At 34.8% G+C, this 72,089-nt stretch overlaps 2 protein-coding genes across 2 annotated transcripts in view; both read left to right on the top strand.

The window, feature by feature from the left end:
* LOC104882709 (uncharacterized) overlaps nt 1–1,193 on the top strand; it is a 1,368-nt gene extending 175 nt beyond the window's left edge. The window contains exon 1 of the mRNA XM_010666927.1: nt 1–1,193. This exon is cut by the window's left edge and continues 175 nt beyond it. Within this exon, the coding sequence (XP_010665229.1) occupies nt 1–1,193 (1,193 nt within the window).
* Nucleotides 1,194–36,896: 35,703 nt separating this feature from the next.
* On the top strand, nt 36,897–69,130 carry LOC100242375 (uncharacterized). Its single transcript, XM_059734556.1, has 12 exons — nt 36,897–36,935; nt 40,604–40,755; nt 41,016–41,260; nt 41,353–41,481; nt 41,780–42,730; nt 42,869–42,994; nt 50,127–50,164; nt 66,756–66,907; nt 67,169–67,413; nt 67,506–67,634; nt 67,894–68,847; nt 68,993–69,130. Exons 1-12 carry the CDS (start codon nt 36,897–36,899, stop codon nt 69,121–69,123), a joined length of 3,291 nt encoding a protein of 1,096 aa, XP_059590539.1. The 3' UTR covers nt 69,124–69,130.
* The last annotated feature ends 2,959 nt before the right edge of the window (nt 69,131–72,089 follow it).

Raw genomic sequence — 72,089 nt, 5'->3', positions numbered from 1 at the left:
ATTCTCGTATGGACAGACTCGAGCGGAGGATTAGACGGATGAGAGATCTTGATGAGATGATTTCATGGGATGATCCTGACGATGTGCCAGTGGCCACTTTGCCAGTCAGTTTTAGGATGCCTGATATAGAGAGATATACGGGTGTTGGATGTCCTCGTATTCATCTCAAACTTTATAGCACAGTTATGAGAGCTCTTGGTCTAGATGAGGCACAGTTGCTCACTTTGTTCCCATTGTCATTGAGCGGCGTGACACAGAGATGGTACGCTTCATTAGAGTCATCTCGTCGGAGAACTTGGGAGGACTTAGCACAGGAGTTTTTGAGACAGTATTCATTCAGTGGTGATACGAGCGTCACACGTAGAGAGCTTGAGTTTCTTAGACAGGGATCAGATGAGTCTGTTTCTTCTTTTATCTCCCGCTGGAGGGAGAAGGCTGTGGAGATGATTGAGCGACCTACCGAGAGAGATCAGATGAGCATGTTTTTGAGGAGTTTGCATCCTAGGTTTGCTCGGCATCTGACAGGAGTCCCATTCCGGGATTTCAGATCATTGGTTCAGGCTTTGATTGATGTAGAGGATGGCATATCTAGAGGATTATGGTCAGATATTATTCTTTCTTCAGATACTGAGAGGGAGGGAGTTGGTGGATCATCTGAGAGCTATGGAGACGTATGTTCTGCGGACTTTCAGCATCGACGACCTGGTTATCATTCCTATGCGAGATCATTGCAGATACCCAGGAGTGATTTCCCACATTTACAGCATCGTCATCCTCATCCAGTTCAGTTGTACCCTTCTACGCATCCTCATGCTGTCATGGTGCGACCTTCATTTCAGTTTCAGCGTCCACAGACTGGCATCCCACGGCATGAGCAGTCTCGTCCCCATCGGCGATGTCAGAGGACTTATTCTGATTTGGGGATGCCTTTGGATAGAGCTTTTGAGCGACTCAGATCTACTGGTGTTTTAGTACCATTGGCCCCCAGGCCACTCCCGTGTACCTTGCCTCCGCGTTTTCATGCTCATGAGTTCTGTGCATTTCACCAGATGGCAGGCCACCGTACTGATTATTGTGCTTCTCTACGTCACACCATACAGGATCTTATTGACAGTGGCGCAGTTAGCTTTCCCATATCGACCACAGATACTGATCTTGGTCCAGATATGTCTACTGATTCCTTTCCAGCTTAGTCCACACATGTAGTTCCTCCTCCTTCGGGCTTATACCATCACATTTTGGACACCTAGGGCACTGATATTCACCAGACACTTTGATATTGCATACCTTGTTGGTGTGTTTTGGGACTACATTGTTAGTTGGTCGTTTGAGTTTTTGTTCTCTTTTATTTTGTATTTGAGTCTTGTTTTATAGTTAGTGTTTTGAGTTCGCACCTTGTGCTTCGAGAGTAGACCTTTGTTGTCCTATTATTTTGCATGATGTACTCTCATTTCACTTAGTGATATTGTTGTTTTCTTGGGTATGTGTTTTTATCTTCTTTTTATTATTATCATTGTTTCGTATCATACATTTTATGTGTTGTTATCCTGTGTAGCATCTTGTGTTGCTTTGTTTTGTCGCTTGCATGTGTTTGTTTTAGAGTCTTGGACGGTTTTAGTGTCGTGACTGGTCCCCGAGCAGAGACTGATGGTATGATGATTATGATACAGAGCACCTTGAGACTAGACTTCTTCAGCTGAGGTTCACCATGTCGGACGAGATCGTACCCATTACTCTTACTACTCTTTATGAGATGATGATGGATTTGACACGGAGGGTCGAGAGGATTGAGCTCATTTTGTCAGGGCATCCATCGTCATCAAGAGGAGCTCCAGGAGTAGCGATGCCTTCATTGCCACATTTGACTTCACCGACATCTATTACTTTAGGTGCCTCGCATCCACGACCTCGCCCACATTCAGTGCTCCTGCAGCATCCCTCGTCCATTTCATTGGCTACGTCGACACGACCTCCGCCCCAGTTTCGGGGCCCTCCGGTCGTTACAGTTCCTCAGGATCGATTTCCTCCCCATCGACGATGTCGGAGACACTTTTCAGATTTGAGCGCACCCCTGAGCAGAGTTTTTGAGATGTTCCAGGCCATGGGATTTTTGGCTCCTCTGGCTCCTAGGGCACTTCCAGATCCTGTGCCCCCACAGTTTCGTCTTGATTTATATTGTGCGTACCACCAGTCAGTAGGACATCACACTGATCGTTGCACTGCTCTACGACATGCCATACAGGACATTGTTGATTCTGGGACGTTTGGGCATCCTCAGTCTGATATGTCTCTTATTTCTACCCCAGCTCAGGCCATGCATGCAGACGCCCCTTCGCCAGCAGTCCCTGATCTTATTGATTTGGGCGATTGACTCATGATTGGCTTACCTTGGTGTGGTGGCACTCATATTTTGTTCCTTCTGTGGCCAGAGATGTGATGACAGGACCAGTCACTGTTTTTGTTTTTGTTTGTTTAGTCTTGTTTTACTTTTGACTTTTAGAGACTATAACTCGATTCTTGAGTATTGTCTTTGTTATCCTTCTTTTGCATGATGTACTCATCGGATTATCCCAATGTATGCATTTTCCTTTATGAACGTATGCTTGTGTTTTGTGATGTGCTATACTTTTGACTTGAGGCATCTTTTCACTTGCACATTGTGGTCTTGAGGTTTTACCTATCATGGAGGATATTGAGCCTATTAGCCTAGGATCAGAGATTTGACCTAGGGAGTTTGAGACTGTGACACATCTTCTTATGATCAGAGTTGTACCTTGCTCACTTCCCGCACCTTGACTCTGTTTTGACCTACATCCATCCATTATGAGTTTTTCACAGCATCACCCTTGAGACCATTACATGACCTTTCCATCATTTTCTAGCTTTTCACATCTCCTCTCTGATTCGACTAGGTAGAGTGTGAGGAGTTTGAGCCCAGGGTTGATCTCGCATGGCGAGGGTTGGCTTATGATTTTTGGATGGTTTACGATGTGAGGATTGGTCGATTGTTTGATGAGACTGTCACTTATTTTGCCGTGAGTATAGAGATTGATATTGTATGATGAGAGTTGGCTTGTGATAGCCAGTCTTGCTTGATGAGATCACCGTTCACTTTGCTTTGAGAAGATCATCTTTGAGATTATTATGGAGCACTCGGAGTACGGTTTGATGCATGATTCTAGAGGGTTGATGTGGTTATGTCAGATGGACATCGATCTTTAGTATTGATCATTTGAGGGCTTGATAGCACGATGTTTGAGACTGTGGTCGTAGGATGGGTGGCCTTCATTTCGGTTAGCTCACACCCTATTACCTTTATTGACATCTTGACCATTGCTAGCCCTTTGAGCCTCGCATGAGCGTCATAGCCTTTTATTTCTTATAGCCTTGCTCACCTTCTACACCGGGATAGGGGCCCTTCAGTGTATGCATGCATTGTTTAGGAGTTTCATGAGCCTTGGACCGAGGGGCACATCTTTCTCATTATCTTTTCCTATCATTGCATCATTTCATTTCATCACATCTCGTTGGTTCTTCATCCTCTTCTTTATTATATCTATCGTTTGTTCCGCTTCATCTTCTCCCGCCCCGAGTGGTGATCATCCTCAGTTCATCACGTGGAGGGTAGTCATGTCATTTTCCACTATCTATCCTACGGACGTTGATCTATGGATCCTTGGCTTGAGAGGGTCACATCATTAGAGAGAGTTTGTGATATATTGATATTTGAGGGCATGTTTATTCATTTTTGATCCCGTCTTTAGATCTTTCTTGGTTTGCGTTCAGAGCATGTATATTTGTATATATGTAAAAAAAAAAAAAAAAAAAAAAAAAAAAAAAAAAAAGAGAAAAAGAAAAGAGGCACATGTGTGTATTATTCTCTATCATTGAGTATGTGTATATTAGTGTTCGAGGGGTCGCTTTGTTGGATATGTCTATTCATGGGAGTTCGTATGTGAGCTCCTCGGGACCTTTCATTCTTCGTATTCATTTTGTTGTATGTTTTGAGAGCGAGATGAGTGGCCTTCTCTTAGGAGCTCTGGGTCATTGTCCATTCCATCATTGTGTTCGTTATTAACGTGACTTCCTTTCATATTTGATTTGAGCAGATCATCACTTGTTCTCGTATTCTATGCTTCATCATCATCCTCGTTTTCACTTTTGTTTCATCATTTTCATTCCACCCCTTATTCCATTCTTACAGTGACCTCATTTTCGGGTTTGATACCCTCTTCGCGCCATCATTATACATCTAGTCATCAGTTCGATTTTTCTTCATTGCATCATCATTGTTACCATGTTCACAGTAGGCATCTTCAGGTCCATGGCTCACGATATTTTCTATACATGTTGCATTTTATACATGAGGGCATGAGTTTTGATCATTGGGTATTTGGGCCTAGTTTCCCTTCATTTCTATCACCCTATCACCCTAGCCTACGTTACGTCCCGTGTCTTAAGACCACCCTGAGGCCATGACATCACACATTATGTTTGATAGCTCTTATGTGAGCGATACTTGAGATTGATTCGAGAGCATTCTGATTGTGACAGACCGGGAGTTATGGTATGACCTTACACTGGGGCATAGCCATCTCAGAGAGTTTTATTATCGGATGACCATTATGTCGAGGCATACTATTCTCAGTTGATGACGGATTTTTGAGCCATGTCCATTCCCCGGAGGATATCAGATGTCATTTTTCTTCACATTGGAGCATGAGACATGATTGGCGCATTTCATCTGGTGTACTTTACACAGGGGCATACCCCTTTCGGTCGATGATGGTTTTTTAGGTATAACTGTTCCTCGGAGGTGTTTAGATTCATTTCACATTGGAGTACGGGATATGATTGGTTGATTTCTTTGATGTGATCACGAGAGCATAGCCTTCTCATCATTGTTGACATTTTTTTAGATGATTGGATCAGGACACGGGCACTGATGAGAGCATGCAGTAGAGTTTAGTCATTCCAGGGTTTGCCCTATACTGGGGCATAACCCTTTCATCAGAGGTTGATCTCAGAGACACCAGTTCACATCGAGACATGCTCTTTCTTTAGAGGAGATCAGATATTCTCTTCATATTACCACGATGACTTTGAGGAGCGGAGATTTATTTTGATCAGATGAGGTATGATTGGTTGTACTCCTCTCATTGATGTTTGATTTGGAGATGCTTACACTGGAGCATAGCCTACTCATCGATGATGATTTTGTGAGATGACAGTTTATGTCGGACACATACTTCCCAGAGTTTATCTTGTACTGAGAGCTTATCCATTTCGAGATGACGCAGTCACACTGGGGCATAGCCACCTTGCTGATTTTGACATTGAGACTCCATTTCGTGTTCATGGTTGCGACTTTCGATGGATCATGGAGTCATTGATACCCTGGGCTCAGTCTCCTCAGCATACCTAGTTTGATTTGGGTACCCACTTTCCTTTGTTACACACCTATACATCCTACATTGGACACTGTTATACCTGCACCCATCTTATCAGAGCCTTACATCTTTTGAGCCCACATATTTCATCGTCTTACATGACCTTATCCCTTTCTCTTGATCAGGGGAAGATATGGGCTAGTCTTGAGCTTTCTGGTTGAGTTTTCACATGCCTTTAGACATTAGGTTCAACATCTCCCATGATGGTAGGACCTATTAGATTGTTGATGCACTTGTGATGATGTACTCATATTGATAGTTGACATGTCGTGTTTTGATTTGCTTACATTTCAGACCTAGAGTTTTGGTCAGCGTTTGTGTGATCCATTATTTTAGTTTTGCTTTGTCAGCATAGTTTCAGTGATGTTTGGACTTGTTTTAGCGTTTGTTCATTGAGGCTGTGTATATCTTTTGCATTGCATCATCATTGAGCATATCCCAGAGTGTCCTGTATGGTGAGATTCCGTGTCTTATGTTAGTTACTATCCTACACTGGGGCATACCCCCATCCTTGAGTTCATCGGATATTTTGCAGATTCTCTCACTGCTCAGTCTATTTCTTGATCTTTATGGGTCGTCACACTGGGGCATACCCCCATCCTTGAGTTCATCGGATCTTTTGCAGATTCTCTCACTACTCGATCTACTTCTTGATCTTTATGGGTCGTCACACTGGGGCATACCCCCCATCCTTGAGTTCATCAGGTCTTTTGTGTACTTTCTCACTGCTCGATCTATTTCTTGATCTTTGTGAGTCGTCATACTAGGGCATACCCCTTTAGCGCTTGACTTGGGGCATTTCCCTCTCTTTGGGTTTGCCATGTCTCGTGTTGATTTCATGGTTGTCAGATCCATTTGCTGATCTTTATGAGTTATCACCTAGGGCGTCCCCCTACTGTCACCTTGTTTAGGGCATCCCCCTTCTGTCATCTTGTATAGGGCATCCCCCTATTGTCATCTTGTTTAGGACATCCCCCTTCACTCAGATTTTCACCACCATAGATTTTCATCTATGGGCTTTTCAGTTATTATCACCATCATAGATTTTCATCTATGAGCATTTGATTCAGATTTATCACCACCATAGATTTTCATCTATGGGCATTTCAGTTATATCACCACCATGGATTTTCATCCTTGGGCTTTGAGATTATATCACCACCATGGATTTTCATCCTTGGGCTTTTGAGATTATATCACCACCATGGATTTTCATCCTTGGGCATTTCGAGATTATCACCACCATGGATTTTCATCCTTGGGCTTTTGAGATTATATCACCACCATGGATTTTCGTCCTTGGGCTTTTGAGATTATATCACCACCATGGATTTTCATCCTTGGGCTTTTGAGATTATATCACCACCATGGATTTTCATCCTTGGGCTTTTGAGATTATATCACCACCATGGATTTTCATCATTGGGCTTTTGAGATTATATCACCACCATGGATTTTCATCCTTGGGCATTTCGAGATTATCACCACCATGGATTTTCATCCTTGGGCTTTTGAGATTATATCACCACCATGGATTTTCGTCCTTGAGCTTTTGAGATTATATCACCACCATGGATTTTCATCCTTGGGCTTTTGAGATTATATCACCACCATGGATTTTCATCCTTGGGCATTTCGAGATTATCACCACCATGGATTTTCATCCTTGGGCTTTTGAGATTATATCACCACCATGGATTTTCGTCCTTGAGCTTTTGAGATTATATCACCACCATGGATTTTCATCCTTGGGCTTTTTAGATTATATCACCACCATGGATTTTCATCCTTGGGCATTTCGAGATTATCACCACCATAGATTTTTATCTGTGGGCATTTCAGATTTCACCACCATAGATCAGACATCTATGGGCATTTCAGATTCACCATCATGGATTTTCATCCATGAGCCTTTGTTTCAGTTATTATCACCACCGTAGGTCTTCACCTATGGGCCTTCGATTTTAGCGGTTAGAGTTCGCTTTTTGGTTGGCTTCCAGAGCTTTATTTTCTTATTTTCTAGTTTAGTGTTTAGAGTTATCTTTTTGGTTGGCTTCCAGAGCTTTATTTTCATATTTTCTAGTTTAGTGTTTAGAGTTAGTTTTTTTGGTTTGGCTTCCAGAGCTGTTATTTTCTCGGTTTAGCATTTAGAGTTAGCTTTTTTGGTTTGGCTTGTAGAGCTTTATTTTCTTATTTTTTAGTTTAGCGTTTAGAGTCAGTCTTGTCATGCAGAGTCACAGCTCCTAGCGTTCATATTCTCTGGCATTGCATGTCTCACCTTCATGGATTTGCACTTATTCTCACTCTCCTCACCTCGTTACCCTGTGCTTATCGCCTATTCATCTCGTAGTCCACATAGGGCAGTCTCCTTTAGACGCATTCTTGTTCGTACTCCAGGGTGGTTCGACCGTTACTCACCTTTGACATCGATCTTCGGGTCACTTTTGGAGACGTTTTAGAGGGAGCTTGGATCTTTAGTGTGGCTTCGGAGGCATTTGGAGGCACCCATCTTTCTCTTTTAGGATTAGAGCCTTTGTGTTTGTCTTTTGGCCTGAGTGAGTTCACATCTCACTCGTGTCCCTATGGGGGTCTCCTTGGTTCTTCGGTAGAGTTCACTTCTTTCCACTCACTATTCACACTTACCTTTCACTTCAGTATTTATATTCCTTACACTCATGAACTCTACCGAAGAGGGGCATATTTGTAGACCCCCATTTGGGGCTCATTCCTTTGCATCTCTACAGGTTATAATTCTTTGCAGGTGGAGGGCTCTCAAGGAGCCACGTGTCGCCTCGTGGTTGGTGGTCATAGAAACAGATGGTGGAATTGAGGAGCGAGTGAGAGTTTGACACCTGGCAAGGAGGAATCTGCAAAAAGCTGCAGGTTGTTGAGGGGTAGCAGGCCAGCTGCAGGTGGGTGCTGGAGGTGGAGGGCTTTTCAGGTGGTGCTTTTCCATTTTAGAGAGGGCTGCAGAGATCTTTTAGGGTGGAGGAGGGCAGAGAGAGCTTGGGAGTTTTGGGAGAAATTTTCTGGAGGAAGGAGGACTTGAGCTGCCGTGAGGTGGGTGACTCCACTTGCTAGAAAAAGGAGACTCAAGTATGATTTCCATAGCTATGTTTATTTTTACATGTTCATGCCCCTTTCATGATGATATCTGAATATCAAATGAGGTTCTATCTGGATGTTTGAAGGTGTTTACTGATTATTTTCGTTGGTTTTTGGGATCTTGAGCTTGCTTCTACTCACCCTTTTGCTTGATTTCTATCCCGTTTCCATGTCCCCTGTTTTGAGATCTCTCATGAGATTCCCACCTTTGTTTTCGTTTCAAAACTCGTTTTTGAATTTTTTATTTTTTTTTATTTTATTTTATTTTTATTTTTCTTGAACTGATTTTATATCCGAGCTCATTGAGGGTATGGGAAATGAGACTTGTATGAACTCATTTGGTTCCCATCTGCTGTACTCTGTTCTGGTTATATTCCTCTGTTTTTGGGACCCATCCGTATCATGCATCAGATCTTCCACTTTCGCATGATGAAGAAGGGTATTATGAGGTGCATGATGATGTTGGTTTGGTCCTTGTGCTTTCTTGTACCGAGATGAGTCAGTTTTCAAGAAGAGAAGGGTATTATGAGGTGCATGATCATGTTGGTTTGGTCCTTGTGCTTTCCTGTACCGAGATGAGTTAGTTTTCAAGAGGAGAAGGGTATAAAAATGGGATTAATCATGAATGAGGGTGGTGTGGTATGTGATGGTGCTCGTGGTTTTAGACCTAAGTCTTTGCATGCTGACACGGATGAAATCTATAGGGCTATCACCATGAGAAAATGCCAGGAAAGCCCGAAGAAATTGAAAAACATGAACCAGAGATGAGGAGTTCGGGATGTTAAACCTATTGGCTGCCATACTTCACGTCCATCCAACCCATATACTATGTATCCAACCCATATACTATGTATCCAACCCACCATTTCTCGCTCATTATTCCCTCACCACTTTTTTTTTCTCTCTCTACTCTGCCTTTCATACCCATGTCTCATACTAACCACATGCATGCTTAATTTCTTATTCATTCTATCACCACTTCGTTTGTTCATACCCATCACTGTACTCTCTCTCGGATCTCCATTCACATATTTAGCTTGTCATCTTTTTCAAATTTACATCATTTCACACCCATATCTACACATGCACTCATCATCTTGCATTCTCTCTCTACACCACGCTCTCTTTGTATACTGTCATCCCACTAATCCACCCCACACCACATCATGCCCATCACTTGCAGTTCATCTCTCACCATACCCACGGGCATAGGACTCATACATACCCATTGTCAACAGTCTACTCCCCACCATATTTATTCGCCTTTCTCTCTAAGCCTATTTACACTCATTATCACCTCATCTCACCGCCTTGCTATCATACCCATATCCCTACACCTTCATATCCTTCCACCACCTTTTCTCTCTCTAACCACAACTATACCCATTTTCTTTTCTCCCAATACCCTACTATATTCCTGTCCTCCACCTCCCATGAACCTGAACGTGTTTAGCTCATTCATTCAGTCACTAAATCCCACGTTCAAGTTGTAGTTAGCTTCGGAGCCCCATTCATTCCATATCCTATTTTGTTGCATGCATGGAAGAGTGACCTATAGAGGTGGTGTCTTGAGTATGAGTGTTTATCGAAGAGAGGAAGAAAGATCTTTGTTGAATGCAGTGAGGTGAGTAGAACAACTACTGGTTAATGATTCGTCCTGGGGCCAAAGAGTATCTTCCCCTCGATTTGGACTAGCAAAGTTTAATGAATTGAGAGCTTCATCAGACCTGGCTGTACCATACTGACAATATATCTTCACCTGGGAACATCCACATGGGACCATTCTGGAAGTTCCAGATCCTGACGAAGCTGGTGACTAGTTACAGAGAAGATATCATATAGTCCTTAGAAGCACAATGAGCCCAATCAATGTCTACCTCGTCAGTCAATTTGAGGAAAAATTTGTGAAGATGAATAGGACGCGGCCTCCTTTGAGCTTTCCTTTTGCATCAGGTTCAGGGTCTAATGAGAACTCATCAACAAAGGCCGTCATTGCCGATGGCAACAGGAAGGAACTTGAACCTCAAGATGGTATTCAAATGTGTTCTGATCTTACTGCATCATAGGAGTTTATCGGAGGAATCCTGAAAATTGTTCCTGATATTGATATTGATGCTGATTATTGGCTTCGATAAGATGCAGAAGTTAACATTATGGATGTGTGGAAGACAAACTCTGCCAATAAAATAGTGAATGAACCAAGTGGCTTTGATGGGTTGAGAATTTCTTCAACTAAATTGTTGGATGGATCTTGCTCTGGAAGCAAACTATCTAAAAGTGAATCCAGTATAGGGCCTCATCTTGGTTCATCTGTGGGCTCCCTTTTGTCTGTTGAGAGCACGGAAGATAGAAGAACTGATGACGAGAACACCAAAGAACACATGAGTCCAAGGACGGTGTAAAATCAGCAGCCAAGAACGCACCCTCAAAGGTGGCACACGACGGTAACTTAGTATTGCTGTGATTCATAGCGTGAGCAACCAGTCAGCAATTCTTTTGTGCATTGGTCGGGAGATCCGGTTTCAAGTCCTTCCTTTTGCACTGGCTGCCAGATTTATGAAACTGATATGGAATTTCTGGTGCTCAGATTTCCTGTGCTTCCGGATATTTACCGATTGGGTGTCATCCCTTTTTGAGTTATCCCACTCACTTAGCTCGAGAAAAGAAAAGAGTGGCGCTATGTCTTGTTTGAAGCGTTGAGTTCTTCCCTCTCAGTTGTTGAAGTGGCCAAAGGAAGCTTCATTTTGCCTATGGTGGTTGCACCCCGAGCCAGGTAGTCGGTCAAGGATAAGTGAGTTGTTAAGAAACGGGTTTCTTACCGAATCCAAAGTTCCCTTATCCAGGCTTTGAGGTTGTTTCAAGTGCTTCTGTACCATCACAGGTCCTAAGGGCAGCAGGGTTTGGATCCTGGAACAAAGCTGGTGTCTCTCTTCTCATCTCATGCCTTGCTCCAATCCACGTGCTTATGGAAAAGACAGGTCATCATTAGTTCATCAAAGAAGCTTGATTTCACCGGAGAGCATTTCTAAAGTCCTTGGAAGTCATGTGAAAGAGTTTGCTTGTGGAGGTCGGCATAGTACAGTAATCACAGATGCTATCAATTATCCACATTTGATTGGGGACTTCATGGACAGTGTGGACTAGGGAATACACATGTTCAGCTGAGACCAGCTTATGTGTCTACTCTGTCGGGTGTCAAGGTTACATGAATTGTTGCTGGACTATGGCGCACTCTGCTTCTCTGCTGATGGTCGAGTCTATGCCTTCGGTAGGAATTGATTTGAACCGTTAGGAGCTGGAGCAAATCAGGCTGAGACTCTGCCTAAGCTTTTGGATGCTTCAAATTTGGAAAGTAAGCGTGTCAAAATAGCGTCCTGCATGGCTACCTTTAGCATGCAACCAAGGGGTTACTTGTCATCTTTCACTTCCCCATACCTCTTTGATTTTGAAAAAGTTTGTTTCCAAACTTCATTTTGTAAATAATTTCCTAAATTCCGGTTTTTAAATAACTTCAAGTCTCCAAAGCTTTCATCCTTAGAGTTTTTAGGACTCAAAATCCCATTTTCAATAAAATTTGGCCGCCATCTTCTTTTCGGCGAGCCACTTTCGAATTTTTCACGATTTTAAAGCGTTTTAAAATAAGCATAGATTTGATTTCGTAATTCCAAGTAATGGAGTTATTGGAATTAATTCATGCAAAATAAACGGGCTTTGGTGGGGGCCCCACATACATGATCTTATGATCTATTGATTGATCTGATTGATTGACTTGATTATCATACATGATTTATTCATCCTGCTCTCTGACATGCGTGCTATTATTCCTTAATTGTGCACTAATCTCACTTCTTGATAGCGCATTGAAGATCGTTGCCCAGGTATGCATCTATTCTTATTCTGGTCTTGCTATACGCATGTTTTGATACTCATATGTGCATGATTGATTTGAGTATTTATTGATTTCCTCATCATTGCCACACCAGCTTCATTCTATTAGTAGAGACCCGACTTTAGGGACTTAGAGGGGTGCTACGGTCTTTACCGTACCTTCCTAATAAGTAACCTGACCCCCGAACCTGATCCGGTTTTTCGTAGATCACCTTTTCCAAATAAGGAGTCGCACTTAGGGTTTTTCTTTCTTATTTTGTTTACCCTTTTAAAAATAAAACAAAAATAAGTGGCGACTCCAAGTCATTTTCAAATAATCAATAAAAATCATTTTTTAAATAAAAATTGAGCTCGCCATTCGAGTGGGAAACGCATTGAGCCGAAATGCGGGGTCCACAACTCGTCCATTCCCTGACCAGGTGCCTGTAACTTCCTTTAATCACGAATGCAGCGACTTGATTTAGAGCTGCGTGTATGTGGTTTTTCTGCCTGCTTTCTGGTTGCTCTTACAGCATTCTTATGAGTCTCGCATTCAATCAAATTTAGAGAGCCACCTCAACAGTTTCAGAACCTCTCTTGGCAAACTCTATGCCCAACATATTGCCAGTTCCAAAAGGAATTTTTTTATCATGCGCTGAATGCATGCTTCAGTCCAAGTAACCATTAGCTATGGACGTTACTATTGCTTCAAACATTTCACGGTCACTCTTCACTTCAAGTCTAAGAGTTTGGACGGAGAATTCAGCAGAAGAGACCAATGACCTATATGCATTATGCCTTAAGATCAGTTCATTGGATGACATGTCATATATACAACGCGACAAAATGACCAGTGCCTGATTCTCTGAGATATTATTAAAGAACTCCATGATAATCTTTTCCTAATCATAAACTATGGTGTCATGATCCGGGCCATTCGTTTCCATAACAGAGGTCACATTCAATTCATTTATGAGATTTGCCACAGAGAGTATCTAAGGGTCAGTTTCAGCAAGATCACCAAGAAGGCCACAAATAACCAAACGTATATCTAGTCCAGCAGAAATTAGCATAGGAGAAACGACATTCAAGATTTTCGGAGAAGTTTCACCCCCTGAAACTGGTATAATATCTCGAATAAGTTGCAAAGCTTCTACACATGCATCAGAATTCTGAGCTTTCTTTCCTAAAAAAGGGGAGCAAATCATCAATGAATTTCCTTTCTTGCAATGGATCCTATATATATTTTGACAACAATTTGAAAATTCTAAGCTCTGTTTCTCCAGGATATACTGATTTCCCTTTTTGTTACATTACAACTTTGGAAAAGACAATGCAAGCTGCAGATGAGAGTCTTTGTGTTCGGAAGTAGAACCTTTTCGATAGTGATGTCTTCATCATCCAATTCATTATCAATGTTCAACAGATCCTCAATAAACTTTAGGACACAAGATGTAATAGCTTCAGTAAAAGTTCGTGTTTGTTATCCAGCACATGCATCAGGTTTGATGACTTCATCTGCTTCTTTTGACAAAAGAAAAATCTTTCTATTCTGGCAATCTTTCACCATAGCTGAGATTCTTTTCCTATCAGAAATGAACTCTAGAGTGTCTAATACTTCATACTGAATTATTGAAGCGTTGAAATTGATTTCAAGAGTATTTGCATTCTTATTGACAAAAACCGTATGCAAGCAAGCAGCAGCCTGAACAAAAGCATCTTCATCTTGAGATTGTGCCTCGTGTGAGATTGCTCCAGTTTTGCTTTCCACAGGTATAACTGTATTACATATTGCCATAACTGTAACAAATTGAATATCATAAGAAGAACCACTGGAAACAGCATTCAGCAACTCCACATCTTTCAAAGCATCCCCACTCTCATTTCCATAGAAAATGCCTCCAATACAGCATCTTCTAAAGAACATTCTACTCTCAGTAAGAGCTCCAGTGTTATCAATCAAAAAATATGCTCAACCTGCCCCAAGTCCTTATTTATTGTCGTATTTGTTACATGGGATGGAGTACTCCTTTCTGGGTCAATCATCTGGTTATCCCAATCAATGAACTTTGCATATAAGCTCTTCACAAGATCCAAAGATACCTTTATAAATATGGGGATTATAGTTGAACAAAGAAGCTCAAACCGTAGAGGAATGACCAATAGCTCATACCATGGACCTTCATTTTGCAGTATCACGTTTTCAGGCTTCAAATCTCGATAAACCATTCCTAAACAGTGAAGATATTCCAAGCCAATCACGATCTCTGCAACATAGAACCTGAAAAGGGGAGTACAACATTGGAAGGGACAGATGATCAAGCATTGAAATAATTTCCCTTTCCATGCATGCTTGGTGAACCTTGTTGCAGTTCAACATCACAGACTTGTCCATTGCCTTCCTAGCATAGAATTCACCTAGGCCTTTTATCAAGAATATTCTCATACTCCTCCAAAAGAGCCATAATAATGGCTTGAGCATTATTAACAGCATGTGCAGCAACAAGAAGCTGGACAGAGCTATCACCATTCATGTTGAAGTCATCCTCCATCAGTGACCCAATCTGACTCATCCCAATTTGAGTCATACACATACATTGGACCAGTGATGAAGTAGTTTCCTATGGATTTTGTCCTCATGAGCAAATATTTGGATTCGTTCCAGCATAGAGGATTTATTATCGACAGCGAGATGACCATAAACTTCACCAGAAAGTCAAACTGTTTACCATTTCTGCAGCCCTCTTTAATCCTCAATTTTGCATCCCAAACACGACCAGAACGTTCTATGCTTTGAACATAAATCCTTTCTTTCCAAATTTTTACAAAGCAGTCTTTATTGGTACTGACTTGAACAGCCAGCATCTGACAACTGTACTTCCTAGACTGCATCATTAGTCTGAACATGGTGTCGATGAGGCCGCTGATGAACGTATATCCTGCGTCCCAGAGGGTAAAAAGTGTAACTGAGCACCTCTAGAATGGTCTTCAGAAGAGTTCTGCTGGAATTGATTCTGCAACTCAGAAAGTTGGGACTGGTCAGAAACTTGTGAATTCAAAATTTCATTATGGTGCTCTCCTCTCCTCCAGGCTCAGCCTTTACTTGACTGTTTAGATCAGACATCGACTGAAGCTGACCGAAAGCGATCATTCTTTATCAAAATCTAGTGCTACTGACTTGATGGGTCCTGTTCTTATTGACTGGCTGATTGTGGCTTCATACGTACAACTTGTGCACTGTGCAAATTCGACTGATTGGGTATCAAAGCGGAGTTGGTTTTGGATATCGACTGCAAGCTAACTGAATTCAAATTCTGAGTATTCATCGCTGATCTAACTGATGTTTTATAGAATAACTTCTCTAAATAAATTCCAAGCAAGCTGGTTTTCTTGGAGGGAAACTATAGCCTGAGCAGATGATTTTCGTCGATCAAAGGCAAATATGTAGCCAAAGAAGCTCTCACTTGAGTTTTCAAGAAACATTCGAAGTGCCTTGGCATGAGGATGTCAGCAGCGCGGTGATCTTGTCTTCATAAGAAAATTGGTCACATCAAATGCATAAATTAGAGGAATGCTTTAGCACAACACAGGAAAGGAATTCCTGGTATAGAACTGATATAAGGCTTCAAAGCTTTCCAAAAAAAATCCTTATGCCTAGACAAAGTGATTCTGAACACCAATAACTTCTCCCGAAATCTATCTTTCCAATCTTAGTATAAACTGAAATCAGGGAATTCAATTAAAAACTCATGACCCGATGCTCCTTTTTCAAGTATCCCGATTCACCATAGGCCATAATTTCATGAAACGCAGAATCCAAAGAAAGTAACAGAACCACATCTAGCCTTTGCTCAAAGAGAACCAACACTTCATCATAAAACCCAATTGATCCAAAACAGGAAGGTAAGGAATTAATCAAATCTTCATCTCTGGACATTTCTTCAAACACACTGTAAGCACCTCAAATAGATTCAAATACTGATTCGACTCATGGTAGCTTAGCTTTAAAGGCGTATCAACAAAATTTATACCTTGAATACTATTACTAAAGTAGCCAAGCTACTATAGCATAGTGGTTCTAGGATCGTTCACTAGGAAGGGTTTTCGCAAACACAAGTGATATTCAAATTAGGAAAATAGGTGATTTTCTTATGGATGTTAGCTTTAAAAGAAGATGTAAATTTTTTAGAAAGATTTAAACTAATCTAAGCTAACATTAAAAACTAAAATGAAAGGGTGTAAAAACAAGTTTCCCAAAGATAGGATAGCTATGCTCTGACTCTTATGCAAATTGGAAATCTCAGGATAGGCTCCTTGCGTTGGGGTTGCAACTATGGTGATGCTTGCTTCCCGAACCGGTATGGATTTAGCAAATCAAGTTTTAATCCTTTAAAATGGCAAAACAGATGGTAGTGAATTTCATCAATGGTTATTCACCTTAGACTTCCTTTGAATGGCTCGTAAGAGATAACTAATGGTCTAAAGCCAAAAGCTTACCAAATATTGGCAACTCAAAGTCATTCCAGGTGATAAACTCACCTTTCAATGGCCATTGAAATTGGTTCTAACGGATTAATGCAAAACTTGGAATTGAAAACCTCACCTTCCAATAGCTCGTAGGAGATAACTAATGGATAGAAATCCAAAAGCTTATCAAGTATTGGCCGTTGGAAGTTTTCAAAAGGAAATAAAAACCAAACTTTGCATTAATGAACCATTAATGAAAAACGACTACCTTACCTTCCGGGTGCGAGAAATTTCCATGGGATTGCATCCAAGCCATCACATAACATCCATACTTTGAGAAACTAAAAGTTTTAGCCAATCATCCTTTGAGGAAAAGCCCTCAGAGGCTGTTTGGCTACTAAGAAAATAGAAATGGGGAAGAACAGGAGAAGAGAGAAAAATAGAGCAAGGCTCTGTATATTCTATATATTGATCGATATTTTTTACAATGGATGCAAGGGAATATATATAGAGAAGTTTTTCCAACCTTCCTAGCTAAGAAATTACATGAGTGGTGGATTACAAGGAGAAGAATGGAAATTTATACAAAAATATCTAAAAGAAAAGATCTCGTGTGGAGTCGGCAGAAATAGGGGAAAATTCGCACGTTGGAGTTCCAATTTCGCACTTTGATTTGAGGTGTGCGAAATTTTCGCACAGTGGACTGAGGAATTCGCACCTTGCACAGTGGTGTGCGAAATTGTCCCTCAGCTTGATGCAGTTGTCTTCCGAAGGCCATATCTTTCTCATTTCAGCTCCAAATCGTACATGGTTTGAACCGTTGGATTCTTGACTTTCTGAGCTTTAAAATGGTATATAGCATGTAGAAAATGGACTTCGGGAAGTGCTCCAAAAGTGCCAAAGAAGACTGCAGCTGCTGTCCTCTGTTTTCCTCTTTGCTTCTTTTTGCTTCTCTTTGCTTCTCTTTGCTTTTCTCCTTTTGTTGGCTTGCTTTGGTGTAGCTAAAAGCTTGCTTTAACTTGTCCAAGAAGCTCCTCCATCATTTGGCATGCTTGAATTGATTCATAAGCTGATATAAACATGTAAACTTGCCACAAAATGGTTAAAACCAATTACTAAGGACCTTAATGAATTAATTGGGTTAAATGAATATGATTACTACTCAAAGGTGCTTAAAACCATTATAATTAGGTCTACAAAATAGCACTTTTTGGTAGTAATCAAATACCGTATAGGAGGAGGGATAGAGAACAAATAAAAAAAGATGTAAAACCCGGAGAAGAAGAGAGCGGAAGACTTTGGTCAATAAACATAAATAGCTCCACTTCAAATATTAAATCTGTGGGCTAAGGACAGAGAGCAAAATGCAGAATGGGATTTAAACAAAAAAGAACATGATCAAATTCAGGCATGGAGTCATGAATTTCAGACGACATCAATGACACATAAGAGAATCAGAATCCAAAACAGGGCAAACAAGTGAGTAACCAATCTCAACAAATCAATTTGTGGCCCTTTTCGTCCACACCAATCAACAGTATATTAAATAGTAAAAAACAAACGCACGGAGAAATCGAATATGGGTAAGAATTCCAAGAGTGACGAGAAGCATACCTAGGCAGCCTTGGTTGCAATTGCTCTCTTCTCCAATTCCTTTGTGCTTTTCCTCCAGACGATCACCCCTTTCCCCAAAAAAAAAAAAATCCTTTTTATGCAATGCATGCCTTCCTTTTAGTGCCAGATCTCGGTATCGAATCCCCTTGCTATTCGTGCCTCTAATTAGAAAATCATAAAATCTCGCCTTTCTTTCCATGTATCTGTCCGTCCATGGAGATTGCGTCTCTCTAAAAAATCCTTTTTGTATGGAAATTTTCCATATATTCTTCTATGGGCAGCAACCTCTTCCTTTTCCTTATGGCCGTGTTTTCCTTATATGCATGGTGGAGGTAACTTTATAAAATAATGCAACTGTCACTTTCCTTCCTCTAAAATTTTGGTGATCTTCCCCCCAAATAGCCGGCAACCGTTTTCTCATGCAAGAAATAAAATAAAGATACAAATAGAAATAAAAATAAAATAAAGATAAAATAAAATAAAGATTAAAATCAATAAATATCATGAAATTGAAAATCAAAAGAAATTTAAATCACGCACCTAAAAAATAAAAAAAATAAAAAAATAAAAAATAAAAAATAATTAAAAACAAAAAATAAAAAAAATCAACTACATGCAAGCCATACGAGCTATGTAACCACCAAAAGAATATGAGTCATGCAACCATGCAAAAACACGAGCCACGCAACTATGCAAAAATACGAGTCATGCAACCATGCAAACCATGCAAAAACATCTAAAGGTGACCTAGGGTGTGTCCTAGTGCGCTAGGGCGAACGAAGTGGGCCTAAGTGGGTGCCTAATGAACTAGGTGTCTTAAAGTGATTGGGATATTGTCTAAGTGACCTAAACATGCCTAAGAACTATCCTAAAAAAGAAAGAAAAGCTTAAGTCTAAATTAAAACTGCCAAGGGTCACAATAAGGGGCTAGGCAATCCATCAACCAGAGTTTCCGAGGTGGCTCAAGAAAGGTAAGTAATGTGAGTAGCTATGGGCCATCAAGGAACTACTATAAAGTATCGAACTAGTATCTAATAGGACATGTGCTAGAAGGGCAAAATTAAGGGTTTACAACATTCACCATTGGAGGGGCTAGAATCCATGCATTTTAAGAGCCTCTACCACACACCATTGGGGGATCTTTCCTCCAAAGCACAAGCAGCAGATTTTTAAGAGATCAAGTGCACCGTTTAGCCATAAAGAATACCATCCAATTTTTTATATTTTTTTTTTAAAAAAAGAGAGAAAAAACCGGCTAGTGGTTTTTTGGGAGAAGGGGGAACACTTTTCTTTAAGAGAGATAGGTTGGTGATTTTGAAAGGGGGATATTGAGTTTTCATGAAGAAAAAAAAAAAAGATCCAACTTAGAGGAGGGAGAACAATTTTCTCATTTAGCATTCTCGAAGAAGAAGGTTTTCAACCCGAGAAAAGGAGATCTTGAAGCACATTTTCTGAAGAGTGGCTTAGTCTATGATAATGCGCATATTGAAGCCATGATCTAAGAGAATTTTGGAGGTATTTGGGAGGTAAGATTTTTGAAATTTGTTTTTTTTTTTTTTAAATTTTTTTTATAGATTTTTATTTGTTAAGATTATTGGGTTTTTGGAATCAAAGCTAGAGATAGAAATCATCACTGTTTATTTTAAACTTCATGTACTGATTGTTTGCCGTGCATTTTAAAAGTCTCATTTTGAATAGTTTACAATCCTAAAATTTATTCTTGTATTTAGCCATGATATTTAAATCCTTATCTTATCCAGTTTGTTTGTTTGTTTTTTTTGTTTTTTTTTTTCAGATTATTTTATTTGCTTATTTACTTATTCATTGTTCATAGCTTCTTGTGATTGGAATACACTGCATATTTTATAATTTTTCATCTTATAAAGTTTAGTAAATTTAGTATTTACTTGCTTTTGTCATGCTAGGTCTCATGTTACTAGAATGTTCTCTATGAGCATTTTTTTTTCAAAAAAAAAAAAAAAAATCTTATCTTGTAAAAGTTTGATAGTTTTAACATCTAACATTTTATTGTTTTCTTTTAGCCTATTTGCCTTAGGAGTTTTAGATATTATCTTGAGATCACATGATATTTAATTTATGTTTGACAGTTCTAACATTTACTCCTTTTATTGATTTTAGCCTTATTCCTTTAGAAATTTCTAGTTATTATAAAATCCCATGTTTTACTTTTGATTGGTTTAGGTTATATGGTATTATTTAATTTATCATGTTTAGGTTGTTTTGATTGTGTTATTTTATGCACTCATAAATAATAGCTTTTGGTTTATAAGTTTCTTGAGCTACTTAGGTTAATCCAATTTAGTTTGTGCTATTAGTTTATGCTTTTGCAATCCCATGTTGTAATTTTATAACCCGAATTTTTTTTTAAAAAGCCACCAGATTTTTTTTTTTAAAAAAAATGAGAAAGTGATTATCGATTGAATATTTGACTGGACTTGTTCTATTAAATATGAGGAATGAAAAAATTTACATGCAATATATTCAATCTAAGCATATGAAACTTTTACCATAAAAATCATTTCTGAAAAAAATTTAGGATAATCTACTTACCTCCAGCCATTGTTTCTGAATTGTAGTTGGTGAAGTCTCAGATTTCCAAGCTTTGATCTCTCTTATGAGATGGTGTATTACTGAAGGAAAAACAGCAGAGTGAGAGGAGTTCAGGACCAAGACTAATCTATATAACTGTGGCTTCCCATCAAACCACGTTGTTCCTGATTTTGCTACCACTATGAGCAGTTTGTGGAACATGCTCCTTAACTGCAGTGGACACGAGATCTGGTGGAGGACGTGGTCAGGTGTTGGACCACTTTAGAGTGGTGAAAGTGTAGCTAACAACATTCTCCCACTTGGTCCACACCTTTAACCTAATGTCCTATCTTAGTCCATCAATTATCCGCATTAAGTAACAAATACATGAATCATGGCGATAAGTCCTCTATATAACAAGTGTTACCTTCCATGTATTACAATGTATTAATTTCTTAACATTATTCTTTATGTGGAAATATTACTTAATGAATAAACCCTATGTTCATTCTTGGTCCAATGAAGTTGAATTTTCTCAAAATTAAATAAAGGTGCACATTAATATGAGAAAACATCATAATAAGAGTTTGTACAATAGAAACTATATGAGGGAACTAAGTCCCATGTTTACTACATGATCCTTGAATTTCAACGGTGGCATGCCCTTAGTCAAAGGATCAACGATCATCAATTTAGTGCTAATGTGCTCAATAACCACTTTCTTTTCTTTAACACATTTTCTTATGGCTAGATACTTAATGTCGATGTGCTTGCTTCGACTTCCACTTTTATTGTTCTTTGCCATAAAGACTGTAGCTGAATTGTCGCAATATATACTCAATGGCCTAGAAATTGAATCCATAATTCTAAGCCCAAAAATGAAACTCTTAAGCCATACACCATGTGAAGTATCCTCAAAACAAGATATGAACTCAACTTCCATAGTAGAAGTAGCAGTCAAGGGTTGCTTAATGCTCCTCCAAGATATAGCTCCCTCGACCAATATAAAAATGTGTCCAGATGTTGATTTACGTGAATCAACACAACCAGCAAAGTTTGAATCTGAGTAGCCAAATACCTCTAAATTGTTTTTCGGGCATTGGTTCAGATTGAACCTATCTCCCTTCACTATAGGGGAAACACTAGGTGAACAATCCTTCATCCGAAATCTCTCTAAAACTTTATTGATATAGGTTCCCTATGATAGACCTAAGATACCTTGAAATTTGTCTCTATGGATCTTAATTCCAATGACATAAGATGCCTCACCCATATCTTTCATGTCAAAATTTTTAGAGAGGAATTGTTTCATCTCATGAAATAAACCCTTATCATTGGTTGCAAGTAAGATGTCATTCACATATAAAACAAGAAAACAAACTTTACTCCCACTGACCTTAAGGTATATGCATTGATCCATAACATTTTCTACAAAACCAAATGAAGAAATTATGTTATGGAATTTTAAATACCATTGGTGGGATGCTTGTTTTAAACTATATATGGATTTCTTAAGCTTGCAAACCAATTGCTCACCATCACTAGAGGGGAATCCTTCATGTTGTTTCATGTAAACCTCCTCCTCTAGTTCTCCATTAAGAAATACAGTTTTCACATCCATTTGTTGCAATTCCAAATCAAAGTGGGCTACTAATGCCAATATAATGCGCAAGGAATCTTTCTTAGATATAGGAGAAAAGGTTTCTGTGTACTCGATTCCTTCTTTCTGAGTGAACCCTTTTGCAACAAGTTTGACCTTGTATCTCTCAATGTTGCCTAATGAGTCTTTCTTTGTCTTAAAAACCCATTTACAACCAATGACTTTTGCACCATTAGGCAACTCAACAAGGTCCCAAACATCGTTGCACCTCATGGAACTCATCTCATCCTTCATGACATTGTACCACAATTTTGATTCTTTGCAACTCATGGCTTGTGAAAAGGATTCGGGATCATTTTTGGCTCCTATATTGTAGTCAGATTCTTGTTGATACACTACATAATCACTAGGAATTGCTGACCTCTTAGTTCGAGTAGACCTTCTTAAGGTTGCACCAATATCTTCTAAGGAAGTATGAGATTCAACTTATTGTTTAGAAGTGTCAGGAAATTCCTGATCAACTTGATCTACTATAATGTTGTCAACACCTTGTGGAACTTCAATGACTGGTTGAACTTCAACGATTGTTCGTTCTACACCCGTTTGAACTTGAGGGGTGTTATGAACAACAAACAATCTATCACTTGAAGTGGAAGGTTGAGACTTTGTATGATCAATATAAAAAACTATGTTTCTGAATTGATCGTTCCCACTGACCAAGTCATATTCAAGAGATTTAGCATTTCTTGATTCCACAATCCTAGTGTTGTGAGATGGACAGTAAAATCTGTACCCCTTAGACTTTTCAACATATCCAATGAAATACCCACTAATAGTCCTTGGGTCCAGTTTCTTCTCTTGTGGATTATAAATTCTCACTTCAGATGAGCATTCCCAAACGTGCATATGTCGCAAACTCGATTTCCAACATTTTCATAACTCAAATGGCGTCTTTGGGACAGCCTGGGTTGGAACTCGGTTTAATATATACATTGCTGTCTTAAGTGCTTTAGTCCACAAGAATTTAGGAAGTTTTGAGCTGCTAAGCATACTCCTCACCATGTCCAATAAAGTTTAGTTTCTTCTTTCTGCTATACCATTTTGGTCTGGAGAACCAGACATGGTGTATTAGGCAACAATCCCACGCTCTTGAAGAAACTTCGCAAATGGCCTAGGTGCTTGTCCATCTTCCAAGTATCTACCATAATATTCTCCACCTCTATCTGATCTCACGATCTTAATTTGTTTACCACATTGTTTCTCCACTTCTGCCTTGAAAACCTTAAAGGCATCTAATGCTTCATTTTTGTTATGAAGTATGTAGAGATATATGTATCGTGAGAAATCATCTATGAAAGAGATGAAGTATTTCTGACCATGAGAGTCCATGTCTAGACTACATATATCAGTATGTATGATCTCTAGTATGGCGGAACTCTTAGTAGCACCTCTCTTTGACTTGTTGGTCTGCTTTCCCTTAATGCAGTCCATACAAGTCTCAAAGTTAGTAAAATCTAGAGTACTAAGCACCCCATCATTTACCAACCTTTTGATTTTATATATGGAGATATGACCTAATCTCCGGTGCCACAATGTAGAGGAATCCTCATTAATAACACATCTCTTAATGCCAGTTTGGACATATAATGAATTATAAGTGGTATCATTTTGTAAGAATATACAATAAAGACCATCAGACAAAATACCATTCCCAACACAATAAGATTTATAAATCAAACTGAAAGATGTTTCTGAAAAATGAAAAGAATATCCAAATGGTACAAGTCTAGAAACTGAAATCAAGTTTTGTGAGAAACTTGGTACATAAAAGGTCATTCGCAATTCCAAAACAAACCACCATTTAAAGTTAAATAACATGTCCCTATGGCTTCCACATGCGAACCCATCTTGTTTTCGGACTCACTGGTTTCCTTAGATTTTGCATACTCTACAAGGAATTTGAAATGTGGATTGTATATCTAGAATCGATCCACCATTTGTTGATATTTACATTAACCATATTAGATTCATAACAAACAAATGAGGTAGGGTTACCTTTCTTCTTAAGACATTTCTAGAATTTCAGACATTTTTTCTTCACATGTCCTTTCTTTTTACAGAAGAAACACTTTTCGTCTTTCTTAATGTCAGATTTGGGAGGAATTTGTTGTTTCCCTTTTTGACTGGCTTGAGATTTTCCTTTCTTTCCTTTCTTTTGCGTTACCAGCATAACACTTTCTCCTTGTTCCATCATTAACCTTCCTTCCTCTTGAACACACATGGTCATCAATTCATTGATAGACCACTTATCCTTATGTGTGTTGTAAGAGATTTTGAAAGGTCCATACTGAGGCGGAAGAGTGTTAAGGATAAAGTGCACCAAGAAGGATTCAAACATTTTTATCTCAAGCTTCTTTAATTGAGCCATTATGTCCCTCATCTCCATAATGTGTTCGCGTACACCTCCTATACCGGTGAGCTTCAGGGATGTGAACTTCATAATTAGGGTGCTTGCCAAGGTTTTATCTGAAGTGACGAATTGCTCGTCAATAGCCTTTAGCAATTCGGGGACATTCTCATGTTGCTCGATTGAACCACGTATACCAGCTAATTTTTGTCTTAATGTACATCACACTGAGGCGATTAGATTTCTCCCAGCGTTCGTACAATAGAATTTCATTAGGTGTGCTGGTATCAGTGATCTTATGTGGTTCGTCTTTCCTTATGGCATAGTCTATGTCCATGCACCCTAATTGAAGAAGAATTCTCTCCTTCCATATCTTAAAGTTATCTCCCCTGAGTTCGGGAACCTCACAATGAATATTAGATATGCTAGGTAAAACTGCACAAAATATTACAAGCTTATTAATATTTAAGACTTTAATTAAATTCATGTTTTACTAATGTAAAACACGCTTAAAAAATTGAATCTAATTTTTATTAAAAATTGCCTGTGGGCTAAATCTTTAATTCAATCAAATTCATTAACTTTATGATATATTTTATCAAACTATTTTTACTGAATTAGTAAAATTTATTATGAATAGTTTGATATTTTCTATCTATAGGCTTCATGATAAACCTATTAAATTAATTCTTCCTAACTCCTGTGGGTAAATTAGGAAAAATTAATATTAATATTTTATACTAATTAATTATATAAACATAATGAAATCCCTATGGGGTAAAATCGTCATATTTATTTAATTAATTACAATTAATGTCCATAATGTGATCCCTATTTACTTAATATATAATTTTATATAATTAAGGATGTTGTGGCTATTCTTTAATTATTTAAAATTATATTGTTCACTAGACATTATATGATATAAAATTAATATATTTATCACAAATTTAGACAACAATTGCATGCAATTAAAGCTACAACTTTAATTTATCTAATTCAAATTTAGGCTACATTTTTACACATACAAACATATAAATTAGAACAAAATAATTTAATTTGCATGTATAAAAATCACATAATAATTTAAAATTAATTTAAAAGGATTTCAGATTGTGATTGGCTACCTAAGTCCATACAAAATTTATTACAATCAGGCCATAAGAGCCTAAATTGGCCCAAATTTCACATTTAACCCATGGCCCAACACTTAAAGCCCCTTTATTTTGTAAAATGGGCCATTGGCCATGCATTAAGCCTAATGGCCCAAAAGCCACTTATATCAAGGCCCAAAACTTTAGTGGGCTTAAGTGGAAACCCAATCTCTCTCTAGGTTCAACAAATTAATAACACCTGTACTGAACCCACCATCCTAATTTTCCGTCACCTCGTGGATTGCTTCATCACCAACATCGCCATGCACGCCACGACCTACGTGGACTGCATCGACATCGATAGCGACATGTTCACTGCCACCCACGTGGACTGTACCATCATTGGCTGCAGTCCAAGCCATTGGAGTTGCCTGCATCACACGGCAGGTAAAGCCCTTACTACACGCGGTGCTTCCACGCGCGGCGTCAACACCATCAGCTTTTGTTATCACTAGCCAGATTAATATGGCTGGCCGCAATGGCGTCAATAGCCACCACAAACGGGACGGGCTGCTTCCACCAGAGTGCAGCCCCGATTCCTCCATTCCTGCCTCTACGCGAGCTCCACTGGGAGTTCGCCCGTGAGCCTTTCCACGCCTCGGAAGTAATCCAAGTTACCAGAGATCGCTTTCGATTCGAAAGGGAAGGCCCCTATACCGGCGTCGGCGACGGCCGGGTTCTAAATGGGAAGGGATGGCCGCAGATGGGCCGATTTTTGTTGTCATCACTTCCGAAATGAAGGAGTGTGTGAGGTCGTTTGCTTCGGAGATGGAACATATATGTGGACGGTCCAAGTGGTGGAGCAAAATGGAGGTTTGGCCACCCCATTGGTGATGGATTCTAGGTCCTTGATGCCAATGCCGAGTCCGATAAGAGATGGCGACATGGTGGTAGATGCAGTGCATGACTACCTAGAAAGGACAGTGACCAAGGAGCATTTCTTGGGCTCATAGATTGGGTGGAGGCTCACTGTCTAGAGCCGAATTTAGCAAAAAAAAAAATATTATAGTGGCAGTAGCAGTAGTTGAGAGATCATAAAATATAACAAAGTATCTCAAGCAAAATCAATACAAGGTAGAGACAAGATTGAACGACTTTGATACCAAATGAAAGAATTTACGTGCAATATATTCAATCCAAGCATATAAAACTTCTGCCATAAAAATCATTTTCAAAAAAAAATTTAGGATCATCTACTTACCTCCAGCCATTGTTTCTGAATTGTAGTTGGTGAAGTCTCAGATTTCCAAGCTTTGATCTGTCTTATGAGATGGTGTATTACTAAAGGAAAAAAAGCAGAGAGAGAGGAGTTTGGGACCAAGACTAATCTATATAACTGTGGCGTCCCATCAAACCACGTTGTTCCTTATTTTGCCACCACTATGAGCAGTTTATGGAACATGCTCCTTAACTGCAGCGGATGCGAGATCTGGTGGAGGACGTGGTCAGGTGTTGGACCACTTCAGAGTGGTGAACGTGTAGCTAATAACAAGGAACTGCCAAAACCTTGAGTCATTACCAAGATGCATTTATAAGTTGAGATCCCTTGAAATTCTTATTCTCTCAGATTGCTTAAAACTCAAAGAGCTTCTAGAGGGCTTGGAAAATATGGGGAGTTTGTTGGAACTCTTTTTAGATGGAACTACTATAAAAGAACTACCTTCATCAATCCAACATCTAAGTGGACTTGTTCTGTTGAATCTGAGAGAATGCAAAAGCCTTGCAATTCTTCCACATGGCATTTGTAAGTTGAAATCTCTTCATTCTCTTATTCTATATGGTTGCTCAAAACTAGACAATTTGTCAGAGGGTTTGGGGAGCCTACAAGGTTTAGAGAAGCTTGAAGCAGCTGGAATTGCTATAAAAGAGCTGCCACCCTTTATTTCTCTTTTGGAAAACCTTGAAGTATTATCATTTGAGGGATTTAAAGGACTAGAATCCAAGCCAAGGGATTGACTCCTCTCTTTCCAGTTGTTGCCCACAGAAATTCCACGCTCTGGGGTTTTGCAACTGCCTTCTTTCTTTGGTTTAAGATCCCTAAGAAAGTTAAATCTAAGTGATTACAACATATTGGAAGGAGCAATTCCTAGTGACTTTAGCTCTCTCTGCTCATTGGAATATTTAGATCTGAGTAGAAACAATCTTGTTACTCTACCTGCAAGCCTCAATCAACTTTCACAGCTCAAAGGCCTTAGGTTGGGTTATTGCAAGAGGCTTCAATCATTACCAGAGCTTCCATCAAGTATAGAAGAAATAGATGCCCATGACTGCACAGTCCTGGAAAACATTTTGTGTCCATCAAGTGTCTACAGATCCAAGGAATGTGGGGGCCCCCAATTCGCATTTTCTAATTGCTTCAGACTGTCTGAGAATGAAAGCAGCAACTTTGTGGCAGCTACATTAAGGGAAATGCAAAGTCTGGCAAATAAATTACTAAGATTTCAATTCCCAATCCAGGTTTCTCTCATCTCTCTCTTGATCATATTGTAAAAGTAAATCAATTAAATCCTATGGAATAATCAATTAAATCCTTTGAGCACTACTCCTACATTATTTCCATATAACTTGACATTGATTTTCATGACCCAGATGGTGCCATATACTCCACATATTGAATCTAGCACTTTTGTTCCTGGAAGTTGAATTCCTGAGTGGTTTAGCCAATAGAGTATAGGCTCCACAGTAACGGTACATATGCCTTCAAATCGGTGTAATGCTAGGTTGATGGGATTGGCTGTGTGCGCCATTTTTGTAGTTAAGGGTGCTGTCCATGATTGCCCTGGTAATATATTTTGTCATTTGAATTTGACTGTAAGGTAAAACTGGTCACCTTTTTGCTCCCATCAATCCAGAACACCAGAATTCTTCGGATAAAGGGCACAGATTCATTAAATCAGATCACATGTGGCTTGGGTATCAACCAATTTCTCGAATTGGGATTGGCCACGCCAATTGGCTAAATAAACTGAGTCAAATTCAGGCTTCATTCCAAGTCTATGGCCCATCTTATGGGGTGACACTACAAGAAAAATGGGAAACAATGACGTTTTTTAAGCGTCAAGAAAGGTAACAGATGACGCTTCTCTAAAGCGTCCTCTTCGCCTCTGTCATTGTATGTCTTAGGCAACAATGACACTTTCAGGAAGCGCCATCTTTGATAAAATAAAGGTTTTGTTTTTGGCTGAAAAATGACTTTCCAAAACTCAAAATCCGATCGTCACCGTTCAAATTTAAGATTAATGACTTATGAACCTCTCCTCCAAATTTCAGCTCAATCAGACCATGAAAAAAGCGGCATCGGACCTTTGATGAAATCTGGGCATGATGTAAAAAACCATTGTTTTTCTCTCTTCTCCTCTTTCTCTCTAATGACTGTCCGAAACTCCAAATCCGATCTCCACCGTTCATATTGAAGATACATGAGCCACGAACCTCTCCTTCAAATTTCAACTCAATCGGACCACGGACGAAGTGGGATCAGACCTTTGATGAAATCTGGGCATGATGAGAAAAACCTACGTTTTTCTCTCTTCTCCTCTTTCTCTCTAATGACTGTCCGAAACTCAAAATCCGATCTCCACCGTTCATATTGAAGATACATGAGCCACGAACCTCTCCTTCAAATTTCAACTCGATCGGACCACGGACGAAGCGGGATCGGACATTTGATGAAATCTGGGCATGATGAGAAAAACCTACGTTTTTCTCTCTTCTCCTCTTTCTTTCTAATGACTTTCCGAAACTCCAAATCCGATCTTCACCGTTCAGATTGAAGATAAATGAGTCACGAAACTCTCCTCCAAATTTAAGCTCGATCGGACCACGGACGAAGTGGGATCAGACCTTTGATGAAATCTGGGCATGATGAGAAAAACTTGCATTTTTCTCTCTTCTCTTCTTTCTCACTAAAAACGGTGGCTCTCTCCTTTCTTTCTTGTCTTCCAAAAGTTAGGGTTTTCAATGGAGACTTTATAACAAATTCTAAAATACCATGCATGTCATTTTTCAATAAATTAAAATAGTATTCTTTATTTCATCTTCCAATAATAATTTTTATATATTGAACTCATAATGAATTTATATTGTTTAATTATTTGATATTTTAGGTTGATGTTGGTTTAATTTGAATATTGATATTTAAAAAAAAAACTAATTTAATAGAATGAGCTTAATTCCCATAAATATTAGAAAGTTTTTATAAATATTCTTATTGCATTTAGTTTTATTGTGAGTCTAATCATCATTAAATTAATTTAAATATTAATTTATTTCATTTTAGTTAAATAATTTCAAATTTATATTCATTAACTATAAAACCTTCTCAAATAAAAGGGTTAAACCCAATAAATGTGGCCCAAGGCTCGAACAAGTGCTCAAAATAGGCCATTTTTTTGTGGTCTACAAATAAATTAACAAATTATTTTTAAATGAAATATAAGATAATTTCTAATTTAATAAAAATGAAAAATAGTTTATGAAAATAGATTGTATTGATACAAACTATAAAAAAAATTAATATCAAACAATAAAAAAATAATTTATTAGGATTTTATTTTATTTATATCCAAATTTTTAAAAAAAAACCTTAATGTAGCAACTTTATGTCATTAATATTAATGTCAATTTACCATAATTAATTTATAGAATAAAATTCTAATATCAAAATTTGTATAAGTTAACTTAAAAACAAAAATTTTAAAAGTCAATACAACTATGACACTTCTCAGGAACGTCATTACATACCCATCAAATAATGATGCTTATAATAAGTGTCAAGGTAAATAATAAAACTATGACGCTTCTTATAAGCGTCATTATATACACAGTTATAAGGAAAAAGATGACATCAAATAATGACACTTATAATAAGTATCAAGATAAATAATACAACTATGACACTTCTTATAAGCGTCATTGTATACCCTCAATAATGACGCTTTTAGAAAGCGTCATAAAATAAAGCGTCATTAATTTCAATTTTTGTAGTAGTGTGAAGAAGTGTGGGGTTCATCTACTATATCAACAAGATGAGAAAGAAGACAATCAACCAGAATTTTAGTGCAGCACTACCGATGAGAATTCAAGTTTCTTCACTATTAAAGATTACGGTGAGCTTACACATCTTCTTTTTACAATACTGATGTCATGTAGCAAGCCACTTCTACATTGAGAGGATGCATCAGCACAAGATGCTCAAACTTGAAAGGTAGAGAGGATGAAACTATCATATTGTTATTGTCTTACTGGTTTCTCTTTTGTAGGGTTTTCTTCTGCATTTGATGCTTTTGGGGGTTAGAACTCGTAAGAATCTAGCTGAGAATTTAGTCACATATTGCGTAGCAGTTGATTCCCAAATCGAACCATTGTATTTTAGCCTATATTTTCTTTTTATGCTTCTTGTTCTTCATATTTTTTATAGGTTAAGTTTTTCCTTTTAATAGTAGTCATGGACTGCTCGAGCAATATTCTGTTCAAGGTTGTTAGCTAGCTCGGTAAAGCTAAGGAGAGCGTCCTGATAATTCTCTTCTATCTATGTTTAGCCTTCGCTTAATTTTGGCCATGGATGTGACTAACGTTTTAAGATTTGGTTAACTAAATGATCTGCAGGTTGGCAATTCTGTGAAAATGTCTTTTGAGTAGTTATAATATTTATCATTTTTAGTTCATATAAGTGCTCCATCCAATCCAATCCAAGTTGTTAAAGACCCTTTCAACAACTCATGGGAAAGATTAAGATCAAAGCCTCTCCAAGGAACCCTTAGGGTGAGCCAATGCTCTTATTTTTCTTTAGAAATGCTTTGAGAGGTTTTCATGATCTTTAAATTGGAGAAGCCCTCCATGGATGAAAGGCTAGTTGGTTGATTTGTAAGGATATTTACTCTGCAGTTTGTCTAAGCCTAGCTGTGTTGGCTGAAAGTGCAAATTCTGTAATTTGAGTTTTCCTCATTGAAAGTTAGTTGATCCATTTTAGGTAACATTTTAAACCTCTTAGGCTCAAAAATTAATTATTTTAAATTAACCCTTTTGATTTAGGAAAGCCTAAAAATATTCAATACAAGAATGCAAGATTTATTACATGGAAAACCACTCACACAACATGCAGATGTAAAATTCATGGGGTCAAAGACATCCAATTACAAATCCACTATTCGAAAGTATAGTACACAGTTTTATCTAGTGGAAGCTATCCCTAAGTCTTACTTCCCATCACCTCTACCATACTTCACATTTGTAGTACAACACCACTTATGCTCCTAGTGAATCTTACTTTAGGGTTTGTAGAGATGCGAATCTCTTTCTCCACCTAGTAAAAGTGAAGACAATCATCTTTTAGAGTTTTGGGAACAAGAAGGCAAATTAGGTTTTTTGAAATATTTGCATCAAAAAGAGAAAATCCTCTTTGTGCAAGGTATTTATAGGGCCAAGATCTTGGTGGATCGAATTTAGAATTTTCCCAAAATAAAGCTTTTAAAAGTTGAAAAATCAAAGCTTCAGAATTCTAGAGAATTTTATCACACTTGAGTGCTCTAGGGAGTGCTTAAGTGCTCTCTGTAGCACTAGAGCACTCAAGGAGTTCTTTAAAATTGTTTTAAAAAACATTTGACTTAGTTTAAGTTAATTATGCCCAGCTCGTTATAGTTGAAATATTAAAAAATGTTTATTTATTTATTTATTATAGAAAATATGAAAGAAAAATATAATTAAAATTAGTTAAAAAGCAAAAATAAATGCATGCATCTTTGATGATGCAAGTACAAAAACAATTTATTTCATGCATGAACCATAAATTTAGAGATAGCTTCCCCAACTTTTTAGGTGAGATTATAACTATAGAGGTCCTTGTTCATTTTACAACTCATAATTAAATCCACTAGATAAAGAAGAATAACATGAATAAAATGAAGATAGTGAAATTAATGATCATCTTATATAATATTTGTTGAGATGTTTATTTGGTATTACTCATAAAAAATGTAGATTAAAGGCATTATTATACAAATATTATTTGATCTAGTTAAAATAAAAATGAACTTTCAAAAATACAAAAAGAAAATGAAGATATTAAGAATATTTTTTAAATGGTTAATGATTTGTTCAATTAGAGGTTGGATTTTATATTAAAATAAAAAAGAGTAAAATTTTTGTTTTGATCATTATACTTGTTCATAGTAATTCAATCATCTACTTTATTGAATACTTAAATATTGTTAGAGTTGGGTGGGTGCTCAAGTCGGGGTGACCTAACCCAATCCAACCAAATAAGAGATCAAGGGTGGAGCAGTTTTGAGAGTTGAAAACTATTAGAAATTGCCCAAAAATCACCCCAATAAACTTTTCTCTAGAAGAGAAAGATAGAGAGAACTCAGGAAGAAAAGTTCTCTAAAAAAGAAGGTGAAAGACTGTGTTGTGGAACAAAGTGATTCTTGATTTTAGTGTGGTTCCATTCATGACTTAGGGTAAAGAATTAAACAGTGAAACAATTAGTTTTTTTTGGATATTGGGTATTCCAAAAAGGTAATCCCAAGTTTTCCTACAAATATTACTTTTGAAATTTAGAAACACTTCTCAATTGAGCAAATGTTCAACTATTTAATATTAACTTATTTTCTTTCAACCCTACTAAAAGTGATTTTTCTAATATTAGTTCATATGCATTTAGTTGAAGCATGATTTTTCTTTGTATATCAATATAAAACTGACTAAAATATAAGTCATTAAGGTCATATTTGGTACATGGGAATGAGGAATGAGAATGGATAGATCTTTTTGGTAATCATTTTTTAAAACAATTTCCTATTCTTTAGAACAAAAAACAAGAAACCATGTTTGACAATCAAAAAATAGAAAATAGTTTTTTGCTTTTAAAAATTATTAATAGGATGTTTTTAGATAACATCTTTTAATTATTTTAAGTTATTTTTTTGAGGGCTATTTTAAAAAATAATAATATAAATATGAGGAATGATAAAAAATAAAACACTATAAATAAAAATTATATTTAAAACATATGTAAAACCATAGAAGTGGGTTAAAAACATTTCAAGTTCCCAAATAGACATTTTTTTTCACAAGATATTGAACAATTAAAATTTTTTTTTCTCAAAAATTGTTTTCAAAAGCAATTACCAAACATGCCCTTTATTTCAATTCCTATTTTTCCTTGATTAGTAATAAATCTATCCATTTCAATTCTTATGTTTGAAAGCTTCGAGGAATGTAAAGTCAAAATGAATGTTTGTTTCCATTTCAATGTTAGGTAATAATGAGAATGAGAATGGATAATAAAATTGATGATAATAACTATACATATAGCTTAAAATATTTTTTAATTTTCATTAAAAAAAACCTCTCAAACTATACATGGTTTGAAATAATTTTTTTTTTTTTAAAAAAAAATCTTTAAGAGTTTTTTTTTACTAAATAGTAAAAGTTGGTTTGATCATATAGCCACTTAATACAAGTTCTACTATTTGAGCACAATGTTATTATTAATGAGTCAGGGTAAAATGTTTGTTTATAATTTTTTTTAAATATAATTTAAGTATGAAAAGTATATTATTTAGTTTTATCTTTAAATTGAAAATGTGTAATTTTTTGAAGAAAGTGAATTTAACTATTGAATTAAATGAACTCCTAATTATCATTTTTTTTTTTAAATATGTGATATCTCCTAGGATTTATGTAACGACCGGCTCCCAACTGTGTAGATATTGTCCGCTTTGGACCCAAGGGGGCCCTCACGGCTTTAAAACGCGTCTACTTGGTGAAGAGGAGCCTCTACATATATAGCACCAAGAACATTCTCCCCTATCCGATGTGAGACATCACAAACACCCCCCATGTAGACACAATGTTCTCATTGTGTCCCATGGGATTGCGGGGTCAAATAGACAAACACCCCTTATAGGGCCAAACAAACCCCCACATCGGGGTCGGGGATCGGCTTTGATACCATTTGTAACGACATGCTCCCAACTGTGTAGATATTGTCCGCTTTGGACCCAAGGGGGCCCTCACGGCTTTAAAAGGCGTTTGTGATGTCCCACATCGGATAGAGGAGAATGTTGCTGCAATGGTTTTTGCACTTAAGATCTGGAGACATTTTCTTTTTGGTGAAGCTTGTGAGATATTCACAGATCATAAGAGCTTGAAGTATTTATTTTCCCAAAAGGAGTTGAACATGAGATAGAGGAGGTGGATTGAACTACTTAAAGACTATGACTGCATTATTCAATATCACCCAGGGAAAGCGAATGTTGTGGCTGACGCTTTAAGCAGGAAATCTGTTGGTTCCTTAGCAACTATTAGAGGTTGTCAGAGGCAATTATTGAGAGATTTGAGGAGTTTACAAGTTCATATCAGAGTTTTGGACTCGGGAGCTCTTGTGGCAAAATTTAGAGTGCAGTCAGACTTAGTTGTGAGAATTAAGGCCCTACAAAAGAATGATTTGAATTTAGTGCAACTTATGGAAGATGTTAAAAAAAGGCAGTAAGCCTGATTTTGTTTTATCAGATGATGGGATTTTGAGGTTTAGGACTAGACTTTGTGTCCCAAATGATGGAGACTTAAGGAGAGAGCTTTTGGAGGAAGCTCATTGTTCTAGGTTTGCGATCCGCCCAAGAGGGACAAAGATGTACAAAGATTTGAGACATAATTATTGGTGGTCAGGAATGAAGCGAGATATTGCGCAATTTGTGGCTCAGTGTTTGGTGTGTCAACAAGTGAAAGCTGAGCATCAACGACCAGCAGGGTTTTTGCAACCACTTTCTATTCCCGAGTGGAAATGGGAACATATTACTACGGATTTTGTGACTAGGTTACCAAGGACTTTAGAAGGTAATAATGCAATTTGGGTGATTGTTGATCAATTGACAAAGTCTGCTCATTTTCTGCCTATGAAAGTTAATTTTTCTATGAACCGTTTGACTTCTCTTTATATTAAGGAGATTGTGAGAATGCATGGTGTACTTGTTTCTATAGTATCTGATAGAGATCCTCGTTTCACTTCCAGATTTTGGCATAGTTTACAGAAAGCATTAGGTACTAAGTTAAGTTTTAGTACTGCTTTTCATTTGCAGACTGATGGTCAATCAGAGAGGGTAATTCAGGACTTGGAAGATTTGTCGAGAGCTTATGCTTTGGACCTAAAAGGTAATTGAGATGATTATTTGCCCCTAGTGGAGTTTGCCTATAATAATAGCTTTCAAGCTAGCATTGGGATGACACCTTTTAAGGCGTTGTATGGTAGGAGATGTCGATCTCCTGTTTGTTGGGATGATATTGGAGAGAAGAAACTTTTGGGGCCTGAACTTGTGCAGTTGATTGTTGAAAAGGTCTCTTTAATTAAGGAAAGATTGAAAGCAGCACAAAGTAGACAGAATGGTATCAGAGCCGATCCCCGACCCCTGTGTGGGGGTTTGTTTGGCTCCGTAAGGGGTGTTTGTCTGTTTAGCCCTGCAATCCCATGGGGCACAATGAGGACGTTGTGTCTGCATGGGGGGGGGGGGTGTTTGTGATGTCCCACATCGGATAGGGGAGAATGTTCTTGACGCTATATATGTAGAGACTCCTCTTAACCAAGTAGACGCGTTTTAAAACCGTGAGGGCCCCCTTGGGCCCAAAGCGGACAATATCTATATGGTTGGGTGTGGGTCGTTACAAATGGTATCAGTGCCGAGGTCATGGGTTTGAACCCCAAGGGTGTCGCTGGGGGGGAGATCGTTGGCAGATCAGAGGATTGGCTGCGTCCATCAACTCCCCTTGTGTTCGCCCGTGGGCGCTTGGGTGAATGCACTATAAGGCTAGGGTATGCGCCTTTCCTACAAGCAATTGTTTTTAGGAGAGTTGGTAGCGCCTGAGGTCCTACAAGTGGTATCAGAGCCGATTCCCAACCTCAGTGTGGGAGTTTGTTTGGCCCCGTAAGCGGTGTTTGTCTACTTGGCCCCGCAATCCCATGGGGCACAACGAGGATGTTGTGTCTGCATGGGGGGGTGTTTGTGATGTCCACATCGGATAGGGGAGAATGTTCCTGGCGCTATATATGTAGAGACTCCTCTTAACCAAGTAGACGCGTTTTAAAACCGTGAGGGCCACCTTGGGCCCAAAGAGGACAATATCTATATGGTTGGGTACGGGTCGTTACAATTTAACCATGATTTGAAATGTTGTCGCTTATTGGAGGAGGTCGACACGATATTCTATGCCAAAAGTTGCTTGGGCGATCTTTCGGCGATTTTTCTAGAATATCATTGAAATATCGGCATCTATCGATTTTTGGTAAGTCAAACACCAATCAACGCACCAAGCCCTTCAACTAACTCTGGTCAACGTGCGTCAGGCCCCTTCAAATTTCATGTCGTTGGTGTTGGAGGGATTTGAGAACCCATGCCAAAAGGCTTGGGTTCAAGCCTAGTTATCATTGGGCCAAGTTTTCATTTGTTAATATATGTTGATGATAAATATGTTAAAGTTCATTATTAAAAGAATAAATAAATAAATTTTAATTATTTTATTTTAAATTTTATTTAATTGATTAATACATATATAAAAGCCATCATTATAATTTTCTTAACAAGTATTTTTAATATCATTTATATGATAATTAAATATAAAAAATATAAATACTAAAAAAATCATATATATATATATATATATCATAATTTATTTTACATTATTGAATGCATCTGAATTAAATAAATTATAGTTTTAATATTAAATATATCATCATTTATATCATTAATCCTATTTTAAAAAATTACTATCACTTTACTTTTAAATTTTTTATATTTATCCTTTTAATTTTATTTAATTTTGAATTTTTTATTTTAAAATATTAAAAATATAAATTTATTCAAAAAATACTAAAATAAAAAAATAATAATGAGTTCTAATATTTTATAAATTTTAATTAATTTGATTAGATAAATAATAAATTATTAAGACCGATATATCCTTACTAATATTTTTCTCTTTGACCATATCTATGTCAATTATACTTAGAAAATAACTTTAATATGTGTATTTTTATTTATTTTTATCATTTTTTTTGGAATTTTTCCAAATATTGTCATGAATTTTGAATAATTTTTCGCCTCACCAATATTTTTGTCAAAATATCCATCGATATTTCTTCAATATTTTTTATATATCTATAAAATTCAAGTACCAATATGTCTATGTTGATTGATATTTCAAATCTTGGATTTAACTTCGTACTATACTTGATCCTTCTTATTGAACTATTTTTCCTAACCGAGTTTTAAGTTCACCCTTCTATATTATTTCACTTGTTAGGTACAAGTGATATTAATGAAAAAAAATCAAGATAAGAAGGGTGTTTCTTTTGAAATTTTCTTTATAATTAATTATTTAGGAGTTTTAAATTAATATTGAATTTAGTATTGATTTCTAAAACTCTTTAAAGTGTTTGGGATGATCTTTGAATTCATTATTTAGATATTTTTAATTAGTTTTGGGTTAGAAATTTATAATTTGTTTATTTATTTATACTCTAATCATTGTTATGAATCAATTTGAGGGAGTTGTTAACTAATTACTTGTTGGATTTGTTAGTTAAGGTCATTCATGTGTTGGACTCTTGGGTTTGACAAATGAAATGACCAAGGTGTCTTTGATCTTTGAGTGTCATGATTAATATATCTAAAAAACTATTTTCTAAAATATCTTTTAAAAATGGCTCATTGTTTTGAAATTAAAATGGTAATTTTCAGATTTAAAAAATAGAAACACAATTTTGAAAATAAGGCGAAAATAATCTTCATTTTCAAGAGAAGTTTCTTGTTAAGGTAAAAATATACATTCAAAATATTGCATAATTATGCATTATACCGAGAAAAAATTTATATTAAAGCTCCATAAATAGTAGGGAGTTTATTCCAAAAGTTTAAAAAGAAATGTGAGAAAAAATAGAAGAAAAAAGGTGAAAAAAAAAGGTTTAAATTAACTTGATCAAATTTTTACACGTCTTAAAATTTATTCATCATTTTTCTGTTTATAAATAATTTAAATTTATATAAATATTTTCATAATTTATTTATATAATGATTTTTCTTCGTATATGGTACAATAAACCAAACAAGGAAGTTTGCATTATTTCTTATTTTACTTTTCCTTTTTCTTTTCTTTTTTTAGATAACAGTTTTTGTAAGCCAGCTAAAACCATTTTAATCAAGATATATATATCATACAAACAAATAAATTATAGATTGCATTTGTTTTGAAAAGTATTTTTTTTAAGTCTATAATTATTTATTATTATTATTATTATTATTAAATTGCTTTTTGTTGAGAAAAAAAAGATACTATGACTCCCAATAGATGTTTTAAGTGATTCACAACAGACAAAGGGTTATTCGTATTCTATTTTCAACTTTTTACAAAATATATTTTTGTGTTTTTTATGGAAAATTCTGAAATACCAAATCAGCTTATCGTCATCATGTCTTTTATAATCTCAATTCTCAAGTTTGAAAAAAATTTGAAAACAACTTTGTCCCATTTAGAAGAAAACAATGATCATGACTAATTGTATTAAGTGACAAGATGAAAACAACTTGGCCCCAACCATCACAATCATTGGTTCAGCACCATTAATTGTCTTAAGCAACACGTAAACAAGTGAGACTAATAATATGGGTTTGCTAAATAATGTTTACAAAAATAATTCTTAAAAGTAGTTGTCTATGAAAAACAGTTGCATGACCAATCCTGATAAGGGTTGTGAAAGAATAAAGAGTCGTGAAAGAATATTTTAAATTTATTCTAAAATAATGTGTAACTTGTAAGAAATTTTCACAATTGTTAGCTTTCTTCAGGCATTTGGTAAGTGATCAACTATCATTATTGACAAAGTTGTAATACAGTTAAATCACTTCCTCTTATATTGACACGTGGAGAGGAAGTATTGTATCCCGAGAGAATTATCATGACTATATAATGAAACATATATGAAAGAAATACAACAATAGTAAGAAAATTGAAGGAAGGAGTTGTGTTTAGGACAAGAGAAAGAGGCTTTTATTCCGAAGAAGATGTGGCTGATCATGAAGGTTTTCCACTTGCAAATTTTAGTGTTTCTACTTTTTGGTGGTGGCATTCATTGCCAAGCTTCAACCGATCGGCATACTTTTGTGGTAAATACTATATATAATTCTGGCCTTAACGCTACCTTCTGATCATAATATTTAGGGAGCAATATGGCTTTCATTTTCCATCGCATGACCCCTTACCCTAGTGTCGTTGAGTTGTTCATGCATGCTATCAATTTCTAATTAGTTATACACTTGCGTGAATGGATCGATGCAACTATTTATGCATGTAATATTTCTTTTGGGATGAGATTGCATGGTTAACTTTTAATTGGTTGCAGGTGAGGGAAACTTCATATACAAGGCTTTGTAGCACCAAGAACATCTTGACAGTAAATGGAAAATTTCCGGGACCAACTATATATGCTATAAAAGGAGAGACGATCATTGTTGATGTTTATAACAGGGGAAAAGAAAACCTCACCATTCACTGGTAGGTCCTGTGCATGTCTCAGAGAAAGAGCGGCGACAACATGCTTGCATGGCGTACATTTTTTTTATTTCTAAGAGGGGGTTGTAATATATTGCTTTGCCATTAAAGTCAAATTTAAAACAATACTTTAGGGCTATTTGCTTTAGTTCCATTGAAATACAGTTGATGCCTCTTGTTACTATAATAATACGTTGTTGCATGCCATCTTTTGTTAGTCTGAAAATTAGTATTAGTTTTAACGTTTAGTTATGGTTTTGCAGGCATGGGGTGACCATGCCTAGATATCCATGGACAGATGGTACCGAGTATATCACACAATGCCCAATTAAGCCAGGGTCAAAGTTTAGCCAGAAGATCATCCTTTCCTTTGAGGAAGGCACTTTATGGTGGCATGCTCATAGTGATTGGACTCGAGCCACCGTTCATGGAGCTATAATCATCTATCCTAAGAATGGAACCAAGTATCCTTTTCACAAACCTAACGCAGAAGTTCCTATCATATTAGGTATAAGTGTTGTTACCTTTAAAGGTTAATTTACATATTATGAATTAACTAGCAAAACAAAATCTTAAATTATTGGAGTTGTTGAAATGCAGGACAATGGTGGAAGAGTGATGTGAATGCGGTTCGAGATGAAGGGCTTGCAACTGGAGCTGACCCCAATCCCTCTGATTCTTTATTGATAAATGGACAGCCCGGTGATCTATATCCATGCTCAAAATCAGGTACAAAGTTTAACTTCCCATTTTAAAATTGTACACGATTTCATTTTCTTGTATGTTAACCGTATTACTTTTTCTTATTAACATCAACATATTTAAAGCTTAATGCTAATAAAGAGAAATATAGTAAAGCCATGATTTAACACATAAGAAAAGGCTAGTCCCAATATAATTTTGAACTATGGAGCCAAATTTACACCCCTGATCAATCAATCACTTAATAATTGGTGGATCCTCATGGAAAATTTTTCTTTTCCTTTTGGCTAGTCATAAGTATACAACTTTCCCTTTCTAATTGCAGGCACATTCAAGCTAACGGTGGATCATGGAAAGACCTATCTACTTCGCATAATCAATGTTGCCTTGCACGAGGCTCTCTTCTTCTCCATTGCCAAGCATAAAATGACAGTGGTTGGAACAGATGGTAGCTACACGAAACCATTGACACAAGATTATATCACAATATTTCCTGGCCAAACCTTTGATGTCTTATTAGAAGCCAACCAACGCCCGGATCACTATTACATGGCGGCTATAACTTATTCCATTGCCCCGAAATATCGTAATTTTTATGATAACACAACCACCACAGCTATTGTACAGTACAAGGGATACTACACTCCATCTTCACTTCCTTCCTTGCCTCATTTTCCTGCATACAATGACACAAATGCATCGGTTCAGGTCATGGCCAACCTTCGAAGCTTAGCAGATGCAGAACATCCGTGTAATGTCCCATTGAGCGTGAGCACTAAACTGATTTACGTTGTTTCTGTAAACTCGTACCCATGCATCAATAATTCATGTGCAGGGCCCAATGGGACGCGGTTCGCCGCAAGTATAAACAACATAAGCTTCCATTCCCCTTTAACTGACATACTAGAAGCTTACTATTATAATATCAGTGGTGTGTATGAAGATAAATTTCCTAGCGTTCCACCATTGGTGTTCGATTTTACAGCTGATTATCTTCCATTAGTCTATGAGTTGCCGAGCAGCGCAACAGAAGTAAGGGTGTTAGAGTATAACTCCACAGTGGAGATTGTTTTTCAAGGGTCAAACGTGGTTGCAGGGACATACCACCCCATGCATCTCCATGGACATAGTTTCTATGTTGTTGGATGGGGATTTGGGAATTTCGATGAAAATAGTGACCCTTTGCGCTATAATTTGGTGGATCCTCCCTTTCAGAATACCGTCTCTGTTCCTAAGAATGGTTGGGCTGCAATCAGATTCAAGGCATCCAACCCTGGTATGTTGCATACACTCATGTCCTTTATTAAAAAAAAGAAAAAACCCTTGAAACTGTCAACCTGCATACCAAGGAAATAATTTTTCTTAATATTACAATTAAGTTAGGTGTAATGTTGGTATATTTTCTGTATTGCAGGAGTGTGGTTCATACACTGCCATATAGAACGCCATCAGACTTGGGGCATGAACACTGCACTCATAGTGAAAAATGGTAAACACCCAGAAGCTCAAATGCTGCCTCCTCCATCCAACATGCCACCATGTTGAAGCTGCAAAGAAATAACATGCCAATGATTTCACTGAAAATTCATATTATTTAGCTTCCATGATTTATTTTCTGTTCAAAATAATTGTTGACTAAGTTAGTATTCCTCTTCAATTAAGATAAGAAGAATAATGTAAGTTGTAGAATATTGTGTCTGGGATTATTAAATAGACTAGTACAATGCCTAATAAGCCCCCGAAGGCCATGTCCACAATACATATAACTTGATTTGACAACTTTTGCCCATTCCAATTTCATTCAACATGATCAAACATCAAAAAGTTTGAAATGGGATAGTTTAAAATTATCTTGATTGGACATTTTTTTGACTTATCCATATTTTATTCGTGGAAGGTAAAGTATCATATTAATAATTAAAAAAATTATAAATGGTAGTATTTAGAGTAATTGAATTATTCTAATATTTTAAAATTAAATTAGGATCTAAATGGATACTTGTGATCAAACGATTTGTTTAATTTTTTACTTTTACATTTGAAAATATTTTACAAATAAGATAATTTTTATGAAGTCTTATATAGTTAAAATAAAATCACTTTTTATTTATTTATTTATTTTAAATTAAAATAAACACTTTTTCCTAAAGTTAAAATAATTGGTATATAATTTATTTTTTTACCTTCTATTTTAGTAACAATATCACAAGATCTAAAGATAAAAAACAAAACAATTGCCCATTTCCATTGCATGATTTGATTACCTTTTAACTCCCTTCGTTTTTTTATTTTTATTTTATTTTACATTAAAGTAAACCCTTTCCTGCTTCCATAAATTAAAATAACTAGTAAGAACAAATCACTGGTCTTTGTAAATTAAATTGGACTTGATCATTTGAATTTATGGTTTAGAGAAAAGACACTTAACAATTAACTAAGCTGCCGCAATTGACCGAACACTCCAAGTCCAAGTCAATAACTTAAGTTGTACAGTCATGAGTGGTGTGCTAAAAAAGATTAAATAATTAAACTTTTTCTTCCAGCTGAATTAAGAAATAAATTAATAAATTTTTCATTGACTATTGTCTCATTTTCTTCTATCGTCAATAGTTAGAGTAGACTAAGCAGTGCATGACAATGTCAGAAGCGGAGAAAACTGGAAAGAGGCCAAAATTTCACGCTACCTCTACCTAATAGATAGAGTTAAAAGGAATAAATTTGGGCATAGCCTAATTATACTTTATAAACACTCATAAGTAATTGTAAAGAATTAAATCCCAAAAAATAAATAACAATGCATGAAATTTCATGAATTAAAAATAAATTAATTGTGATTAAAATGTTTTTTTATTTGTAATGTTTTTTTATCCATAAAAAAAATATTTTGACATTATAAATGATTTTAAAAAGAATCATTTAGTATTTAAATGTAAATTTTAAAAAAATTCATAAATTATTTTTAAGTGATTTTTTGGATTTTTAAAAGTGATTTTCAAATATATTAAATTTTTTTTGGATTGACTTTTAAGAGTTAAAAAAAAAAAAGTTGAATAAAAGTTTTTATACCTATTTAATTATTATTACTATTGTTATTGTTTTTTTAAAACTTATAACTTTCAAAAAAGGTTTCATATAGAAGTCATAAAAATGTTATTTCTTATCAGAATTTTATAATTCTATTTTTGTTTATATCAAACTTTCTTTCATGTTTAATAAAACTTTTACAACATCAACATTATCCCTTAAAAATTATTACTTTAATTTTGATTTTAATTTTCGGTTAAAGCAAAAATTATGAAGCTATTTCGAATTTGACTTTACCATCTACTTAATTAATTTTTATAAGAAAGTTTTTTTTAAATATTTAGAAGGGCTTTTATTTATTTATTTTTAAATCACTCCCAAATGAAATTTATAAGAAAGAAAGAAAAAGTTTGCTCCCATATTAGAAAGAAATACAATTTTTAAACGTGGATTGAAGTGATTATAGAACTTTGTTACATATTTAAAATTAGGATCTCCTAATTTCTCTCCTAATTTCTTACAACTCCAATATTCAATATTCATTAATTATCTAAAATCTAACACAAGGAATGATTGTCCACTCATAATAGAGGACATAAAATATAATTTTGTTTTAGGTAACGTCAAATTCAATGCATTAGAATCAAAGAGCAAGTGAGGATCCAAATTTCTCCATATGCATGGTATTTGATAGTGGTCCATATGAAATTTGTTTCAAGTTAAAGTATTTCTATTATCTAAAATTTTAGATGGTGTTTGTTTTTTGATTGAATAGAAAAAGTTAAGATATTTGATTTTTTCTATTTAGTTAAAAATAACCTGTTGATATCAACCAATATTACTAAACTTAATCTATTGATAATAAGTTTACTTTAATTAGTATCAACAATAGGGATATGATTAAAAAAAGAAAAAAACTAATATATATATAAACTCCTCTAGAAAATCCAATTATTAAACCCAAATAATAATATTTTTAATACTTAAACTACATTCATATTTAATATTTGGTTTTAATTTTACCTTTTTACTTTATATAAACTCTTCTAGCAAACCCAATGATTAAACCTAAATAATAATATTTTTATTACTTAAAATACATTCATACTTAATATTTGGTTTTAATTTTACCTTTTTACTTTATTTTATTACTAGGTCCCTATTTTTAGGTTCAATATGTTTTTTTTTTTAAAAAAAAAAAAATATTTTTCTCTTAATTTTTACAGATTTATATCAAATGTTGGAAGATGTCTTTCTATACAATTGGATGCCAATTTTTTTTTTTTTTTTGCATAATTACCATATATTCCCCACCCTATGATTGTCGTATGGTTGACACATTATCTAGTATGGTTGACACATCATCTAATAAGAAAGTTGTGCACCTGCGTTTTTCATGCGCGCCCCTACCCGATCGGCGAGACTCGCTTTTATTTGTGATAAAAATTAGTTTTGGAAAAATTGGAGTCACCACTCATTTTATTTTATTTTAAAAGGGAAAATAAAACAAGAAAGAAAAACTCTGAAGAAGTAACTCCATAATTTTTGGAAAAGCGTGTCTTTGAAAAACCCGAGTCTAGGTCTAGGGATTAGGTTACCAATTGGGAAGGTACCTTTAAGAGGTAGCACCCCTCTAAGCCTTAAAGAGGTCTCTAATGACTAAGTTGATGGAAATGGGGCAATTAATTGATTAATTGGGAGTACCTAGGTAGACTGGGGTGATTTCAAAAAATAGCATACCAAGCAAGATCAAGTCACAATAAAGGAGAGTTAGGGTGCGTACCTAAACTGCTTCCTAAACACCATAAAAAAAATCAAAGGTTAGTTTGGAAATATAGTACACAACATGCATTTTATTCCAAGCAAATCAAACATACGTCTAAGCACCCAAGGATTACATCAAACATGGATATGATCTTCAATAGCATACATGTTCGTAGAATTTTTGAAAGTGAGTGAGAGAGAGAAAGAGCATACCTGGGTAGCAAGCTAAACGCCTCTATGGAAAACAAGGTTAGCTCAATAACAAGTATAAACAATTCTCATACATATCATAGAGAACAATTGAAATCAACCAAATATCGAACAATCCGCTCTTTTGAATCAATATCAGAGAAGATATCAAGAATGTCGGACCCCCCACCAAGGTCTAAATTGCTTTTGCACGAATTGATTCAATCAGTCCCGTCATTTAGAACCATGAAATTTGTTCATGCTTATTAAAAATCAAGAAAATCAAGAAAAAAAAAAAAAGGCACGTTGAAAGGAAATTTGACAGCAAATTTATTAAAAAAGATTTTAGGGACCTAAAATTTCCATGGAAAAATTTAAAGAAAATTAATCATTTGAAAACTAGATTTTTGAATACCAATTGTTGAAAACAAGAGGGAAAACAGGGAGGAATCACATGTGCTGCAGGGTAGCTGTGCAGAACATGCGCACAGAAAACAGAGGAATTACCACCTGATGCAGAATGTTCCTCACATCCACTTCCATATCCTTTGATTTCTGATTGTCTGCTGCTTGAAGCTTCGTCTGGGAGAGGGCATTGGGTTCAAGGAATGCTAAAATATTTCTCAAAGAAGCCATGATAGGACCATATGCAAACAACTGGGTTTTCGGTCCTCAAATTTCACCTTTTAAACAACGTACTCTTTCTCCCATCTGTTGAAGCACTTCCATCCTCAAAACTTAAGCACTCTCCAATGAGCTTATGCACCTTATTTTTCAAACAGAACTTCATGGACAGGGGAAACCTGAAGATCAAAGTAGAATGTTGTGGCTTCCGTCTTCCTGTATCCATGCTGAATACACTCCAGGGTGAGAGTCTCCTCCACTCTATTGCTTTCTGGTACAGTTGCAGCCGAAGTTATGTGGTTCAAAATAAAGAGGACCAACTTAGTTAAGCAGGTTTGTATCTGCTCCTATCAAGAATGCTCGAGGTATCTCACGGGTATAGAATAACCCTTGCAAGATTATGCTGAGAGGTCGAACTTTACACTGCATTCCCATTGCTGAAACTCCGAACCCGGTGTTTTTCCTTGCATTTCTCGAATCAAAAACTGAGGATTCAGTAATCATCCAGCTAAGATAGTAAAATAGGCAATTAAGGAAAATCGAGAACAATCCGTTATTGTCAATGCAAGCCTCCCACATCAACTTCTTTAATTGAGATTCTTGTTAAAGTTTACGAGTTCTCCATTACCCGTAATCCTTTGGAACTAAGTTTAGGACTCTGCATGTTGTGCTGCTCTCACATCTAAAATTCCCCATAAAACTTGCATGAGCGGATCCACTATTTCAGAACCAATTATCCTCATGTACCAAACTGAGCTTTCCTACAGTCATTATTTAAGGCCAAGATACATGGTGAGGAGGAATCATCCAGGTGGAAGAAATCAAGGGTGAGAATCTTGAGGCCTTTGCACCATGAGACAAAGTGATTCAAAGTCTGGACATATTCTCCTTGGTTTCAGTGCATGTTCGGGATGGTTCTTTTGAATCATGAGCGCTCTACGTCTATCTATAGCATCTGTATTTTTTGGCTTTTCCACAGATGCAAGTCATCAGGCAAAGAGGATAATTCATTATCCTCCACGGTGCGGCTGTTCGGCCCATCTCCCAGTTTCGGTTCTGCATCAGATCATGCTTTAGCAATTATTTGTTTCATTTCATCTTTCCTTTCCTCATACATATTTTCCGTTGAGTTTATAGTTCCTGCCATGGGGTCTCCTTCCTCTCTCTATGATACTGCGTTCTGGAGAGTGGCCTCAACTCGAACAAATCGCAAGTGCTTATCGTGCATATGGATCTAAAGTTTCTCTAATTCCTCGTGCCTCTTTGAAAATTCTTGATCTTTCATTGCTATTTTCTGCACCAGCCTGTCTGCTTCTAACTGCAGAGATTGATTTGATGTCTCCAACTGAACTCGCTGTTCTTCAGCACTCGAGTTTTTCTGCCCCCATAAGAATCTCAAAGTTGAGTCGCTTGGCATCCTCTTGGGCACGTTGATCATACCACAAGTTGCTTGATATATATGTGAGGCCTACCTTGTGATTGAGGATGCCATTGACCATGCAGTACAGATTCTGTTTGTTCTCCAATAGATAGGTGACTAAAATCATTTTGAGACTCCGCAACCGACTACCGTGGATGTAACAATCGTTGAATTTATTGTGAATTTTGAGACGCTGATAAACACAACCTGCGTTCCAGATGGTAGGAAGTGCAATTGAGCGCCTCTAGAGCGGTCTTCAGAAGAGTTCTGCTGGAATTGATTCTGCAACTCAGAAAGTTGAAACTGGCCAGAAACTCGTGAATTCAGAATTTCGTTATGGCGTTCCCCTCCAAACGCAGCCTTTACTTGACTACTTAGGTCAGATGTCAGCTGAAGCTGACGAAAAGCATCATTCTTTATCAAGATCTGGTGCTGCTGACTTGGTGGCTTCTGTTGACGTCGACGTAAATGATGAGAACTTGTTGATTGGATTGAACCCTTTTGCCAAGCCTGCTGGGAAATCAGAACCTAAATGAGACGCCTTGTTCAATGGTTTGAGAGGTTGGCTGTGGAACAGAGACTTTGAGAAGTTAGATGGTGCAGCAGATTGACGCGGCTTGGAATCAAAAGGTAACGAATATTTATTAGCAACAGTGCCATTTGCTTTCATGGAGGGAAAGTTGTTTGTCTTCGCTGAAGCAGTAGGACGTGAACCAGACTTCACATTCCCAAAATTAACATTAGTTCCATTTTTAGCATCTCCAACATAAGTCAAATCCCATGTATAACACGGTACAGCTTCTGTCCCATAAGGAACAGGCTGCTGAAGATATCCTGATGAAAAGTAAGGAGGTTGACTGACGCATTGCCCATCAACACCCATAAGAGTCCCACTAGCATACGGATTATAGCCAGATAGGTAATAAACCATTCCATTGTCTGATTGTACTCTCTGTAACTGACTCTTGATCAGTCTCACCTTTGATATTAGCAGTAGCATCCCCAGAAGAGGACAGAGAAGACGTTGAATCAGATGGTGTTCCATCTTTTCCGGAAACCACATCTTGCTTGGTCAACTTGGTAAAGGTATCTGATTTCAATCCCATAGTCACCTGCTCAGATGTCTCAAAGGTCTTCCCGACAGCTATTTCCGATCTTAGAAATTCAATTTTCTCTTCGATGACCTACAGAGCCACTTCGAACCGGCACTTTCGGAATGCAGTGAACCTACTGATATGAACCATAGCAACAGTTCCATTTCCAATTCAATGATAAATTCAATAGATTTACTTGTTGGTGATGGTGTTGATATAATAGGGATGATAGTGTTGAAGGCTGCTGTAACTGAATCTATGGCAGGCTTTGTGAGATATCTGGCCTAAATCTTTGACGTAGAAAATCATCTAAAATATCTCCAATGGAATTTCTTCCAGAGCCACCAATCGACTGAAAAAGGATCAGCACTCTTAAACCTCGATTTTTATCTCAGAAATCATTCTGTCAAGGAGCTGAAGCTTGCCAGTTGCATCTATTCCAACATCCAAGTACTCGATCTCTGGAAGACCTTTAGTTAGAAAGCTTTGCAGAGACAAATCCACGATGAAAGGATGATCACAACACTTTGGAGTAGATATAAGAACATCACGGAGAGCCCCAACAGGATCATTCTTTGAACATGAGCAAAGTGACGTAGTGTTTGAAAGTAGAGTACCACGATATTGCTCAAGTTGAACATTAGATAATGGAATAGGAACCCAATACTCAACAAATCTAGAAGAATCTGACTTGCAATCATATGCAATAAGCTGTGACAGCCTCTCCTTTAATTTACTAACACTCTCATTGTAGCCAGTTTTCAAAACATTGCTGCTATTTACATCATTGCCAGAGTCAAGAAATGATAGCAGATTCACAAATTCCAATGTCCTCTCCTTTATCTGACCACTGAAAGAAGAAGCCTTAAATCAGCCACAAGCATCCTATATTCTGCAAAATGTGATGAAATTCTCGGGCATTGACATTCATCAATTATGACAGCTTCCCATCCCAGGCATTCTAACACTTCTAAATCCTCTACAACGGCTTCAGGAGGCACCAAAAACATCACCGGATTTAAACGTATGGCAGCAGAATAATTTCAGAATCTGAATAACTCTCTTGGATTCATGCATTTGGTCAATCCAACGGCTTGGGGACATCTAAGGGAAATCAAAACCCTGCTCTGGGGTTACTGCATCTGTCAACTGGGCCACTTCCTGGAAGAGTCATCAACTGAGAACATCCAGAAACGATGGCAGCCTCCATCCGTCCAACCCCTAAACAACTCTATTGTGCACAGTCTTTATAACGTTTTCGCCTTTCTTAGAATATTCATGCCATCATGGTCCCCATAGCCCAAAACACCAATAGAAGGGAGAGGGAAGGAATAGAGATACAGAAATATAGAAAAGATAAACCAAGAAAAACAGAGGTAAGAGGACAAAGGATGGGTAAACAGATAACCCACATTTCCTTAGGCTGTCCATGGGCTTGATTATAGATAGGACAAGTAGAGAGATATGACAAATATCCATTTCAAAAAAAAATGCCCATGCATCAATATGTACAAAAAAAATAAAAAATTAAAAGATTAGAGTGAAAACCAGAACAGAGCATGCACATATGCGAATATATTCAGCAAGACAAACATACACCCTTAGATACCTGGAAGAACCTCCCCTTAAGAAATAATGATTGACTTCAAAGAGCTGCGTCCTCTTCCAAAAATCTTGAAAAGTTCTTCCCCCAAAGTCCAGAAAAGTTCCTCTTCCCTTTCTCCGTACTCTCTTCTTCTCTCCCTCTAAAAAACAATCTCAGAATCCACCCCAAAAAACCCATCTGCCTGTGCTTTTATAGCAGTTGGCAGCCCTTCTACGTGAGGAGTCCTCCTCTCTCCGAATTTTATGTCTCATCCACCAGAAAAAACTCCTTTTAAATTTAAAAAATGAATCCATGCATATCACGTAAAGAGTCCTGCCTTTTCCATAAAACTTCTCCATTTTTCCAGAAAAACTTTAGATTATTAAATTAAATAAATGAATAAAAATAAATAAATAAATAAATCGATGAATGATAAAATAATAATAAATGAACAAATAACAAGATAATAAACAAATAAATAAAAAATAATAAAATAACTATAAAAAATAAAAGTGATTGATAACAATAAAAATAAATTAAAATAAATAAATAAATAACTAAATAAAAATAAAATAAATGATTAAATAAAAGTAATTGATAATAATAAAAATAAAAATAAATAAGTAAATAAGATAAATGAGTCATGCAACCATACAAATCACGTTAAAAATGTCTAATGGGCCAAGTGTGCCTAAGTGGGCTTAAGGTGTCTAAACGAGCCTAGGTGAACCTAAACGGGCCTAAGGTGTTTAAATGGGTCTAAGGTGGTGCCTAATGGGTCATATATACCTATACGGGCCTAGGGTGAGACTAGGTGGGTCTAACTAAGTCTAACCTAAAGTGCACCTAAGTGAAGCGTAATCCAGACTTGAAGGGCAACCAATGTCATAAAGTGGAGTCGGATAAGCCCTTCAATCAAAGTCTCCAAAGTGGTTCAGAAAAGGTAAGCTACACGAGTAGTAATAGGCCATCAAAAAACCATTGTGGATCACTGGAAGTGAACTTAAAGACATGTGCTAAAGGGACAAAATGGAGGGTCTACAAAAGCTTAACATGTCTTATCCATTTTCATGCTAAAGAGGGGTCAACACGTTGGCCCATGCCCAAAAAGTCAAGCAAAAGTTGACTTCAAGCCTTGACTAGTTGCCACTAGCAGTCCAACCTTGCCCCAAGGTTCATTCATCTTTTTTATCTTATGAATTGGTGTGAAGATAACTATATCTAAAGGGAGGAATACTAATTGAAGAAAGGAGTAAAAATATGATGTAAAATATAGTAGTAGATTGTAGAAATGCAGGAATAAAGAGGAAGAATATATAATCTTGTTGTAATTCTTAATTTTTATCTATAAAGGTTGTGTTTAGTATTCAGAAAATGCAAGGGTAAGGAAAAAAAAATATTGTGGAAAGTTATTTTCCTTAGTTTGGGTGACATGAAAAAAATGATGGAAAAAAATGAAGGAAAATACTAAAGAAAATATTGTAATATTTTCCCTACTACTTTCCTTAAAAATTAATGAGGAAAATAAGAGAGAAAGAGAAGAAAAAGTTGGAGGAAATTTTATCAAGCTCACATTATCTTCTTCACTGAGTCTTCAATTCACCTAACTTTCTCTTCAATAGCAGCTATGGCTTCCCATCACCATCGACCATTTCAACAGCCACCACCATTACTCCAACCACCTTCCAGTGCCTCCAAAAACCAACCCTCTTCTAGTACACAAGTTCCCATGGTTGAATTGCATTCTTCAAATCTAGTCAATGTGTTTGAATCCATGTCTTCATATCAGGTATGGATTGATTTCCTCTCTCTTAACCTCACACCTTGATATTTTGTAGATGCAGGTCTTCTCTCAATCAACCTTATTTATTTATTTATTTTTTCATTTTTGGAAATCTAAACACCCGAATTTTGTAGATATGGAAAATTTGATGCTACTCTTTGTAATTGGATTTGAGTGTTTCTCTTGTGTTTGCTTTTTTTAATTCTTGTACTTCCATTCGATTTTAAATACAAGAATTTTAATTTTTCGTTTCATATTGAAAGACTTAATAGCAACAATGAGGACGACATGGTTGAGGTATAAGGGAATTTAGCACACAAATAAAGCTATTGCTATAACCAAAGAGAAATTAACCTAGAAAGCCAAAAAAAAAAAAAAAAGAAAGAAAAAGAAAAAGAAAAAGAAAAGTCATGCAAAACAACTATAATAATAGTGTTGTGGATTAGGTATGAGAAAATTACAAAAGAGGGAGCAATCTTGATGTAGTAGATTTGCAATTGAATGAGATTTTCAATAAGGAGCAAGATGGTCCTTCTATGTAGCATTTTATCTTACCATATTGAGATTTGTCTTGTTATAGCTTTTGATGTTAGGTCAAGTAGTGAAAACTTCATGAATTAAAACTATCAACTTGTCCTCTACCACTAGATAGTTTCTTTCTTAATAGAAATATAATAAGTATTGTTAGCCAATACAACTTGGTTTTGGTGGTACAGTTTTTCCTCAATACATTATTATCATGATAGAACTTGGTAAATGTCTCTTAGATCAATTCTATGATGTTCACAAATTCTCTCTTAAAAATTCTAAACAATTTAGCCAACTTTAGAAGCCTTTTTACTTAATTAATGCACAATCGATTACATATGTTCAGAAAACTATTCTCTTTTGCAATAGCTCACTAGATTATTCTTGCAAAATTTCCTTTGTTGTGGAAGTCTTTAGTGCATGCATGTAGTTAATCCACTTGAAGCATTGTAATGAGAAGGTGCATGAGATAAGCCTTTATATTGAGCTAAGTAATTCCATCAACTTCAAACTTGGTTACTTTCATTTGGCCCCCAAATCTTTAATTTGCATTGTTTGATAGATAAGCCCGACTAGCCTTGGATAATAGTTCATAGGCAACCCCACTAGCAGCTGTCTCAAATTATATTGGACAAGGGTTTCCACAAACTATTTGTAAACCTTCTCGACAACAAAACTTGTCATGCATGCACCATTGGTTCTTTATACTTAAATTACTCTATTTTGGTAGTATAGTGAAACTAGAGATCAAACTAGTTTAAGTATTTGACTTATGGAAGCCTCAACCTAGATCGCTTATCAAAAGTGGACTGGCAAACAAACCCAAGTGGTAGAGTGGGATATATATAAATGCTTGGATTTTGAAGTGTTGTGGAGAATCTTGGGACTTTGTGAGTCAAACCATGCTCATCCAAAGCCAACTTAATTAGTTGGGCTATAATTTGGTGTTGGAGACTTAGAGCCTAACTCCCATGGCTTTATTACAAATTAAAAGTTGCTATGGCATAAGCATGATCTAAAATTTAAAATTCTTGTACTTTGGGACTTAATAATGATGATAATATAATTTCAAGTCACAAGCACCCAATATGTCAATAATACTACTCATTGACTTACTCCTAACAAGCAAATAACCCATAGGTTTGCTCTTACACATTATTTTTAAAAATTTTAATTGTATTATTTGTAAAAAAATTTATTTTTATCTAAAACAATTTGATCATTTTGGTTGTATGGTCAATGTGGAGAAAAAAACATAGACTCAATATTTTTTGTCTAAATTGAGTTAGCTAAATTGAATAGAACTGATATTAAGTTGGATTAGTTTGAGTCCATAAATAAGTTTGTTGTACTTTAGTTAAAATCAATCAACTCCTATTTGATTCTTGGATTGGTTGGAAACTAACTCAGCTAAATGTATCTATCCCTAGCTTTGTGTTCTTGTCCTAGAACAATAAATCCTTTAGGTTTCCCCATATACTCTTAATTTATACAACCATTCAAAGAAAGATAATATTAACATCCATTCGATAGATTTATAAACTTAGTATGGAAACTATTAATATCAAATTTTTGTTTGATGTTATCTAACTATAGCATAAATATCAAATTACTTAAATCCATTTTATCTACTTAATCCATTAATGTATGCAATATTTCTTTTGAACTTTTTTCTACTAAATAAACTATAAATTCATGGATAAAAGATTTCTTGATTTAACTCCTACTGTATCACCTTGTTCCATTGTCTTTATTGTTAGATTTTCCATTTTAAACATTTTTTTTTCTTTTGAAAACTATTTGTTCCTTTGTACTTTGAATCTTTTATGATCAAAGATTTGAAAATTAACTTATAACATTCGTTGATTTAATAATTATATTATATTTTAAGTCTAAGAAATACAATTGGGAACCCACATTTTTCATGTCTGTCCCTACTTCACGGTGAGACTTGTTTTTATTGTAAAAAACTGATTTTTTTTTTTTTGAAAAGTTGAAGTCATTTATTTTCAAAAGAAAAAAAGAAAAGAAATAAATCCTTAGTGTAACTCATTTTTTAAAGAAAAAACGTGTTTGCAAAAATCGAGTTTGAATCTAAAGGTCAGGTTACCTATTAGGAAGGTACCATAATAACACCCTTTTAAGACTTAAAAAAGTTTCTACTAAGTATGTAAAAGGGAATTATGAGAATTAATTAATTATAGATACTAAAAAAAAGAATAGTACAAGTACATGGAATAACACAAAAACAAATTATAAGGATATGAAAAAAATGATACATAAGAAATGCACAAAATAATTTATTAAAAATTTTTTATTATTCAAATATCATAATACAATTTCCAGAAATTTTCAAAGAATTCATTTATATTAACAACAATTTCAAATTAGTGATTTGAATTTATTAATTCACAAGGCTTCAATTTATCACAAAAGATTTGATTTGATTTAGAAGAAATGATTTTTGTTTACCTTATTAAGAAGATGAGTGAATTTTACTAATTTGTTTTAAAAAGTGTTTTGATTCAATCTTTATTTATTTTATAAAAAAATTCTACAAACTTAAAGAAAGATATTTACAAGTTTATAAGAAGGAATTTCAACCCAATTTTATTTAATATATATATATATATATATATATATATATATATATATATATATTATTTTATTTTACCTAGAAAAAGATTCTTTATTACTAATTTATTTAGAGAAAGAATTTGACAAATTTATTCCCAAGGATTCTAATTTTATTAAGAAAGAATTTTTGGATTTCATGTAGAAAGAGATTAGTTTACCAATTTATTAAAAAAGTGTCTTTTAGTTCAATTTAAAGGTTTACTTATCCTATTCTTATTAAAAAAAATTCTTTAAGACCTTTATTTATAAAAATTACTTTTAATCCCATTCTTATCAAGGAAAGAGAACAATTTTATTAAATCAACTTTTTGGACAATTTTATTTAAAAATCAATTTTTTTTTTTTTTGGAAAATTTTGTCAAACAAATGAATTTGTTGAATTTCTAGATAGATTGTTATTAAAAACAATTTGTTGAATTTTTATTAATTTTTTTTTTTTTGAGATTCCTCTAAAAACATTTATCTAAAGTTTCTATTAAGAAAATTTTCTTTTATTATATTTTGATTGTTTTCAAATTAATTTCTTTTATTTTAAAATAAAATACTTTTCTCAAAAGATCCCTTTGAAAATTATATTTTAAAAATAATTCATTTAGAGTCCTTAGAATCAAAATCTCATTTTTTTTAAAAAATAATATGCAACTATGTCTTGATCGGTTTGCATCTTTCTCGGTTTTCAATAAAAATTATGGTTTTGAATAAGACACGAATCCAAGCTTGTGATCCCAAACAAATAGGATAATTTTAGGCTAAATTTGTGTATATCACTTGGGGAATTGGTGAAACCCCTACATAAAATTTCCAAAACACTTCCTTGCTACTAGTTTACACTTGGCCACTGACCCTCTTCAACTCATTACTTATCAACATTTAAACACTCATCTAAGAGTATTAAAACTTTATCAATGTTGGATACAGAAGTTGTGACTTTTTTATCATCTTATCTTTCTTGATTTTGCCTATTTAGTTCTCTTTTCCAAATTCGACAATTCCTTTTCATATGCCATTTTTTTCCACAAGATGGAAACATTTTATTTTATCTTTGGATTGGGATCTTCCCTCGAACTTGTCATAAGCTTTCTGTCCTCTATTCTTATTTCTTCATTTACTTTTTGTGATGAGGATATATGCATTTTTTGTGTCATAAACCTTCATTTTTGTCTTTTCATTGAACAAATTTTCCTTTACAATCTCCATAGATAATGCACCATTCGGAATAGAGTTACTAATGGTCACAACAAAAGTTACTCAATTGTCTAATAGTGAACAAAGCAACAAAGAGGCTTGCATCTCATCATCCACAACCATTTTCATAGTAGCCAACTGATTTAAAATACTTTGAAAAGCATTCAAGTGATTTTTCATTAATGTTCCTTTAACTCCATGTTCACTAACTTCTTTAATAAGGAAATTTTATTCCTACTAGTTTTTTGTTCAAACATTGATTTTAATTTCTTCTAGCGATTATAGGCATTTGTTTCATTTGACACATGATGATGTGAGAATGTATCAATCCATTGCCTAATATAGACAATTGCCTTTTTTTTTCATCTTATTCCATTCCAAATCAAAAATATCTTTAGGCCTGGCTTTTTTGCTTGTAAGAGTATATCAAAAATCTTTGATAGTGAGAAAATTGTCCATCATAGACTTCCACATAACCCAATTTGAATTGTTAAGTTTTATCATGGAGGTTAAGTGCCCTTCTATTTCCATCCCTTTCAATAATAAGAGTTCCCATAACCAAGCTCTAATACCACGTGTTGGGAAGTTAAAAAGGAAATCTAGAGTATTCGTCTACATAGGGTAAAACAATTCTTCTACAATTATAACAACTTCTCAAAAATAATAACAACCTAACAAGTATGAACAATAATAATCCAAGAATATTCAACAAAAAAAAGGGAATCCAAATATAACGTGGAAAAACCCTTCAAATGGAGGTAAAAAATTACGGAGAAAATTTCTTCTACTTTAACAAAATGGGGGTACAAATAATTAAGTCCTCGCTGGTTTCTTTACTTTAAAAACTTATATATATATATATATATATATATGAATCCATCACCATAGAAAACAATGAACTGAAAAAGATTATGAAGAAATCATACCAAAAGGACTTCCTCAACAAGGTTAACAAAAGAACCTATAACTTCACCTTTGAGCCCTAGAATAGTGTCCAGAAAAACAATCCTAATTTTCTTTTCTTTTCTCAATCTCCTTTTTTCTCGATATAGCAAAGCCCTAATGCTATATATATTTGGACTTAGAGAATACCCAAATAAAAAGTAACCTAATGCATAGACTCATGGGTTGGACAAACTTTCCCTCTAACATTTTACTGAAAATTAACGGAGAGAGCAACCACTTTCTATAGGTTATCAAAGAGTATTATTAAAGTTATGTCTAGTTGTAAGAAAAGAAAAAAAAATGTTAAAGAAAATTACTTTCTTGTGCTTATTTTCATTGGAAAAAAAATATAAAATACAATTAAATATAATTAAATTTAATTAAAAAATTATAATTTAAAATTATTTAATTTTTATTATAAAAATAAATAAAATAAATTTTAAGTAACATATAAAAAATAATTTATTAATTTATTTAAAATTTTGTTTTTATTTTTTATCTTTTATTTTTCTCTTTGTTTTTTTTTTCTTGGCATTTTCTTCCTCAAAATTTTCTAATGATCATAACATACCGTAATGTGTGTAGTTGTGGTTCCATTATTATTATAATTAGTAGAATAGTAGTAGTCTTGTCACATAAGGCCTATTTGGTAACTATTTTTAAGAACATTTTTCTATTTTCCATAATAAAAAACCAAGAAAACATGTTTGACAACAAAAAATTATGTTGACTAGTCATTGCAATGGCAAAAAATGTCAAGGGTTGACCATGCGTTGACTATGAATGGTCTATGGCTATAAGTGTGTTGCAACCAATGATGAAAATATTGATAATTATGGATATATTGGTACTTCGATTTTATAGATATATCGAAAATATTGGTAGATATTTTTTCACAAATATTGATGGAGCGAAAATTATTCAAAATTCATAGGAATGCTTGGAAAAATTCAAAAAAAATGATAAAATAAGAAATAATACACATTTTAAAGTTATTTTGTGAGTGTAATTGACATAGATATGATCAAGAAGAAAAACATTGGTAGGTAGAGATGTATCAGTAGATTCAATACTTGGATTTTAAGAATAATAAATATGAATTTTTGAAGTATATAAAATTAGAATTGAGTTAAGAAATATTTGATTTTATTAAATAAAAACAATTTATACATAAATATAATACATACGACATTGCAATAGTCCTTAATACTAAAATGAATATCGATGTGGTTCCATCATATTGTTAGATGAAGGGAACCCATCTTGTTGAAGACAGTATTTATTTAAAAAATTTTAAAATACTTTTATTAAAACATATTTTATTACATTTTAAATGAAAAATTAAATTAATTTATATAAAATATTTTTTTAAGATTTAATTTCTAAAATTTTATTAAAAATAAGTGGTAACAACTTTTTCTATTAACATTAATTTATTTACATAATTAAAATTAATAATAATTTATCTTTTATAATTAATTTTCATTTATAAAATATTAGAAATTTCTTAATTTTTTATATTATGGCAATTTTTTTTTGGTAAAATTATATTTTTAATATTTTAAACTAAAAACAGTTAAAATTAAATAAATTTGAAAGGATAAATATAAAAAAAATTAAAAGTGAAGTGATAATAATTTTTAAAAATAGGATTAATGAGATAAATATGAAAAGTGTTAAAAATAAAAGGATAATATAAAATAAAATGATAATATAAAAACACGGGTATGGACCCTGCATTTCACTTGATGTGTTCCCACTCGATGACGAAACTTGCTTTTATATTTATTTTGTGAAAACTTGATTTTTTTTTTTTAAAAAGACTTGGAGTCACCACTTAGTTTTGTTTTATTTTTTAAGTAAAAAAATAAAATAAGAAAGAAAAACCCTAAGGGGGTGTTTGGTACGTCGGAATAGGGAATGGAAATAATATTTTGTTTCCTTTCCTATTTCTTAGTGGAATGGAATGAATTTTATGATTCCATTTCTAGCATTTGGATGAACTTAGGAATGCAAGATTGGAATGATTATTTGTTTTCATTCCAATGTTTGATAATAATAGGAATGGAAATGAAAAAGGAAATAAATTTACAATAATATCCTTACATATAATTTAAAATATTTTTTTATTTTTACTTTTATTTTAAAAAAATAAAATTTGAGATGTTTTTTGTTATTAAATAATAAGACTAAAAAATATATATATACTCAATAAATAAAAAATTAACCATAAAAAATCGTATAACCCTAATGCACAAATATTCAATTATTATTTTTATTAAAAATTTGAATAATTTGTCATGTAGTTATAAAATTATATTTTAAAAAAAAAATTATTTATTATAATATTTAAATTCGGAAACGCAGCAGATTTTCTGTGAGACGACAGAATCCATAGCTTTAACTAGGAAAGGAAGACGCCGATAATAATAAAAAAAGGGGAAAAAAAAACCAAAAGTTTTGTTTTTGTTTGTTTTTTTCTTTTTATTTTTTTCCTAACCATTAAAAATTTTCAATATTGTAAACACGTGAAATCGAAAAATCTTTTTCCAACCATTTCAATTTTTCTCTCCAGTTTCCATTAATACAAGATAAAGAAACATCAAAGATTCCAAACATAAATTAATAAAAAAAAATTAATCGATTTATAGAGAAGAAGAAACATATATAAAGAAGTAGAAGAAGAAAGAGAAAATAAGGTAAACCTGATCAAAGATGTAGAAGAGAGTTTTCATAACCTAGTTGCAGCAAACAATGACGAATCCTAGATCCAACAATCAAAATGAACATCCAAAACCCTATAAATTAGAAATTGATTTTTTTTTTTAAATATCGTGGAAGGTTTAATTGATTCAATTTGGAAGAATCACTTGTTGCAGAGAATTGGATAATGAGTGGGTCTCTAGCTTTGCAAAGAAGATAAGAAGTGGATGATGAATGGATCTCTACCTTTGCAAAGAAGATAAACATCGGGTTTGAAGAACAAGATAAGAGGGTAAAATAGTAATTTAGGTTATTTTATATTATCAAATAGGTTTAATGAATCAGAATACCACCTACTTTTAATGAATGCAAATCCGACTCATAAGTTAGATTTGATTTCTGCCGGAATAATTTTTTATTTCATTTCCGCCTTCTTAACATTTATCCAAACATAGGAATAAGGGAGAAAATGAATGAGATGTCTATTCTCACTTCCTATTCCCGTGTATCAAACACCCCCTAAGTGTAACTCCTGAAGGAAAAACATGTCTATGAAAAATCGAGTCTGGGTCCGGGGGTCAAGTTACCTTTTGGGAAGGTACGGTGGTGAGTTGTAGCACCTCTCTAAACTCGTATACATACGGTCTCTACTAAACAAATTAGGGTAATTGTGACAATCAATTAATTAATTATGGATACCAAGAAAAATAATCAAGCAAATGAATATGTACAAGTCATAGTGAAAATCAATATACACAAAAATAATGATGAAATCTAATTACAAAAATATACAAAATAAATAATAAGAGAATTATGCAAAATGATTTATTGAACTAAAAAATAGTTTTCAAGAAATTTTAAAGAATTTTATTAGAAATGATTTTGAATTAATGATTTCAATTTATTTATTTACAAAAAGAAATCAATTTATTTTCTCAATTTCATTTGTATTCAATAATAAATAAATAAAAAAGTTTTTTGCACTTATTGTATCAAAAGAATTTATTACAAAATTTCAATTTGGGCACAAAAATTATTTTTACTTGTTTTTATTAGAAAAATAATGAATTTTTACAATTTTATTTACAAAAGTATTTTGATTCATTTTCATTTTTAAAAAAATTGATTTATATAAATTATTTAAAAAGACATAACTTTATTTTCAAAATAAATTTTAATTAAAAAGAAAAAAAAAATTTCTATTTCTAAAAAATACTTTTAATCCCATTTTAATTAAGGAAAAATAATTTATTTAAAAAAAACATTTTTTTGGACAATTTCATTAAAAAATAATTTTTGGGACAACTTTATTTACAAAACAATTTTTGGACAAATTTTATTAAACAAAGAAATTTTTGGACAATCATTATTAAAAACAATTTTTTAAATTCTATTAAAAACAATTCTTTTGGATTTTTCTAAATGCATTTTTCTGAAATTTTTTAAATAAAAAAAATTATTTTATTAAAAAGAATATTTTAAAATTATTATTTTATTAAAACATATTTACCGAATTTTTCCTCTCATTCAAACAAAATTTCTATTTTGTTCGACGTTCAATTCTGTACACACTCAATAAATATATATAAATGAATATTTACAAGAACTAATAAAAATAAAACTAAAGAACTAATAAAAATAAAACTAAATAAAAGTGGGAAATAAAATATGTACCAAAATAAACTTACAAGCTCGATGTCTTCGTACGGCTTTTTAATTCTCACTTTCTTCCATGAAATTTTATCCCACGTGTTATAAATCCGTACATAGCCAGCAAAATTGCATAATGGGTCTATGCAAAGACAAAAATAGCCTAAATGTAAATATTCAAAAATAGAGTCCAAAATAATTATTCAAGCCCAAATTCAAACTTTAAATTAGTCCAATAAATTTCACCAATTAAAAATGGGCTCAAATTAACAAATATAACCCAACAAAAGTATCCCACATATCATACACCCTAATATAAAGTTTTCAAATTAATAGTCAAAATATAAGCTCAATTAATCAAACCCAAAACATGATAAATTAAGATAAATATCATTAGACCTAAATTTAATATTCCATAATCCAAGCCTAATTCAATGTATATCACAATTGTCCCATGTCCAAATTAAATAATTCAAATTGATCAAGCCCATATCAAATATTCAAGTCATCCCACAAATCTTGTCTATATTGTGGGCCCAAAATTCATATCAATTAACAAGCCCACATCAATAATATACATGACCAAAGGAAATAATATCTCAAGTTCAATTCAATAAATCCAAACACATAACTAATTAACAATAGACCCAATTCCAAATAAATAATATATAATTGATATAATCCAAATATTCTAAATTAATCAGCAAATGAGTGAAGAAGAAATGGGAGACTCTGGTCGTGTGGGAGTGAAGAAAGGGAGAGAGGAGAAAAAAATGGAGCAAAAAAATGAGGGCCCGTGTAGGTGCATTGGGAGGGGAAACAGAAAAATAGAAAAAAAAAGGAAGAGAGGAATGAGGAGGGCCGTCGGCTATTGTGTGGGTGTTTAGGTAGAGAAAATGAAATGAAAAATGGGGAAAAAGAAATAAGGGGGTCAGTCGGCCGTGTGGGAGTGGTGTTGGTTTTGCTATTGGAAGAGGTAGTGTGCGGTTAAGAAGAAGAGAAATGAGGGAATCAGAGGAAGAATGGAGAGAGAAGGAGAAACGGGGGTGGCCCACCGTTCTTGGGAATGGAGAAAATGGGAGGGAAAAATGGGGGCCGACCAAAGGGAAGAAAGGAGAGAATGGGAGGGAAAAAATATAATAAAAAAATAAAAATAAAAATAAAAGAAGAACAAAGAAGAAATGAGAGTGCATGTCACATGAGGGGATGGGGGTTGGTGAGGTTAAAAAGAAAGTTGGTTGGGTAGGTGAGGAGAGAGGAGAGAGAAGTGAGAAAATAAAAAGAAATAAAAATAAAAATAAAATAAAATATAATGATAATAATAATAATAAAAGTAATATTAATAAAATAATAAAAATTAATAATTAAATGATGAGTGGATAAAAAAAAATTGTGGTTGAAATTTAAAATCTAAGGATAAAGTTGAGCATGTAAAAATAAAATTGGGATATACATAAGTGGGTTATTATCAAAAATTCAAATTTGGGAATTTAAAAAAAAAAAGTGGCAGAAAAATTGACAATTTTTTCAATTCTTTCCGGTTGCCCCGTTTGTCGCTTCACTTACGATTTTATCTCCAATTTATTGGTTCCAAACTCGCGCGGATTTTCCCGATATTTTTTTCGATATTCTCCCCGTTCTGTGCTCAAAATCGGGGCTGTCCAATATCCGATTCAAAATATCGCCAATAAAACGAAATTTCAATCCATGTTTGCAACGGCTAAAACAAAATGTGAGAGTTGACCAAAGTGGCTGTGAGTGGGCTGCACCAACCGCGCGTTGACCAAGGTGGCTGTGAGGGGGCTGCATCAAAAAATGGGGAACCGAAAAATAGGAAAAAAAAAAAGAAGTGAGACTACCAATTCTGAGCACAATGTTATTATAATTTTTTTTCGTATTTGTTTATAATTTTTTTTATAAAGATGTGAAATTGCATAATTTTTTGAAGAAAATGAATTTAATTATTGAATTAAATGAATTTAATTATTGAATTAAATGAACTCCTACTTTTCAATTTTTTTAATAAAGATGTGATATCTTAATAGGATTTAAGTTTGTACTATACTTTATCCTTCTTATTGAACTATTTTTCCTAATTGAGTTTTAAGTTCACTCTTATCTATTGTCTCACTTTTTATGTACAAGTGATATTAATAAGAGGAAATTGAGATATAAAGGTGTTTCTTTTGAAATCTACTTCACAATTAATTATTTAGGAGTTTTAAATTAAGATTGAATTTAATATTGATTTCTAAAACTCTTTAAAGTATTTGGGATGATATTTGAATTTATTATTATTTAGATATTTTTAATTAGTTTTGGATTAGAAATTTATAATTTTTTTTCATTTATGCTCTAATCATTGTTATGAATAAATTTGAGGAAGTTGTCAACTAATTACTTGTTGGATTTGGTAGTTAAGGTCATTTATATGTTGGGCTCTTAGGTTTGACAAGTAAAATGATCATGATGTCTTTGATTTTCGAGCCTCACAATTAATATATCTGCAAAACTATGTTCTAAAATATCTGTTAAAAATGACTTATTGTTTTGAAATCAAAATAGTAATTTTCATATTTAAAAAATAGAAACACAATTTTGAAAATAAGGGGAAAATAATCATATAGAGAAAAAATAGAAAAATTATATTTTTAAAAATTATATTTAAAAATAGGAACACAATTTTTAAATAATCATATTTAAAAAATAGAAACACAATTTAACCGATTGTTTCATAACTATCTATCATATAGAGAAAAAAATTATATTAAAGCTCCACAAATAGTAGGGAATTTATTCCAAAAGTTTAAAAGGAAATATGAGAAAAAATAGGAGAAAAAAAGTGAGTTTAAATTAATTTCATCAAATTTTTAGGGTCTTAAAATTTATTCATCATTTTTTTGTGTTTATAAATAATTTAAATATATATATATATGGTACAATAAATCAACAAGGAAGTTTGAATTCTTTCTTATTTTACTTTTTTTTTTTAGATAATAGTTTTTGTAAGCCAACTAAAACCATTTTTATCAAGATATACATATCATACGAACAAATAAATTATAGATTGCATTTGTTTTAAAAATTATTTATTATTATTATTAAATTGCTTTTTGTTAAGAAAAAAGATACTATGAATCCCAATAGATGTTTAAGTGATTCGCAACATACATAGGGTTGTTGTATCCTATTTTCAACTTTCTATAAAATATATTTTTGTGTTTTTCCTGAAAAATTCTGAAATACCAAATTGGGAAACAACTTTGTCCCATTTAGACGAAAACAATGATCATGACTAATTGTATTAAGTAACAAGACGAAAACAACTTTGCCCTCAACCACCAAAATCATCGGTTCTCCAGTAGTAATCTTCTTAAGTAACACGAAAACAAGAACGACTAATTGTATAAGAAACACAGTTTTCATGTATTTATATGCTGAGGTCAAAGTTTTCATGTCTTAACTAACATTTCTTGAAATAATCAATAAAAGACTTGTGAAAGAATTAATATTTTAAATTTAGTCTAAAATAACGTGTAAGTAACTTGTAAGAATTTTTCACAATTGTTAGCTCTCTTCAGGCATTTGCATTATGTTAATTTGGTAAGTGATCATTATTATATTGACAAGAACATTAAAAATCAATGCACATTCAAATCACTTCCTTTTATATTGAAACGTGGAGAGGAAGTATTGTATCCCGAGAGAATTATCATGACTATATAATGAATCATATTTGAAAGAAGGACAGCAAAAGTCGTGCCATTAGAAATAGCAAGAAAATTGGAGTTGTGTTTAGGACAAGGGAAGAGGCTTTTATTCCAAAGAAGATGCGGCTGATCATCAAGGTTTTCCTCTTGCAAATTTTAGCGTTTCTAGTTTTTGGTGGTGACATTCATTGCCAAGCTTCAACCCGTGGGCTTACTTTTGTGGTAAATACTATATATAATTCTAGCCTTAATGCCACCTTCTGATCATAATATTTTGGGAGTAATATGACTCATTTTCCATGGCATGCATGACCCCTTACCCTAGTGTCGTTGAGTTGTTCATACATGCTATCAATTTCTAATTGGTTATACACTTGTGTGAATGGATCGATGCAACTATTCATGCATGTAATATTTCTTTTGAGATGAGGTTGCATGGTTAACTTTTAATTGGTTGCAGGTGAGAGAAGCTTCATATACAAGGCTTTGTAGCACCAAAAACATCTTAACAGTAAATGGACAATTTCCAGGACCAACTATATATGCTATGAAAGAAGAGACGATCTTTGTTGATGTTTATAACAAGGGAAAAGAAAACATCACCATTCATTGGTAGGTCCCGTGCATGTCTCAAAGAAAGAGCGGTGACAACGTGCTTGCATGGCATACATTCTTTTATTTCTAAGAGGGGGCTACAATATATTGCTTTGCAAATAGAGCCAAATTTAAAACAATACTTTAGGGTTTTTTTTGCTTCAAATCCATTGAAATACCGTTGATGCCTCTTGTTACTATGATAATATGTTGTTGCATGTCATCTTTTGTTAGTCTGAAAATTAGTACTAGCATTAACGTACAATTATGGTTTTGCAGGCATGGGGTGACCATGCCTAAATATCCATGGACAGATGGTCCTGAGTATATCACACAATGCCCAATTCAACCAGGGTCAAAGTTTAGACAGAAGATCATCCTTTCCTTTGAGGAAGGCACTCTATGGTGGCATGCTCATAGTGATTGGACTCGAGCCACCGTTCATGGAGCTATAATTGTCTATCCCAAGAATGGAACCAAGTATCCTTTTCACAAACCGAATGCAGAAGTTCTCATCATATTAGGTATAAATGTTATTACTTTTAAATGTTAATTTACATATTATGAATTAACCAGCAATGCAAAATCTAAAATTATTGAAGTTGTTGAAATGCAGGACAATGGTGGAAGAAAGATGTGAATGAGGTTCGAGATGAAGCGCTTGCAACTGGAGCCGACGCCAATGCCTCTAATTCTTTATTGATAAATGGACAACCCGGTGATCTACTTCCATGCTCAAAATCAGGTCCAAATTAAGTTTAACTTCCCATTTTAAAATTGTACGCGATTTCATTTTCTTGTATGTTGACCATATTACTTTTTTCTTATTAACATCAACATATTTAAAGCTTAATGCTAAGAAAGAGGAATATAACTATGAGGATGGTAGAGCCATGATTTAACATATGACAAAAGGCTAGTCCAAATATAATTTTGAACTATGGAAACTTTTTCTTTTTCTTTTGGCTAGTCATAAGTATACAACTTTCCCTTTCTAATTGCAGGCACATTCAAGCTAACGGTGGATCATGGAAAAACTTATCTGCTTCGCATAATCAATGCTGCCTTGCAAGAGGCTCTCTTCTTCTCCATTGCCAAGCATAAAATAACAGTGGTTGGAACAGATGGTAGCTACACGAAACCATTGACACGAGATTATATCACAATATTTCCTGGCCAAACCTATGATGTCTTACTAAAAGCTAACCGACGCCCAGATCACTATTACATGGCGGCTAAAACTTATGCCGAAGTCCCGATAGCTGGTAATAGATTTTATGATAACACAACCACCACAGCTATTGTACAATACAGGGGATACTACACTCCATCTTCACCTCCCTCCTTGCCTCATTTTCCTGCATACAATGACACAAATGCATCGGTTCAGGTCATGGCCAGCCTCCGAAGCTTAGCAGATGTGGAACATCCTTGCAATGTCCCATTGAGCACGAGCACTAAACTAATTTACACTGTTTCTGTAAACTCGTACCCATGCGTCAATAATTCATGTGAAGGGGCCAATGGGACGCGGTCTGCCGCAAGTATAAACAACATAAGCTTCCATACCCCTACAGTTGACATACTGGAAGCTTACTATTATAACATCAGTGGTGTATATGGAGATAAGTTTCCTAGTGTTCCACCACTGGTGTTCGATTTTACAGCTGATTATCTTCCATTACTCTATCAGTTACCGAGCACCGGAACAGAAGTAAGGGTGTTGGAGTATAACTCGACAGTGGAGATTGTTTTTCAAGGGACAAACTTGGTTGCTGGGACATTTCACCCCATACATCTCCATGGACACAGTTTCTATGTTGTTGGGTGGGGATTTGGGAATTTCGATGAAAATAGGGACCCTTTGCGCTATAACCTGGTGGATCCTCCCTTTCAGAATACCATCTCTGTTCCTGCGAATGGTTGGGCTGCAATCAGATTCGAGGCATCCAACCCTGGTATGTTGCAAGCACTCATGTCCTCTATTAAAAATAAAAAAAAATAAAAAACCCTTGAAACTACCAACTTGCATACCAAGGAAATAATTTTTCTTAATATTACAATTAAGTTAGGTGTGATGTTGGTATATTTTCTCTGCTGCAGGAGTGTGGTTCATGCACTGCCATGTAGAACGCCATCTGACTTGGGGCATGGAAACTGCGTTCATAGTGAAAAATGGTAAACACCCGGAAGCTCAAATGCTGCCTCCTCCGTCAGACATGCCACCATGTTGAAGCTGCAAAGAAATAACATGCCAAAGATTTCATTGAATATTTGCATTATTCAGCTTTCATGATTTATTTTTTGTTTGATAATGGAATTTCTTGGATTGTTAATGAAATAATATGATTATCTTCAATCAAGATAATGTAAAGTTGTAGAATATTGTGTCTGGGATTGTTAAAAGTCTATGCTATGGTGGAATTTGCCATGGCTGTCTTTGATTATGGAATTAATTTCAATATGAACAACTCATTAAACAGACCAGTACAATGTTAAGAAGCCTCCCAATGCCATGTCCACAATAGATATATCTTGATTTGATAACTTTTGGCCATTCCAATTTCTTTGGACATGATAAAATATCATGTTGTATTAGAAAAGTTTGAAATGGGATAGTTTAAAATTATCTTGATTGGACATATTTTGACTGACCCATATTTTATTCCAATTCCGTAGAAGGTTAGGTATCATATTGATAATTAAAAAAATTATAAATGATATAAGTTAGAGTAATCGACTTATTTTAATATTTTAAAATTAGACCATCATCTAAATGGATACTTGTGATGGCGATTGGGACTTGTGGGCTTTTGTTGGGTGATAAAGTCTTAATTTTATTGAATTTTTGTATGGTGGTTTGGGTCGAAGATGACGGCGATGGACTGTTTGATCGGGGTAGGACCCACTTGCCTGGCGAATGGACCTGTTCGGCGGTTTCCTCTAACGTCTATGCACTCGGATGAAGGTTTTGGTCAGCATGTTCGTTGACACGTTGCAACTTTCTATTGGGTTATATAGATTCTCCGTTCAGTCTGGAAAAAAAATCATTCTTTATTTTTATAATATAATAAAAATAAATTTTATTATAATAATAAATATTAACAGTCATGCACCCCAACCGGGACCTTTGAAACCAAATTTCACCCACTTACAAGTTACAACGTCCCCAGTACTATAACGTAAACAAATCTATAATATAGCAAGGTATTATAATTTTAATTATTTAAAAAAATTAATCTTAATTATTGAATTGGGTCATTTATAACAATATAGTATACAAGTTCCTTCAGGTTAAAGTTTTAACGGTCCAAATGTGTTGAAGACAGCTGGGGTTTTGAAATGGTTTGTTTAATTTTTACTTTTACATCTGAAAATATTTTACAGATAATTTTTATGAAGTCTTATACAATTGAGATAAAATACATTATTTTTTATTTATTTATTTAAAATTAAAATAAGTGCTTTTTCCTAAAGTTAAGATAATCGGCATATGTAGATCCGTTTTGGGGCTCATTTTCATGCAACTTATTTTGGCTAGGTGTCACAATTTTGAATAGCCATGTGTTGCTTTGTGGTTCGCTAGTGGTTTGGAGGAGCAATAAGCGGTTGACACGTGTTATAGAAGATTCCGAAGAGGAGCGTGTATGTTTTTTTTTTTGGTGGGCGGGGGGGTGGTGTCTTGGTTACAGAGATTTTTGGAGGTTTTCTTGGAGGGCAAGCTATCTGGAAGATGGAGACTGAGAGAAAGTTTTGCAGAAGAGAGGGAGGAAAGATAGTTGCTGATTCTTTCTCTCTGGTTCGAAAAACATGTGAGGTTTTATATCGTGTCCACTGTGGGGCATCTTGAGTTGTTGGTTGCATCTTTGCTTTGAATCTGTTTATGTTTTTCTCCACGAGCCCATTGATCGATCCTGATGTGGATTCATTGGATTTCTATTTTTCATGTTTGTTGTCTTCCTCCATTCTCTATTTTTCTTTCACCATTTGTTTTTGCTCAAAGAAACACTCATGTTTTTGGGTAACTGCTTCACCAACGTTTTATATGGGTGGAGATTTTTGGGAGGCCAAAAATGGGTAAGCTCTGTGCTAGAGGAAGTTCACAGGGGATGCCAATGAAAAGAGCAGAAAATGGGATGATGATGATTTGATTATGGAAGTGCTTTCAGAGGGAAAAAGCTGAATGAAATTTGAAAAGTAAAAGGGGAAATCAAATTTGAATGAAGGGAACGGCTCTTCTCTTAGTGGTTGTGATATAGAAAATGGGTCACTGAGGGCTCAGGCAGATGCATGTGCGCTTTCCACACTTGATCTGAATGCTCTTGAGTCAGATTGCCCTTTCCTGTGGTTTCGTCTCCTCAGAATTGAATGAACTTGGCTACTGCAGATTCCAACATGATTGATTATTTTAATGGCGATATCTGTAAGCTTTGGTTTGAAAGATCCCATGAACACCAACACCACCACCCTCATTCCGTATCTCTCATTTCGCAAATGCTATCACATCATCCCTATTCACTAACTTCAATTCTCGTGCATAATAAACTATCTCTAATAATGAAAATATGTCGTTCCACAACTCTCCAGTCCTGAACCAATTCCTATTCCCACTCTTGCTCCCGCTCATAATCCTACTGCTACAGCTGAAGCTCCTATAAATGCACAAGTCCCCAAAGAGCCTTTCTATATCTAGGGTGACAACGGATAGTGTGCTTGCTGATACCTATGGTCAAGCTGCTCCAAATGTAGTTTCTGTTAATGATCTTAGGCAAACTATTCAACGAATAATGGGTATAGGCGGTGAAAACTGAGACAAGGAAATTGTTACTCATGCGCTCCGAGCAGCTAACATCCACCCAGATCGAGCTGGGGATTATTTATATTTAAGGATCCCTTGCAAGCTTTTGCTTCAGGTCAACAGGGTAAGTCTGGGATTTGTGGGGATGCAGCTGCTTTCGTGATAGAAAAGGCATGTCCCGTCTTCAGAAGTGAGACCAATGGGCAGCTACACGACCAAGTCTCTTTGCTAGAGATCAATGCATCAACTATAGCTAAGAGGTCACCAGCTCAGTACGATGCCATCTTACGTTGATTTCATTGCGAATGACCAGGGCAACAGAACAATGCCATCTTACGTTGATTTCACTAATACGGAGCGGTTGATCGGAGATGCTGCAAAGAACCAGGTCGCTATGAACCC

The sequence above is a fragment of the Vitis vinifera genome, chromosome 18 (genome assembly GCF_030704535.1).
Source record: "Vitis vinifera cultivar Pinot Noir 40024 chromosome 18, ASM3070453v1".
NCBI classification, from domain to species: Eukaryota; Viridiplantae; Streptophyta; class Magnoliopsida; order Vitales; family Vitaceae; genus Vitis; species Vitis vinifera.
Note: the sequence above shows the minus strand (reverse complement) of the source record. Positions and strands in the feature narration are given on the sequence as shown.

What these genes read in the sequence shown, in the direction of transcription:
- LOC100242375 (XM_059734556.1), top strand. Translation starts at nt 36,897, where the DNA reads ATGGGTTTGAACCCCAAGGGTGTCGCTGGGGGGGAGATC. An exon ending in ATATCCATGCTCAAAATCAG is followed by an intron (nt 41,482 to 41,779) that starts GTACAAAGTTTA and finishes TTCTAATTGCAG; the next exon opens with GCACATTCAAGCTAACGGTG. An exon ending in TTGAACATGAGCAAAGTGAC is followed by an intron (nt 50,165 to 66,755) that starts GTAGTGTTTGAA and finishes AATTGGTTGCAG; the next exon opens with GTGAGAGAAGCTTCATATAC.